This window comes from Astatotilapia calliptera, chromosome 19 (assembly GCF_964374335.1).
Source record: "Astatotilapia calliptera chromosome 19, fAstCal68.1, whole genome shotgun sequence".
Classification (NCBI taxonomy): domain Eukaryota; kingdom Metazoa; phylum Chordata; class Actinopteri; order Cichliformes; family Cichlidae; genus Astatotilapia; species Astatotilapia calliptera.
Genome location: NC_137440.1, coordinates 3,155,333 through 3,227,421, shown reverse-complemented (window position 1 = coordinate 3,227,421; position 72,089 = coordinate 3,155,333). Strand labels below are relative to the sequence as shown.

At 43.7% G+C, this 72,089-nt stretch overlaps 1 long non-coding RNA gene across 1 annotated transcript; it reads left to right on the top strand.

Moving 5' to 3' along the window:
* Positions 1–64,590: 64,590 nt before the first annotated feature.
* LOC113007644 (uncharacterized) lies at positions 64,591–70,934 on the top strand. The gene is made up of 2 exons (XR_013903886.1): positions 64,591–65,139; positions 68,369–70,934. It is a non-coding gene; the product is annotated as an uncharacterized LOC113007644 (long non-coding RNA).
* The last annotated feature ends 1,155 nt before the right edge of the window (positions 70,935–72,089 follow it).

The window sequence follows — 72,089 nt, the reverse complement described above, 5'->3', positions numbered from 1 at the left end:
CGAGACAAAGTATAGGTTTTCATTATGTGAGTAATTTTAAAATCTTAGCTCAAACGGCTGCAAAACCTGTTTGCCCAGCACGGGGATATTGAGTTCTATAAGATAAAACCTTAAATATGTGTGTCTGAGTCTTCTATCAAAAGTTACAGCGATTTATATGAAGTTGTTCAAAAACGCTTTCTTTCGCCAAGACAGTGTGTTTCTCACTGTAACATGCATTTGAATGGGGAGGTCAACCGAAACAAAGTAGTTTTCATTATGTGAATAACTTGGAAATCTTAGCTCAAACAGCTGCAAAACCTGTTTGCCCAGCACGGGGATATTGAGTTCTATAAGATAAAGCCATAAACATGTGTGTCTGAGTCTTCTATCAAAAGTTACAGCGATTTATATGAAGTTGTTCAAAAACGCTTTCTTTCGCCAAGACAGTGTGTTTCTCACTGTTACATGCATTTGAATGGGAAACTCGCCCGAGACAAAGTATAGGTTTTCATTATGTGAATAATTTTAAAATCTTAGCTCAAACGGCTGCAAAACCTGTTTGCCCAGCACGGGGATATTGAGTTCTATAAGATAAAGCCATAAACATGTTTGTCTGAGTCTTCTATCAAAAGTTACAGCGATTTATATGAAGTTGTTCAAAAACGCTTTCTTTCGCCAAGACAGTGTGTTTCTCACTGTTACATGCATTTGAATGGGAAACTCGACCGAAACAAAGTAGTTTTCATTATGTGAATAATTTTTAAATCTTAGCTCAAACGGCTGCAAAACCTGTTTGCCCAGCACGGGGACATTGAGTTCTATAAGATAAAGCCATAAACATGTGTGTCTGAGTCTTCTATCAAAAGTTACATCGATTTATATGAAGTTGTACCAAAATGCTTTCTTTCGCCAAGACAGTGTGTTTCTCACTGTTACATGCATTTGAATGGGAAACTCGCCCGAGACAAAGTATAGGTTTTCATTATGTGAGTAATTTTAAAATCTTAGCTCAAACGGCTGCAAAACCTGTTTGCCCAGCACGGGGATATTGAGTTCTATAAGATAAAGCCATAAACATGTGTGTCTGAGTCTTCTATCAAAAGTTACAGCGATTTATATGAAGTTGTTCAAAAACGCTTTCTTTCGCCAAGACAGTGTGTTTCTCACTGTAACATGCATTTGAATGGGGAAGTCGACCGAAACAAAGTAGTTTTCATTATGTGAATAACTTGGAAATCTTAGCTCAAACAGCTGCAAAACCTGTTTGCCCAGCACGGGGATATTGAGTTCTATAAGATAAAGCCATAAACATGTTTGTCTGAGTCTTCTATCAAAAGTTACAGCGATTTATATGAAGTTGTTCAAAAACGCTTTATTTCGCCAAGACAGTGTGTTTCTCACTGTTACATGCATTTGAATGGGAAACTCGCCCGAGACAAAGTATAGGTTTTCATTATGTGAATAATTTTAAAATCTTAGCTCAAACAGCTGCAAAACCTGTTTGCCCAGCACGGGGATATTGAGTTCTATAAGATAAAGCCATAAACATGTGTGTCTGAGTCTTCTATCAAACGTTACAGCGATTTATATGAAGTTGTTCAAAAACGCTTTCTTTCGCCAAGACAGTGTGTTTCTCACTGTTACATGCATTTGAATGGGAAACTCGCCCGAGACAAAGTATAGGTTTTCATTCATTATGTGAATAATTTTAAAATCTTAGCTCAAACGGCTGCAAAGACCTGTTTGCCCAGCACGGGGATATTGAGTTCTATAAGATAAAGCCATAAACATGTTTGTCTGAGTCCTCTATCAAAAGTTACAGCGATTTATATGAAGTTGTTCAAAAACGCTTTCTTTCGCCAAGACAGTGTGTTTCTCACTGTTACATGCATTTGAATGGGAAACTCGCCCGAGACAAAGTATAGGTTTTCATTATGTGAATAATTTTAAAATCTTAGCTCAAACGGCTGCAAAACCTGTTTGCCCAGCACGGGGATATTGAGTTCTATAAGATAAAGCCATAAACATGTTTGTCTGAGTCTTCTATCAAACGTTACAGCGATTTATATGAAGTTGTACGAAAACGCTTTATTTCGCCAACACAATGCGTTTCTCACTGTTACATGCATTTGAATGGGAAACTCGCCCGAGACAAAGTACAGGTTTTCATTATGTGAATAATTTTAAAATCTTAGCTCAAACGGCTGCAAAACCTGTTTGCCCAGCACGGGGATATTGAGTTCTATAAGATAAAGCCATAAACATGTTTGTCTGAGTCTTCTATCAAAAGTTACAGCGATTTATATGAAGTTGTTCAAAAACGCTTTCTTTCGCCAAGACAGTGTGTTTCTCACTGTTACATGCATTTGAATGGGAAACTCGCCCGAGACAAAGTATAGGTTTTCATTCATTATGTGAATAATTTTAAAATCTTAGCTCAAACGGCTGCAAAACCTGTTTGCCCAGCACGGGGATATTGAGTTCTATAAGATAAAACCTTAAATATGTGTGTCTGAGTCTTCTATCAAAAGTTACAGCGATTTATATGAAGTTGTTCAAAAACGCTTTCTTTCGCCAAGACAGTGTGTTTCTCACTGTTACATGCATTTGAATGGGAAACTCGCCCGAGACAAAGTATAGGTTTTCATTATGTGAATAATTTTAAAATCTTAGCTCAAACGGCTGCAAAACCTGTTTGCCCAGCACGGGGATATTGAGTTCTATAAGATAAAGCCATAAACATGTTTGTCTGAGTCTTCTATCAAAAGTTACAGCGATTTATATGAAGTTGTTCAAAAACGCTTTCTTTCGCCAAGACAGTGTGTTTCTCACTGTTACATGCATTTGAATGGGAAACTCGACCGAAACAAAGTAGTTTTCATTATGTGAATAATTTTAAAATCTTAGCTCAAACGGCTGCAAAACCTGTTTGCCCAGCACGGGGATATTGAGTTCTATAAGATAAAGCCATGAACATGTTTGTCTGAGTCTTCTATCAAAAGTTACAGCGATTTATATGAAGTTGTTCAAAAACGCTTTCTTTCGCCAAGACAGTGTGTTTCTCACTGTTACATGCATTTGAATGGGAAACTCGCCCGAGACAAAGTATAGGTTTTCATTATGTGAATAATTTTAAAATCTTAGCTCAAACGGCTGCAAAACCTGTTTGCCCAGCACGGGGATATTGAGTTCTATAAGATAAAGCCATAAACATGTTTGTCTGAGTCTTCTATCAAAAGTTACAGCGATTTATATGAAGTTGTTCAAAAACGCTTTCTTTCGCCAAGACAGTGTGTTTCTCACTGTTACATGCATTTGAATGGGGAACTCGACCGAAACAAAGTAGTTTTCATTATGTGAATAATTTTTAAATCTTAGCTCAAACGGCTGCAAAACCTGTTTGCCCAGCACGGGGATATTGAGTTCTATAAGATAAAACCTTAAATATGTGTGTCTGAGTCTTCTATCAAAAGTTACAGCGATTTATATGAAGTTGTACCAAAATGCTTTCTTTCGCCAAGACAGTGTGTTTCTCACTGTTACATGCATTTGAATGGGAAACTCGCCCGAGACAAAGTATAGGTTTTCATTCATTATGTGAATAATTTTAAAATCTTAGCTCAAACGGCTGCAAAGACCAGTTTGCCCAGCACGGGGATATTGAGTTCTATAAGATAAAGCCATAAACATGTTTGTCTGAGTCCTCTATCAAAAGTTACAGCGATTTATATGAAGTTGTTCAAAAACGCTTTCTTTCGCCAAGACAGTGTGTTTCTCACTGTTACATGCATTTGAATGGGAAACTCGCCCGAGACAAAGTATAGGTTTTCATTATGTGAATAATTTTAAAATCTTAGCTCAAACGGCTGCAAAACCTGTTTGCCCAGCACGGGGATATTGAGTTCTATAAGATAAAGCCATAAACATGTTTGTCTGAGTCTTCTATCAAAAGTTACAGCGATTTATATGAAGTTGTACGAAAACGCTTTATTTCGCCAACACAATGCGTTTCTCACTGTTACATGCATTTGAATGGGGAACTCGACCGAAACAAAGTAGTTTTCATTATGTGAATAATTTTTAAATCTTAGCTCAAACGGCTGCAAAACCTGTTTGCCCAGCACGGGGATATTGAGTTCTATAAGATAAAGCCATAAACATGTTTGTCTGAGTCTTCTATCAAAAGTTACAGCGATTTATATGAAGTTGTACCAAAATGCTTTCTTTCGCCAAGACAGTGTGTTTCTCACTGTTACATGCATTTGAATGGGAAACTCGCCCGAGACAAAGTATAGGTTTTCATTATGTGAGTAATTTTAAAATCTTAGCTCAAACGGCTGCAAAACCTGTTTGCCCAGCACGGGGATATTGAGTTCTATAAGATAAAACCTTAAATATGTGTGTCTGAGTCTTCTATCAAAAGTTACAGCGATTTATATGAAGTTGTTCAAAAATGCTTTCTTTCGCCAAGACAGTGTGTTTCTCACTGTAACATGCATTTGAATGGGGAAGTCAACCGAAACAAAGTAGTTTTCATTATGTGAATAACTTGGAAATCTTAGCTCAAACAGCTGCAACACCTGTTTGCCCAGCACGGGGATATTGAGTTCTATAAGATAAAGCCATAAACATGTGTGTCTGAGTCTTCTATCAAACGTTACAGCGATTTATATGAAGTTGTTCAAAAACGCTTTATTTCGCCAAGACAGTGTGTTTCTCACTGTTACATGCATTTGAATGGGAAACTCGCCCGAGACAAAGTATAGGTTTTCATTCATTATGTGAATAATTTTAAAATCTTAGCTCAAACGGCTGCAAAACCTGTTTGCCCAGCACGGGGATATTGAGTTCTATAAGATAAAACCTTAAATATGTGTGTCTGAGTCTTCTATCAAAAGTTACAGCGATTTATATGAAGTTGTTCAAAAACGCTTTCTTTCGCCAAGACAGTGTGTTTCTCACTGTTACATGCATTTGAATGGGAAACTCGCCCGAGACAAAGTATAGGTTTTCATTATGTGAATAATTTTAAAATCTTAGCTCAAACGGCTGCAAAACCTGTTTGCCCAGCACGGGGATATTGAGTTCTATAAGATAAAGCCATAAACATGTTTGTCTGAGTCTTCTATCAAAAGTTACAGCGATTTATATGAAGTTGTTCAAAAACGCTTTCTTTCGCCAAGACAGTGTGTTTCTCACTGTTACATGCATTTGAATGGGAAACTCGACCGAAACAAAGTAGTTTTCATTATGTGAATAATTTTTAAATCTTAGCTCAAACGGCTGCAAAACCTGTTTGCCCAGCACGGGGACATTGAGTTCTATAAGATAAAGCCATAAACATGTGTTTCTGAGTCTTCTATCAAAAGTTACATCGATTTATATGAAGTTGTACCAAAATGCTTTCTTTCGCCAAGACAGTGTGTTTCTCACTGTTACATGCATTTGAATGGGAAACTCGCCCGAGACAAAGTATAGGTTTTCATTATGTGAGTAATTTTAAAATCTTAGCTCAAACGGCTGCAAAACCTGTTTGCCCAGCACGGGGATATTGAGTTCTATAAGATAAAGCCATAAACATGTGTGTCTGAGTCTTCTATCAAAAGTTACAGCGATTTATATGAAGTTGTTCAAAAACGCTTTCTTTCGCCAAGACAGTGTGTTTCTCACTGTAACATGCATTTGAATGGGGAAGTCGACCGAAACAAAGTAGTTTTCATTATGTGAATAACTTGGAAATCTTAGCTCAAACAGCTGCAAAACCTGTTTGCCCAGCACGGGGATATTGAGTTCTATAAGATAAAGCCATAAACATGTTTGTCTGAGTCTTCTATCAAAAGTTACAGCGATTTATATGAAGTTGTTCAAAAACGCTTTATTTCGCCAAGACAGTGTGTTTCTCACTGTTACATGCATTTGAATGGGAAACTCGCCCGAGACAAAGTATAGGTTTTCATTATGTGAATAATTTTAAAATCTTAGCTCAAACAGCTGCAAAACCTGTTTGCCCAGCACGGGGATATTGAGTTCTATAAGATAAAGCCATAAACATGTGTGTCTGAGTCTTCTATCAAACGTTACAGCGATTTATATGAAGTTGTTCAAAAACGCTTTCTTTCGCCAAGACAGTGTGTTTCTCACTGTTACATGCATTTGAATGGGAAACTCGCCCGAGACAAAGTACAGGTTTTCATTCATTATGTGAATAATTTTAAAATCTTAGCTCAAACGGCTGCAAAGACCTGTTTGCCCAGCACGGGGATATTGAGTTCTATAAGATAAAGCCATAAACATGTTTGTCTGAGTCCTCTATCAAAAGTTACAGCGATTTATATGAAGTTGTTCAAAAACGCTTTCTTTCGCCAAGACAGTGTGTTTCTCACTGTTACATGCATTTGAATGGGAAACTCGCCCGAGACAAAGTATAGGTTTTCATTATGTGAATAATTTTAAAATCTTAGCTCAAACGGCTGCAAAACCTGTTTGCCCAGCACGGGGATATTGAGTTCTATAAGATAAAGCCATAAACATGTTTGTCTGAGTCTTCTATCAAACGTTACAGCGATTTATATGAAGTTGTACGAAAACGCTTTATTTCGCCAACACAATGCGTTTCTCACTGTTACATGCATTTGAATGGGAAACTCGCCCGAGACAAAGTATAGGTTTTCATTATGTGAATAATTTTAAAATCTTAGCTCAAACGGCTGCAAAACCTGTTTGCCCAGCACGGGGATATTGAGTTCTATAAGATAAAGCCATAAACATGTTTGTCTGAGTCTTCTATCAAAAGTTACAGCGATTTATATGAAGTTGTTCAAAAACGCTTTCTTTCGCCAAGACAGTGTGTTTCTCACTGTTACATGCATTTGAATGGGAAACTCGCCCGAGACAAAGTATAGGTTTTCATTCATTATGTGAATAATTTTAAAATCTTAGCTCAAACAGCTGCAAAACCTGTTTGCCCAGCACGGGGATATTGAGTTCTATAAGATAAAACCTTAAATATGTGTGTCTGAGTCTTCTATCAAAAGTTACAGCGATTTATATGAAGTTGTTCAAAAACGCTTTCTTTCGCCAAGACAGTGTGTTTCTCACTGTTACATGCATTTGAATGGGAAACTCACCCGAGACAAAGTATAGGTTTTCATTATGTGAATAATTTTAAAATCTTAGCTCAAACGGCTGCAAAACCTGTTTGCCCAGCACGGGGATATTGAGTTCTATAAGATAAAGCCATAAACATGTTTGTCTGAGTCTTCTATCAAAAGTTACAGCGATTTATATGAAGTTGTTCAAAAACGCTTTCTTTCGCTAAGACAGTGTGTTTCTCACTGTTACATGCATTTGAATGGGAAACTCGACCGAAACAAAGTAGTTTTCATTATGTGAATAATTTTAAAATCTTAGCTCAAACGGCTGCAAAACCTGTTTGCCCAGCACGGGGATATTGAGTTCTATAAGATAAAGCCATAAACATGTTTGTCTGAGTCTTCTATCAAAAGTTACAGCGATTTATATGAAGTTGTTCAAAAACGCTTTCTTTCGCCAAGACAGTGTGTTTCTCACTGTTACATGCATTTGAATGGGAAACTCGCCCGAGACAAAGTATAGGTTTTCATTATGTGAATAATTTTAAAATCTTAGCTCAAACGGCTGCAAAACCTGTTTGCCCAGCACGGGGATATTGAGTTCTATAAGATAAAGCCATAAACATGTTTGTCTGAGTCTTCTATCAAAAGTTACAGCGATTTATATGAAGTTGTTCAAAAACGCTTTCTTTCGCCAAGACAGTGTGTTTCTCACTGTTACATGCATTTGAATGGGGAACTCGACCGAAACAAAGTAGTTTTCATTATGTGAATAATTTTAAAATCTTAGCTCAAACGGCTGCAAAACCTGTTTGCCCAGCACGGGGATATTGAGTTCTATAAGATAAAACCTTAAATATGTGTGTCTGAGTCTTCTATCAAAAGTTACAGCGATTTATATGAAGTTGTACCAAAATGCTTTCTTTCGCCAAGACAGTGTGTTTCTCACTGTTACATGCATTTGAATGGGAAACTCGCCCGAGACAAAGTATAGGTTTTCATTATGTGAATAATTTTAAAATCTTAGCTCAAACGGCTGCAAAACCTGTTTGCCCAGCACGGGGATATTGAGTTCTATAAGATAAAGCCATAAACATGTTTGTCTGAGTCTTCTATCAAAAGTTACAGCGATTTATATGAAGTTGTACGAAAACGCTTTATTTCGCCAACACAATGCGTTTCTCACTGTTACATGCATTTGAATGGGGAACTCGACCGAAACAAAGTAGTTTTCATTATGTGAATAATTTTTAAATCTTAGCTCAAACGGCTGCAAAACCTGTTTGCCCAGCACGGGGATATTGAGTTCTATAAGATAAAGCCATAAACATGTTTGTCTGAGTCTTCTATCAAAAGTTACAGCGATTTATATGAAGTTGTACCAAAATGCTTTCTTTCGCCAAGACAGTGTGTTTCTCACTGTAACATGCATTTGAATGGGGAAGTCAACCGAAACAAAGTAGTTTTCATTATGTGAATAACTTGGAAATCTTAGCTCAAACAGCTGCAAAACCTGTTTGCCCAGCACGGGGATATTGAGTTCTATAAGATAAAGCCATAAACATGTGTGTCTGAGTCTTCTATCAAACGTTACAGCGATTTATATGAAGTTGTTCAAAAACGCTTTATTTCGCCAAGACAGTGTGTTTCTCACTGTTACATGCATTTGAATGGGAAACTCGCCCGAGACAAAGTATAGGTTTTCATTCATTATGTGAATAATTTTAAAATCTTAGCTCAAACGGCTGCAAAACCTGTTTGCCCAGCACGGGGATATTGAGTTCTATAAGATAAAACCTTAAATATGTGTGTCTGAGTCTTCTATCAAAAGTTACAGCGATTTATATGAAGTTGTTCAAAAACGCTTTCTTTCGCCAAGACAGTGTGTTTCTCACTGTTACATGCATTTGAATGGGAAACTCGCCCGAGACAAAGTATAGGTTTTCATTATGTGAATAATTTTAAAATCTTAGCTCAAACGGCTGCAAAACCTGTTTGCCCAGCACGGGGATATTGAGTTCTATAAGATAAAGCCATAAACATGTTTGTCTGAGTCTTCTATCAAAAGTTACAGCGATTTATATGAAGTTGTTCAAAAACGCTTTCTTTCGCCAAGACAGTGTGTTTCTCACTGTTACATGCATTTGAATGGGGAACTCGACCGAAACAAAGTAGTTTTCATTATGTGAATAATTTTTAAATCTTAGCTCAAACGGCTGCAAAACCTGTTTGCCCAGCACGGGGATATTGAATTCTATAAGATAAAGCCATAAACATGTGTTTCTGAGTCTTCTATCAAAAGTTACAGCGATTTATATGAAGTTGTACCAAAATGCTTTCTTTCGCGAAGACAGTGTGTTTCTCACTGTTACATGCATTTGAATGGGAAACTCGCCCGAGACAAAGTATAGGTTTTCATTCATTATGTGAATAATTTTAAAATCTTAGCTCAAACGGCTGCAAAGACCTGTTTGCCCAGCACGGGGATATTGAGTTCTATAAGATAAAACCTTAAATATGTGTGTCTGAGTCTTCTATCAAAAGTTACAGCGATTTATATGAAGTTGTACCAAAATGCTTTCTTTCGCCAAGACAGTGTGTTTCTCACTGTTACATGCATTTGAATGGGAAACTCGCCCGAGACAAAGTATAGGTTTTCATTATGTGAATAATTTTAAAATCTTAGCTCAAACGGCTGCAAAACCTGTTTGCCCAGCACGGGGATATTGAGTTCTATAAGATAAAGCCATAAACATGTTTGTCTGAGTCTTCTATCAAAAGTTACAGCGATTTATATGAAGTTGTACGAAAACGCTTTATTTCGCCAACACAATGCGTTTCTCACTGTTACATGCATTTGAATGGGGAACTCGACCGAAACAAAGTAGTTTTCATTATGTGAATAATTTTTAAATCTTAGCTCAAACGGCTGCAAAACCTGTTTGCCCAGCACGGGGATATTGAGTTCTATAAGATAAAGCCATAAACATGTTTGTCTGAGTCTTCTATCAAAAGTTACAGCGATTTATATGAAGTTGTACCAAAATGCTTTCTTTCGCCAAGACAGTGTGTTTCTCACTGTAAGATGCATTTGAATGGGGAAGTCAACCGAAACAAAGTAGTTTTCATTATGTGAATAACTTGGAAATCTTAGCTCAAACAGCTGCAAAACCTGTTTGCCCAGCACGGGGATATTGAGTTCTATAAGATAAAGCCATAAACATGTGTGTCTGAGTCTTCTATCAAACGTTACAGCGATTTATATGAAGTTGTTCAAAAACGCTTTATTTCGCCAAGACAGTGTGTTTCTCACTGTTACATGCATTTGAATGGGAAACTCGCCCGAGACAAAGTATAGGTTTTCATTCATTATGTGAATAATTTTAAAATCTTAGCTCAAACGGCTGCAAAACCTGTTTGCCCAGCACGGGGATATTGAGTTCTATAAGATAAAGCCATGAACATGTTTGTCTGAGTCTTCTATCAAAAGTTACAGCGATTTATATGAAGTTGTTCAAAAACGCTTTCTTTCGCCAAGACAGTGTGTTTCTCACTGTTACATGCATTTGAATGGGAAACTCGACCGAAACAAAGTAGTTTTCATTATGTGAATAATTTTTAAATCTTAGCTCAAACGGCTGCAAAACCTGTTTGCCCAGCACGGGGACATTGAGTTCTATAAGATAAAGCCATAAACATGTGTTTCTGAGTCTTCTATCAAAAGTTACATCGATTTATATGAAGTTGTACCAAAATGCTTTCTTTCGCCAAGACAGTGTGTTTCTCACTGTTACATGCATTTGAATGGGAAACTCGCCTGAAACAAAGTATAGGTTTTCATTATGTGAATAATTTTAAAATCTTAGCTCAAACGGCTGCAAAACCTGTTTGCCCAGCACGGGGATATTGAGTTCTATAAGATAAAGCCATAAACATGTGTTTCTGAGTCTTCTATCAAAAGTTACAGCGATTTGTATGAAGTTGTACGAAAATGCTTTCTTTCGCCAAGACAGTGTGTTTCTCACTGTTACATGCATTTGAATGGGAAACTCGCCTGAAACAAAGTATAGGTTTTCATTATGTGAATAATTTTAAAATCTTAGCTCAAACGGCTGCAAAACCTGTTTGCCCAGCACGGGGATATTGAGTTCTATAAGATAAAGCCATAAACATGTGTGTCTGAGTCGTCTATCAAAAGTTACAGCGATTTATATGAAGTTGTTCAAAAACGCTTTATTTCGCCAAGACAGTGTGTTTCTCACTGTTACATGCATTTGAATGGGAAACTCGCCTGAGACAAAGTATAGGTTTTCATTATGTGAATAATTTTAAAATCTTAGCTCAAACGGCTGCAAAACCTGTTTGCCCAGCACGGGGATATTGAGTTCTATAAGATAAAGCCATAAACATGTTTGTCTGAGTCCTCTATCAAAAGTTACAGCGATTTATATGAAGTTGTACGAAAATGCTTTCTTTCGCCAAGACAGTGTGTTTCTCACTGTTACATGCATTTGAATGGGAAACTCGCCCGAGACAAAGTATAGGTTTTCATTATGTGAATAATTTTAAAATCTTAGCTCAAACGGCTGCAAAGACCTGTTTGCCCAGCACGGGGACCTTGAGTTCTATAAGATAAAGCCATAAACATGTGTTTCTGAGTCTTCTATCAAAAGTTACAGCTATTTATATGAAGTTGTTCAAAAACGCTTTCTTTCGCCAAGACAATGCGTTTCTCACTGTTACATGCATTTGAATGGGAAACTCGCCTGAGACAAAGTATAGGTTTTCATTATGTGAATAATTTTAAAATCTTAGCTCAAACGGCTGCAAAGACCTGTTTGCCCAGCACGGGGATATTGAGTTCTATAAGATAAAGCCATAAACATGTGTATCCGAGTCTTCTATCAAAAGTTACAGCTATTTATATGAAGTTGTACAAAAACGCTTTATTTCGCCAAGGCAGTGCGTTTCTCACTGTAACATGCATTTGAATGGGGAACTTGACCGAAACAAAGTAGTTTTCATTATGTGAATAACTTGGAAATCTTAGCTCAAACAGCTGCAAAACCTGTTTTCCCAGCACGGGGATATTGAGTTCTATAAGATAAAGCCATAAACATGTTTGTCTGAGTCTTCTATCAAAAGTTACAGCGATTTATATGAAGTTGTTCAAAAACACTTTCTTTCGCCAACACAATGCGTTTCTCACTGTTACATGCATTTGAATGGGAAACTCGCCCGAGACAAAGTATAGGTTTTCATTATGTGAATAATTTTAAAATCTTAGCTCAAACGGCTGCAAAGACCTGTTTGCCCAGCACGGGGACCTTGAGTTCTATAAGATAAAGCCATAAACATGTGTTTCCGAGTCTTCTATCAAAAGTTACAGCTATTTATATGAAGTTGTACAAAAACGCTTTCTTTCGCCAAGACAGTGTGTTTCTCACTGTTACATGCATTTGAATGGGAAACTCGCCCGAGACAAAGTATAGGTTTTCATTATGTGAATAATTTTAAAATCTTAGCTCAAACGGCTGCAAAGACCTGTTTGCCCAGCACGAGGATATTGAGTTCTATAAGATAAAGCCATAAACATGTGTGTCTGAGTCTTCTATCAAAAGTTACAGCGATTTATATGAAGTTGTTCAAAAACGCTTTCTTTCGCCAAGACAATGCGTTTCTCACTGTTACGTGCATTTGAATGGGAAACTCGCCCGAGACAAAGTATAGGTTTTCATTATGTGAATAATTTTAAAATCTTAGCTCAAACGGCTGCAAAACCTGTTTGCCCAGCACGGGGATATTGAGTTCTATAAGATAAAGCCATAAACATGTTTGTCTGAGTCTTCTATCAAAAGTTACAGCGATTTATATGAAGTTGTTCAAAAACGCTTTATTTCGCCAAGACAGTGTGTTTCTCACTGTTACATGCATTTGAATGGGAAACTCGCCCGAGACAAAGTATAGGTTTTCATTATGTGAATAATTTTAAAATCTTAGCTCAAACGGCTGCAAAGACCTGTTTGCCCAGCACGGGGATATTGAGTTCTATAAGATAAAGCCATAAACATGTGTATCCGAGTCTTCTATCAAAAGTTACAGCTATTTATATGAAGTTGTACAAAAACGCTTTATTTCGCCAAGACAGTGCGTTTCTCACTGTAACATGCATTTGAATGGGAACTCGACCGAAACAAAGTATAGGTTTTCATTATGTGAATAATTTTAAAATCTTAGCTCAAACGGCTGCAAAACCTGTTTGCCCAGCACGGGGATATTGAATTCTATAAGATGGATATGTATTTCTGAGTCTTCTATCAAAAGTTACAGGTATTTATATGAAGTTGTGCAAAAACGCTTTATTTCGCCAAGACAGTGCGTTTCTGACGATTGCATGTATTTGAATGGGGAACTCGCACGAAACAAAGTATAGGTTTTCATTATGTGAATAATTTTAAAATCTTAGCTCAAACAGCTGCAAAATCTGTTTGCTCTGCACGGGGATATTGAGTTCTATAAGATAAAGCCATAAACATGTTTGTCTGAGTCTTCTATCAAAAGTTACAGCGATTTATATGAAGTTGTTCAAAAACGCTTTATTTCGCCAAGACAGTGTGTTTCTCACTGTTACATGCATTTGAATGGGAAACTCGCCCGAGACAAAGTATAGGTTTTCATTATGTGAATAATTTTAAAATCTTAGCTCAAACGGCTGCAATGACCTGTTTGCCCAGCACGGGGATATTGAGTTCTATAAGATAAAGCCATAAACATGTGTATCCGAGTCTTCTATCAAAAGTTACAGCTATTTATATGAAGTTGTACAAAAACGCTTTATTTCGCCAAGACAGTGCGTTTCTCACTGTAACATGCATTTGAATGGGAACTCGCCTGAGACAAAGTATAGGTTTTCATTATGTGAATAATTTTAAAATCTTAGCTCAAACGGCTGCAAAACCTGTTTGCCCAGCACGGGGATATTGAATTCTATAAGATGGATATGTATTTCTGAGTCTTCTATCAAAAGTTACAGGTATTTATATGAAGTTGTGCAAAAACGCTTTATTTCGCCAAGACAGTGCGTTTCTGACGATTGCATGTATTTGAATGGGGAACTCGCACGAAACAAAGTATAGGTTTTCATTATGTGAATAATTTTAAAATCTTAGCTCAAACAGCTGCAAAATCTGTTTGCTCTGCACGGGGATATTGAATTCTATCAGGCAAAGCCATAAATTTGTATTTCTGAGTCTTCTATCAAAAGTTACAGCTGTCTTTATGAAGAACATTAAAAACGCTTTATTTCACCACGTTAGTGCGTTTCTCGCTATTACATGCATTTGAATGGAGTTCTCGCTCGACACAAAGTACTTTTCATTTTGTGAATAACTTGAAAATTTTTGCTCAAACGGCTGCAAAACCTGTTGGCCCAGAACGGGTATATTGAATTCTATAAGATGGATATGTATATCTGAATCTTCTATCAAAAGTTACAGGTATTTATATGAAGTTGTACAAAAACGCTTTATTTCGCCAAGACAGTGCGTTTCTGACGATTACATGCATTTGAATGGGGATAGCTCCCGAAACAAAGTATAGGTTTTCATTATGTGAATAACTTGAAAATCTTAGCTCAAACAGCTGCAAAACCTGTTTGCCCAGCACGGGGATATTGAATTATATAAGATAAAGCCATGAATATGTATTTCTGAGTCTTCTTTCAACAGTTACAGCTGTCTTTATGAAGACCATGAAAAACGCTTTATTTCACCACGTTAGTGCGTTTCTCGCTATTACATGCATTTGAATGGGGAAATCGCCCGACACAAAGTATAGGTTTTCATTATGTGAATAACTTGAAAATCTTAGCTCAAACGGCTGCAAAACCTTTTTGCCCCAGCACGGGGATATTGAATTCTATAAGATAAAGCCATGAATACGTATATCTGAGTCGTCTATCAAAAGTTAGCCCTATTTATATGAAGTTGTACAAAAACGCTTTCTTTCGTCAAGACAGTGCATTTCTGACGATTACATGCATTTGAATGGCGTTCTCGCCCGACACAAAGTAGTTTTCATTTTGTGAATAATTTTAAAATCTTAGCTCAAACAGCTGCAAAACCTGTTTGCCCAGCACGGGGATATTGAATTCTATAAGATAAAGCCATGAACATGTGTCTTAGTCGTCTATCAATAGTTACAGCTATTTATATGAAGTTGTAGAAAAACGCTTTATTTCCCCCCATTCATTGCGTTTCTGACGATTACATGCATTTAAATGTGGAACTCGCACGAAACAAAGTATAGGTTTTCATTATGTGAGTAATTTTAAAATCTTAGCTCACACAGCTGCAAAACCTGTTTGCCCAGGACGGGGATATTGAATTCTATAAGATAAAGCCATGGATACGTATAGCTGAGTCTTCTATCAAAAGTTACAGCTCTCTTTATTAAGACTATGAAAAACGCTTTAATTCACCACGTTAGTTCGTTTCTCACTGTTACATGCATTTGAATGGGGAACTCGACCGATACAAAGTATAGGTTTTCATTATGTGAATAACTTGAAAATCTTAGCTCAAACAGCTGCAAAACCTGTTTGCCCAGCACGGGGAAATAGAATTCTATAAGATGAAGCCATAGACATGTGTATCCGAGTCTTCTATCAAAAGTTACAGCTATTTATATGAAGTTGTAGAAAAACGCTTTATTTCGCCAAGACAGTGTGTTTCTCACTGTTACATGCATTTGAATGGGAAACTCGCCCGAAACAAAGTATAGGTTTTCATTATGTGAATAACTTTAACATCTTAGCTCACACAGCTGCAAAACCTGTTTGCCCAGCACGGGGATATTGAGTTCTATAAGATAAAGCCATAAACATGTTTGTCTGAGTCTTCTATCAAAAGTTACAGCGATTTATATGAAGTTGTACGAAAACGCTTTATTTCGCCAAGACAATGCGTTTCTCACTGTTACATGCATTTGAATGGGAAACTCGCCTGAGACAAAGTATAGGTTTTCATTATGTGAATAATTTTAAAATCTTAGCTCAATCGGCTGCAAAGACCTGTTTGCCCAGCACGGGGATATTGAATTCTATAAGATAAAGCCATGGATACCAGCTGAGTCTTCTATCAAAAGTTACAGCTGTCTTTATGAAGACCATGAAAACGCTTTATTTCACCACGTTAGTGCGTTTCTCGCTATTACATGCATTTGAATGGAGTTCTCGCCCGACACAAAGTATAGGTTTTCATTATGTGAATAACTTGAAAATCTTAGCTCAAACAGCTGCAAAACCTGTTTGCCCAGCACGGGGATATTGAAGTCTGCAAGATAAAGCCATAAATATGTGAGTCTGAATCTTCTATCAAAAGTTACAGCTGTTTATATGAAGTTGTACAAAAACGCTTTATTTCGCCAAGACAGTGCGTTTCTGATGATTACATGCATTTGAATGGGGAACTCGCACGAAACAAAGTATAGGTTTTCATTATGTGAATGACTTGAAAATCTTAGCTCAAACAGCTGCAAAACCTGTTTTCCCAGCACGGTGATATTGAATTCTATAAGATAAAGCCATGAATACGTATATCTGGAACTTCTATCAAAAGTTACACCTATTTATATGAAGTTGTAGAAAAACTCTTTCTTTCGTTAAGACAGTGTGTTTCTTGCGCTTCCTGTTACATGCGCCGATATCATGCACATTTTACCAGGGCCAGTATTGTTAGATGAGGCCATCCTGTGCTTATACCTGAGACCATCCACATTTCACCAGGCCCTGTGTTTCAGGTCTAGGCCAACTACATTTCACCAGGCCTGAGCTACTCATTGATGCCATGCACATTACACAAGGGCCTGTGGTTTTGGCCGTTACCATTCACATTTTTACCAGAGCCTGTTCCACTGGCTGATGCAATCCACATTGCACCAGGGACTTTGCTGTGCCAATAACATCCACATTTCACCAGTGCTTGTGTTGATGGCTGATGCGATCCACAATACATAAGGGCCTGTGCTACTGGCTGAGGACATTCACATTACACCAGGGCCTTTGGTGCTGGCCAATACCATCCATATTTCATCAGGGCGACTGTTGTTGGCTGAGGCCATCCACATTACATCACGGCCTGTGATTCCAGCTTCTACCATCCACATTACACCAGGGAAAGTGCTTCCTGTGATGCCATCTTCACCCCACCAGGGCCTCTGCTGCTCATTGATGTCACCCAGATTACACCAGGGCCTTTGGTGCTGACCGATATCATGCACATTTCAACAGGGCCAGTGGTGTTGGCTAAGGCCATTCACATTATACCAGGGTGTGTGGTGCTGACCAATACCATCCATACTTCACCAGGGACACTGTTGTTAGATGAGGCCATCCACATTACAACAGCTTCATGCTAAACTTCCTCAGCCTCCTCATGAAGTAAAGCCGCTGGCGAGCTTTCCTGATAGCAGTGTCTGTGTGAAAGGTCCAGGAGAAGTCCTCAGTGATGTTGACTCCAAGGAACTTGAAGTTGCTGACCCTTTTGACCTTGACACCGTTGATGTGGATGGACTGGCGTTCTCTGACTAGTCGTTTCCGGTAGTCCACTATCATCTCTCTAGATTTGCTAATGTTGAGAGTCAGGTTATTTTCCAGGAACCACTCGTACAGCGCCATCACCTCCTCTCTATAGGCCGTCTCATCGTTGTCTGTGATGAGGCCTACGGTGGTTGTGTCATCCGCAAACTTGATGATGATGTTGGACTCTTGTTTAGCAACACAGTCGTGTGTGAACAGGGAATATAGGAGGGGGCTAAGCACACAACCCTGTGGCGTACCTGTGTTTGGGATGAGTGATGAGGAGGTGTGCTTACCAACTCTCACCACCTGGGGCCTGTTTGTGAGGAAGTTTAGAATCCATCTGCAGATCGGTGTTCCCAGCCCAAGGTTGACGAGCTTCGTGGCAAGTTTTGAGGGGATGATGGTGTTAAATGCCGAGCAGTAGTCGATGAAGAGCATCCTTGCATATGTATTCCCTTTCTCCAGGTGAGTGAGGGTGGTGTGCGTTGCCAGGGCGATGGCATCCTCTGTGGCTCTGTTTGTCCGATCGGCAAACTGAAGAGGGTCCAGTGTGTCAGGGAGGGAGGAGCAGATATGACCTTTGACCAGCCGCTCCAGGCACTTCATGATGACGGATGTCAGTGCAACAGGAAGGTAGTCATTCAGACAGGAGACCACTGACTTTTTGGGAACGGGAATGATGGTGGATGCTTTGAGGGACGTGGGGGACTGCCTCAGGGAGAGGTTGAAGATGTTGGTGAACACCTCTGCCAGCTCGTCTGCACACACTCTGAGTAGCCGGCCTGGGATGCCGTCTGGTCCTGGAGCTTTGTGAGGATTTACCTTTTTAAAGGTCCATCTCACAGCTTCTGTTTTCAGAGTTAGAGTTGCAGCCTCACTGTCCTCCTGAGGGTAGAGGATCTGCTCTCTGTTGTCTGCGTCAAAACGAGCATAGAAGTTTTTAAGCTCGTCTGCAAGAGATGCAGTGGGCTGAACACTGACTGTGTTGACCTTCTTGTAGTCAGTGATGCAGTGCAGTCCATTCCACAGTCGCCTGGAGTCAAAGCTGTGGTAGCTGGACTCCATTTTGTCCCTGTAGTCCTTTCTGGCCTTTTTTATGGACTTTCGGAGGTCGTACCTGGCTGCTTTATATGCATCAGCAGCCCCGGAGTTAAAGGCAGAGGTCCGCACTTTTAGCTTGGCATGAACGTCTTTATTTACCCAGGGTTTCTGATTTGGATATATGCGGACAGTGGTTTTTGTGATGGTATCATCCATGCACTTTCCAATATATCCAATGACAGATTCTGTGAGTTCATTGATGTTGCCATCAGCTGCATCCACAAATATCTGCCAGTCAGTTGTGTCAAAGCAGTCCTGCAGGACCTCCTCAGCCTCACTGTCCCATTTGTAAATAACCCTGGAAGCTGGTTTTTCCTGTTTCAGTCTTTGTCTGTATGCAGGCAGCAGAAGTATGGAACAATGGTCTGCCTTACCAAAAGCTGGGCGGGGGAGGGGTGTTTGTATGACTCTTTGAATGGAGTGTAACAGGCCGAGAACATTCACATTACACAAGGGCCTGTGGTGCTGGACAATACCATCCGCATTTCACCAGGGCCAGTGTTGTTGGATGAGGCCATCCACATTACACCACTGCCAGTGCTTCCTGTGAGGCCATCATCAGCAAACCACGGCCTGTGCTACTGTACTTGTTGATACCATCCACATTTCACCAGGGCTTGTGTTGCTGGCTGATGCAATCCACAATACACAAGGGCCTCTGCTACTGGCTTAGAACATTCACATTACACCAGGGCCTTTGGTGCTGGCCAATACCATCCACATTTCATCAGGGCAACTGTTGTCGGATGAGGCCATCCGCATTACACCACTGCCAGTGTTGTTGGCTTAGGCCATCCACATTACACCACTGCCAGTGCTTCCTGTGAGGCCATCATAACCACACCAGGGCTTGTGTTGCTTTCTGATGCGATCCACAATATACAAGGTTTATGTACTACTGGCTGAGGACATTCACATTACACCAGGGCCTGTGATGCTGGCCAGTGCCATCCACATTTCACCAGGGCCACTGTTTTTGGCTGAGGCCATACACATTACACCAGGGACAATGCTTCCTGTGAGGCCGTCATCACCACACAAGAGCCTGTGGTGCTGGATGAGGCCATCCACATTTCACCAGGGCTTGTGTTGCTTTCGTTTTTTTTTTTGGGTTTTTTTGTTTTTTTGTGTCCCGTTTGGATCTTTAGCCATCAGAATTGTTTTCTTAAGGCCAAGAAAGATGCCAAGCGGATTTATTTTACCAAGTGGATCATCATGCCCTTGCCATATTGGTCCATTTGATTGACCTTTATTAGAACTATGAATTTATTTTATTTTCAGTTGCTACAAACGGGACAGACATGACTGGGGGATAGGACAGGGAGAAAGAATGAAAGAAAGAGAGGGAGAGAAAGAAAACCAAAGGGGAGAAGAGACGGTGAGAAGGGGGGGAAGAAAGAAAAAAAAAAAACAAACAAAAAAAAACAAAACACCTGGGTCACCTGTATGGAGAAAAAAAACAGAAGAGAAAGCAAACAACAAAGAGCAAGTTATTAATAAACTAGCTAGCAGTAGATATCAGTAGATACTAAATAATAACGATATTGTGCAGCACGCAAGATAGACAGCGCACAATGTGCTTTGAGGCAGCAGCCAAGAAAGCTGTAGTCCGCGTCCTTGAATACCCGTGTGTACACCTGTGTGCATACCTGTGTGGATCAGCATGCTTGCATTCCAAAGGTTTCTCCATGTAACGATCTGCTAGGGAGTGTGGGGAGACACAGCCCCGTCCTTCAGGGTATGAAGGAGATCAAAACTCCAGACATCCAGAGGCCCCGAGAACACAAGAGACCAAGGAAGACCTCCCTTGCCACTGGAGGGGGGAACTGCACCCAGACCCAGGTGGTGTTACCCTTTTCCCTGCGGTGGGGAGAGGCAGACCGCCCCGACTCCGCAGCAGCAGGGAGGCCCCACACTCCAGACCGCAGTTGGACGGCCAACTCCTCCTAGCCCCCCCGCTCCAGCAGGCCGCAGAGAACGGGGGTGAGAGAAGACTCCAAACCTCCCTCCACCCGCTCATTGTAGTGTTGATGCATGTGTGTTCTAAGGTGCAATTAAAACCCAGGAGGGCATGGAGCTACCTGCCAGAGAGCAGCAGGTAAGCGCATAGTCCCTCCTGCTAGCCCTCAATGTCTACGTGTATTCAAAATTGAGAGGTGGACGCCAGGGGTGAGGTGTACACCCTGATGGTAATTTGGACTCCGTGTATCGTGCCCACCCCCAAGATCCTATATGTATGTGTAATGAGAGTGTGAGTAATGTGAATGTCTAAGTTGTGGGATAAAATTGAGGCAGAGGCAGCCAGAAAGGGAAAGAGGGGGGGGGGGGGGTAGCCTCCAATGCACCCTGGTGACATACCCCTACTCCAAGGCCCTGCATGTGTGGGTGGTTGTGGTGGAGCGGGAAGAGGGAGGCAGCTGGAGATGGGGAGGGAAGGAAGGGAGGGGCAGGTGACCCCTCCCTGGGGCCAGCTCCCCCGCTGACCCCAGTAGGCACTCCCATACTCCGCGACCCACTAGGGAAAGGGGGCCCAGGCCAATCCAGACCGGGGCCCAGCGCAGCAGCGCCCCCCGGCCCCACAGAGCCTGGGACAGTCCACCCAACCCCACCACAGAGAAAACTGCACCCACCCCACCATCCACTCATCTTCCAGACAACATGAGACAATAGACGCCCAGGCTGAGATCTTCCTCCTCCTCTCCTGTATCTCCCCTTCCTGCAGAGAGTTCCTGAGGAGAGGAAAGCTCCTGAAAGATGTGACAATCTCCCCCACCAGTTGAAGAGCCCCCCAGGTGGCTCGACGCATGGGCCCCCATGCACCCACCCGCCCACAACCCCGGCAACACACAAACCAGGAACCAAGGCCCCGAGGCCCGGCCAGGGCCCCAGCCCAGAGACGGAGCGCCCCCAGAACCTCACGCCCAGAACCTCACGCTTGTGTTGCTTTCTGATGCGATCCACAATATACAAGGTTTCTGTACTACTGGCTGAGGACATTCACATTACACCAGGGTGTGTGGTGCTGGCCAATACCATCCACATTTCACCAGGGCTACTTTTGTTGGATGAGGCCATCCACATTACACCAGAGACAGTGCTTCCTGTGAGGCCATCTTCACCCCACCAGGGCTTCTGCTGCTCGTTGATGCCATCCACAATACACCTGGGCCTTTGGTGCTGACAGATTTCATGCACATTTCACCAGGGCCAGTAGTGTTGGCTATGGCCATTCACATTACACCAGTGTGTGTGGTGCTGACCAATACCATCCATACTTCACCAGGGACAGTGTTGTTAGATGAGGCGATCCACATTACAACAGGGCCTGTGCTACTGGCTGAGGCCATCCACATTACACCAGGGCCAGTGGTGCTGGACAATACCATCCACATTACACCAGGGCCTGCGTTGCTGGATCATACCATCCACATTACACCAGGGCCTGTGCTACTTGCTTAGGCCAACTACATTTCACCAGGGCCTGTGCTTCTGGCTGATGTCATCCACATTACATCAGGGCCACTGCTTCCTGTGAGGCCATCTTCACCACACCAGGGCCTGTACTGCTTTCTGAGGCCATGTATATTTGACCAGAACCTGCGTTACTAGCTGATGTCATCTACATTACACCTGGGCCTGTGGTGCTGACCGATATCATGCGCATTTCATCAGGGCTTGTGTTAATGGCTGATGCGATCCACAATACACAAGGGTCTGTGCTACTGGCTTAGGACATTCACATTACACCAGGGCCTTTGGTGCTGGCCAATACCATCCACATTTCATCAGGGCGACTGTTGTCGAATGAGGCCATCCGCATTACAACAGGGACAGTGCTTCCTGTGAAGCCATCATCACCACACCAGGGCCTGTGGTGCTGGCTGATGCGATCTACAATACACCAGGGCCCTGTGATGCTTGCCGATACCAAACACATTTCACAAGGGCCAGTGCTCCCTGTGAGGCCGTCTTCACCACACCGGGGCCTGTGCTTTCTGTCTGAGACCATCTTCACCAGACCAGGGTCTGTGCTACTGCCTGATGCCATCATCACCACACCAGGGCCTGTGGTGCTAGCTGAGGCCATCCACATTACACCAGGGCCTTGTGATGCTTGCCGATACCAAACACATTTCACAAGGGCCAGTGCTCCCTGTGAGGCCGTCTTTCTGTCTGAGACCATCTTCACCAGACCAGGGTCTGTGCTACTGCCTGATGCCATCAACAATACACCAGGGCCAGTGCTCCCTGTGAGGCCATCTTCACCACACCAGGGCCTGTACTGCTTTCTGAGGCCATGTACTATTTAACCAGAACGTGCTTTTCTGGCTGATGCCATCCAATTTACACAAGGGCATGTGTTGCTGGCTTAGACCAACTAATTTTCAACAGGGCCTGTGCTACTCATTGATGCCATGCACATTAAACCAGGGCCGTTGGTTTTGGCCGTTATCATCCACATTTTTACCAGATTCTGTGCTACTTGCTGATTCAATCCACATTGTTGCAGGGCCAGTGCTCACTGTGAGGCCATCTTCACCACACCAGAGCCTGTGCTGCTGGCCAATGCCATCCACATTTCACCAGGGCCAGTGTTGTTGGCTAAGGCCATCCATATTACACCAGGGCCTGTGCTACTCGTTGATACCATCCAAATTTCACCAGGGCTTATATTGCAGGCTTATGCGATCCACATTACACCACGGCCTTTGGTGCTGGCCAATACCATCCACATTTCACCAGGGCCAATTATGTTGGCTGAGGCGATACACATTACGCCAGGGCCTGTGAAGCCGGATCTACAATCCACATTACACCAGGGACAGTGCTTCCTTTGACGCCATCTTCACCCCACCAGGACCTCAGCTGCTCGTTGATGCCATCCACATTACACCAGGGCCTGCGGTGCTTGCTCATGCCATCCACATTACACCAGGGCCTGTGCTACTGGCTGAGGCCAATTACATTTCACAAGGGCATGTGATACTGGCTGATGCCATCCACATTACACCAGGGCCAGTGATGTTGGCTAAGGCTATTCACATTACACCAGGGCCAGTGGTGTTGGCTAAGTCCATTCACATTACACCAGGGCGTGTGGTGCTGACCAATACCATCCATATTTCACAAGGGACAGTGTTGTTAGATGAGGCCATCCACATTACAACATGACCTGTGCTACTGGCTGAGGACATTTACATTTCACCAGGGCCTTAGCTACTTGTTGATACCATCCACATTTCACCAGGGCTTATGTTTTGATGGCTGCTGCGATCCACAATACACAATGGCCTGTGCTACTGGCTAAGGCCATTCACATTACACCAGGGCCTGTGGTGCTGACCAATACCACCGATATTTCAAAAGGGACAGTGTAGCTCGATCAGGCCATCCACATTGCACCAGGGCCAATGCTCCCTGTGAGGCCACCTTCACATTACACCAGGGCCTGCGTTAATGGGGCATACCATCCACATCACACCAGGGCCTGTGTACTGGCTTAGGCCAACTACATTTCACCAGGGCCTGTGCTACTCGTTGATGCCATCCACATTATACAAGGGCATGTGGTGCTGTCAGAAACCATCCACAATACACAAGGGCTTGTGATACTGGCTGATGCCACCACATTTCACCAGGGCCAGTGGTGTTGGCTTAGGCCATTCACATTACACCAGGGTGTGTGGTGCTGACCATTACCATCGATGTTTCAACAGGGACAGTTTTGTTAGATCAGGCCATTGTTACTGATTCAAATATTGGGGATGGATACAAGAGGAAAAACCACAATAACAACACTGGTCCGGACGGGTTGAGTCAAACGATGATTTTAATGATCACACGCGTGGGAGATGGACACCGTACGCAGACAGCATCAGATCTCAAAATGGTGGAGCATTGATCAAACTCTTATAGCATCTAGTGGCCCCCACCTAATCATAAAAGCCTAAACATTCACATGCTTTCTCTCACACAGCGCCTAAGCTACGACCTTGGCTCCCTGTTTATCTGCTCCTGCTGAGATGGGGCAGAAAACTCCAGTATGTTCTGTTCTCTTCTAATCAGACAAATAAGGCGATGACTTTCTGCGAACAGTATTTTTTATAACTCAGCAGTATAATGCATCATAAAACAATATCATTCATTCACAATAAATCAGCAGTCTAATGTAATGCAAATCAGTTTAACAAATGCAATAGTTACTACCTTCTTCTAATTCAGGAAAATATTGCAAACTAAAACTACATAATAATTCACAATCTTTAATTAGGGGTATAACATGGCATAAAATAATATTATAATCTCACACCATCCACATTGCACCAGGGCTAGTGCTCCCTGTGAGGCCATCTTCACTACACCAAGGCGTGCGTTGCTGGCTGAGGCCATCCACATTGCACCAGGGACAATGCTCCCTGTGAGGCCACCTTCACCACACCAGGGCCTGCGTTGCTGGGTCATACCATCCACATTACACCAGGGCCTGTGCTACTGGCTTAAGCCAACTACATTTCACCAGGACCTGTGTTACACGTTGATGCCATCCATATTATACAAGGGCATGTGGTGCTGTCCGAAGCCATCCACAATACACAAGGGCCTGTGATACTGGCTGATACCACCACATTACACCAGGGCCAGTGGTGTTGGCCAATGCCATCCACATTTCAACAGGGCCTGTGATACTCGTTGATACCATTCAAATTTCACCAGGGCTTGTATTGCTGGCTTATGCGATCCACAATACACAAGGGCCTGTGCTACTGGCTGATGCCATCCACATTTCATCAGAGCCAGTGCTCTATATGAGGCCATCTTCACAGCACCATGCCCTGTGCTTCTGGCTGAGGCCATCCACATTTCACGAGGCCCTGTGTTTCATGGTTTAGACCAAGTACATTTCACCAGGGCCTTCGTTGCTGGCTGATCCATCCACGTATACATACTGTTTCGCCCGAAACAAAGTATATTCCCAAGCACGGGGATATTGAATTCTATAAGAGAAAGCCATAAATATGTGAGTCTGAGTCTTCTATCAAAAGTTACACCTATTTATATGAAGTTGTACAAAAACGCTGTCTTTCGTTAAGACAGTGCGTTTCTTGCATTGCCTGTTACATGCGCCGATATCATGCACATTTTACCAGGGCCAGTATTGTTAGATGAGGCCATCCTGTGCTACTGGCTGAGGCCATCCACATTACACCAGGGCCGTTGCTGTGCCAATACCATCCACATTTCACCAGGGCCAGTGCTCTCTTTGAGGCCATCTTCACAACACCAGGGCCTGTGCTTATACCTTAGACCATCCACATTTCACCAGGCCCTGTGTTTCAGGTTTAGGCCAACTACATTTCACCAGGGCCTGTGCTACTCATTGATGCCATGCACATTACACAAGGGCCTGTGGTTTTGGCCGTTACCATTCACATTTTTACCAGAGGCTGTGCCACTGGCTGATGCAATCCACATTGCACCAGGGCCTTTGGTGTGCCAATACCATCCACATTTCACCAGGGCCAGTGTTGTTGGCTGTGGCCATACACATTACACCACTGCCAGTGCTTCCTGTGAGGCCATCTTTACAACACCAGAGCCTGTGCTTATACCTTAGACCATCCACATTTCACCAGGCCCTGTGTTTCAGGTTTAGGACAACTACATTTTACCAGGGCCTGTGCTACTCGTTGATGCCATGCACATTACACAAGGGCCTGTGGTTTTGGCCGTTACCATCCACATTTTTACCAGAGCCTGTGCTATTTGCTGATGCAATCCACATTGCACCAGGGCCAGTGCTCCTTGTTAGGCCATCGTCACCACACCAGGGCATGTGGTGCTGGCTGAGGCCATCCACATTACACCAGGGCCTTTTCTGTGCCAATAACATCCACATTTCACCAGGGCTTGTGTTGCTGGCTGATGCGATCCACAATACACAAGGGCCTGTGCTACTGGCTGAGGACATTCACATTACACCAGGGCCTTTGGTGCTGGCCAATACCCTCCATATTTCATCAAGGCGCTGGTGTTGGCTGAGGCCACCACATTACAGCAGGGCCAGTGGTGTTGGCCGAGAACATTCACATTTCACCAGGGCCTTTGTGGCTGGCAAATACCATCCACATTTCACCAGGGCCAGTGTTGTTGGATGAGGTCATCCACATTACACCAGGGCCTGTACCACTCGTTGATGCCATCCACATTACACCAAGGCTTGTGGTGCTGGCAAATACATCCACATGTCACCAGGGCCAGTGTTTTTGGCTGAGGCCATACATTTTACACCAGGGACAGTGCTTCCTGTGAGACCATATTCACCACACCAGGGCCTGTGCTGCTGGCTGATACCATCCTCATTTCACCAGGGCCTGCGTTGCTGGCTCATGCCATTCACATTACATCAGGGCCTGTGCTACTGGCTGAGGCCAACTACATTTCACCAGGGCCTCAGCGACTCGTTGATGCCATCCACATTACACCCTGGCCTGTGGTGCTGTCCGAAACCATCCACATCTCACCAGGTCTTGTCTTTCTGGCTGATGCCATCCACATTACACCAGGGCCAGTGTTGTTGGCTGAGGACATTCACATTACACCTGGACCTGTGGTGCTGGCCAATACCATCCACATTTCACCAGGGCTTGTGTTTCTGGCTCATGACATCCACAAAACACAAGGGCCTATGATACTGGATGGTGCAATTCACATTACACCTGGGCCAGTGGTGTTGGCTGATGCCACCACCTTACACCAGGGCCAGTGGTGTTGGCCGAGAACATTCACATTTCACCTTTGGCCACTTTGGCTTAGTCCATACAATTTACACAAAGAACAGTGGTTCCTATGAGGCCATCTTCACATCACCAGGGCCTGTAATGTTGGAAGAGGCCATCCACATTACACCAGGGCCTGTGCTACTGGCTTCTACCATCCACATTTCACCAGGGCTTGTGTTGCTGGCTGATGCGATCCACAATACACAGGGGCCTGTGCTACTGGCTGAAGACATTCACATTACACCAGGGCCTGTGGTGCTGGCCAATACAGTCGATATTTCACCAGGGTCAGTGGTGTTGGCTAAGGCCATCCACATTACACCAAGGTCTGTGGTTCTGGCCATTACCATCCACATTTCACCTAGGCCAGTGTTGGTAGATGAGAACATCCACATTACAACAAAACCTGTGCTACTGGCTGAGGCCATCCACATTATACCACGGCATGTGCTCCCTGTGAGGCTATCGTCACCACACCAGGGCCTGTATTGCTGACGTAGACCATCCACATTGCACCAGGGCTAGTGCTCCCTCTGAGGCCAACTTCACGACAGCAGGGCCTGCGCTGCTGTCTGAGGTCATCTACATTTCACCAGAGCCTGTGTTGCTGGCTGATGTGATCCACATTACACAAGGGCCTGTGCTACTCGTTGATGTCATCCACATTTCACCAGGGCCAGTGGTGTTGGCTAAGGCCATGCACATTACACCAAGGTCTGTGGTGCTGGCCATTACCATCCACATTTCACCTGGGACAGTGTTGGTAGATAAGGCCATCCACATTACAACAGGGCCTGTGCTACTGAATGAGGCCATCCACATTATACCATAGCTAGTGCTCCCTCTGAGGCCCACTTCACGACAGCAGGGCCTGCGCTGCTGTCTGAGGCCACCTATATTTCACGAGGGCTTGTGTTGCTGGCTGATGCGATACACAATACACAAGGGCCAGTGGTGTTGGCTGAGGACATTCACATTACGCCAGGGCCTGTGGTGTTGGCCAATACCATCCACATTTCACCAGGGCCAGTGTTGTTGCCTGAGGAAATACACATTACACCATGGCCTGTGCTTCCTGTGAGGCCATCTTCACAACACTAGGGCCTGTACTGTTGGATGAGGCCATCCTCATTACACCAGGTACAGTTCTTCCTGTGTGGCAATCATCACCAAACCAGGGCCTGTGGTGCTGGATTAGGCCATCCACATTTCACCAGGGATTGTGTTGCTGGCTGATGCGTTCCACAAAACACAAGGGCCTTTACTACTGGCTGAGGATATTCACATTACACCAGGGCCTGTGGTGGTGGCCAATATAATCCACATTTCACCAGGGCCACTGTTGTTGGCTGAGGCCATACACATTACACAAGGGACAGTGCTTCCTGTGAGGCCATCTTCACCACACCAAAGGCCTCTGCTGCTCGTTGATGCCATCCACATTACACCTGGGCCTGTGGTGCTGACCGATATCATGCACATTTCACCAGGGTGTGTGGTGCTGACCAATACCATCCATATTTCAGCAGCGACAGATTGTTAGTTTAGGCCATCCACATTACACCAGGGCCTGTGCTACTGGCTGAGGACATTCACATTACACCAGGGCCTGTGGTGCTGGCCGATATCATCCACATTTCACCAGGGCCAGTGTTTTTGGATGAGGCCATTCACGTTATACAAGGGCCTGTGGTGCTAGCCAATACCATCCACATTACACCAGGGCTAATGGTGTTGGCTGAGGACATTATCATTAGACCAGGGACTGTGTTGCTTGCTGAGGCCACCTATATTTCACGAGGGCCTGTGTTGATGGCTGATGCCATACACATTACACCAGATCACTCTTAGATTTTATTTTCTATCATTCATAGACTATGATGTGTTTGTAGCCACATGGACATCTCACACTGATTTCAGGACCCTGCAAAGAAAACAACATGGCCACCATGTTGGATTTTTGGAGTCACAAATCTGGGCTAACGTTAGCAAGCTGCATTCAGAGAAACTATGGATTTTGGGACTTGTGAGGCATACTTTTCGCTGGCAGCTTTATCTACATTTAAATTAAATCAATGTCTCTCCCAGAGCTCCAGTTCGGTGGCGTCTTATATGGCTCGATCACCTTACACTGGTACCAAGATCAAAGCTTTCAAAGTACGGACATCTACATGCGTTTTCGATCTGGATGGGTAAATATGGTTGTCATCAGAGAGGTGAAGAACAAGAAATTGTTGTTTGCTGAAATGAATGATCACGTGTAAATCTTATATTTTGTTGACTTGGAATTTTACAGTGAATCAGTCCTACAGTTTAAATGAGCCTCCATTGACAGACTAGGTTACTGTGGAAATGCAGGGATTGGCGTGATTTGACCCGTAAGGCAGGGTCAGGAGGGGTGTGTTCACATGTTGGTGCCATATTCTACGCCCTTCTGGCCACTGTAAAGAAACACGAAAAGGCAGCAGCTATCCGGCATTTTGGCTAAACTCAAAGACGTTCATAAGATGGCTGGAGAGCAAAGGACTGCACTACTGTTTTGACTTTCACGTGTGCATGTCCCAGTAGCTCTGATGTCACGTGAAGACTCTTTTAAAGCAAAGAAACAGATGAATAAAATACTAGCATTTTACTCAGCAAAACTGAAGTGGATGGTTTATGGATGGTTTGTAGCAGTTAGCAGGCCAGACTATTTGTCATAAAAAAAAATACTCCAAAAGGCACCATGAGCACAAACACAGTTGAGAGGTTCAGTTCATGGGGCAGGGATAGCTCAGTAGGTAGAGTGGTTGCCCCATGATCGGAAGGTCGGGGGTTCGATTCCCCTTAACAGCTACCCTGAGGTACCCCTGAGCAAGGTACCGTCCCTACACACTGCTCCCCGGGCGCCCAATGGCTGCCCACTGCTTCACTGAGTGAATGGGTTAAATGCAGAGAGCAATTTCCCCACGGGGCTCAATAAAGTACAATAATGTACACACTTTCTTCTTCTTCAGCCACAGTGTATTAGTGGAAGCCAAAGAGTTCATCAAAGAGGACATGCACCCAAACTTTAAGCCTCAGCAAAACTGAAGCAGTTTAGTTCTGAGAAACAGTTCAGTTATCATAGACAGAAACTATCCATGTTTAAAGTTGGACATTTTAACATGGGACACCCATGATTCCCAGCCTCAAGTGGCCACTATTGGAACTGCATCTTTCAGCACCTCAGTGCTGCTGTTCTTTTCCAGCCCCAGATGATGTAGCTTTGTGTACCTATCTACACCCTAATTACAAACATTGGGGAAAAAAAAGAAAAGGAAAAAAAAGTTTTCTTAAGTTTCTAACTTTGGCTTGATTCATGGCTTCCTCTTCATTAGTCCATACATGATGTAAGTATGTATTCTAGCTGTCAACTAGAAAGTGCATTTTCTGAAGAAACTGCAGTGTGAATGCTTGAATCTGAATTTATGCATTGAAATGAATTAATTGCTGAATTTTAAGTTAAAAAGTTTGAATGCGATAAAAAGAAAAAGAATTTAATCTGAAAACAAAAGTGCTGAAGTGCTAAAAGCTGACGTTTACACAGAAGAAGAAGTTGGAAAAAAGCTGAAAATGTTTTAATTGTAAATTAGAAAAACCTTAGAAATGAGAAAAGAAAATTTAGGGTCAGAAAACCTCTGAATGAATATTAAAAGTTCATATTCTTTGAGTCACTGAATGACTAAAATGTGATCCCTCCACTTGGATCCACACAGTTTAAAAATTTTAAATGTCTGAGCTTTGAAAGACAAGGTGTTGGAAAGAGAACAACGATGGCAACGTTTTGAGGGTAAAATCATACCTGTAGAGCAAACACTGAGGACACAGCAGCAGTTGAAAGAGAAGTGTTTAAGATGAATCTTGGCAGAGTGAGAGACAGAGCTAGTTAAGCAGGCAGGTGTGAGCCTGGTTGCTATAGTGACTGCACCCAATGGCTCCATACACACGCACACAGACATGCGCCTCACTTCTGCTGCTTAAAATGAACAGAAAAGTCATGTGAGTGAAGTTGGCCCCCCCACCTTCTTCAAATCCAACAAAAGTGGTATCAAACGTTTGTGCTACGTTTGTGCTGGTTTGTGCTGCAAAAATTTTCATTTGTGCTACTATCATTTTAAAGATATTAATCAAAATTTCTAGAGGTCATCAGAGGTCAACCAGCCCCCCCACATTACCCAAATCCAAAAAAAGTGGTATCAAACGTTTGTGCTACGTTTGTGCTGCTAAAATTGTCGTTTGTGCCGCTTTCATTTTAAAGATATTAATGAAAATGTAAAGGTCAAAAGGTCAACCAGCCCCCCCCCCCCCCCCCCCCCACATTAATGGAATCGAACAAAATTGATGTCAAATGTTTGTGCTACGTTTGTGCTGGTTTGTGCTGCTAAAATTGTCGTTTGTGCCGCTTTCATTTTAAAGATATTGATAAAAATTTCTAGAGGTCATCAGAGGTCAACCAGCCCCCCCACAGTAATGGAATCAAACAAAATTGGTGTCAAACGTTTGTGCTACGTTTGTGCTGGTTTGTGCTGCTAAAATTGTCGTTTGTGCCGCTTTCATTTTAAAGATATTACCAAAAGTTTCTAAAGCTCAACCAGCCACTTTCTTTACCATAAAGAAATTGAGAGATATTAACCAGAATTGGATATTTTTTTCTTATGATCACACTCTTAAACCTAGTAATCAAACTGCAATAACTTATTTAAAAACTAGGTTAAATATAGCATTTAAAATAATTAATGCATTCGGTTAGAGAAAAAACTTTATTTGCTGGTAACAAAATACAAAACTACGAGAACAATGTAGTATATATGTTTCCTGTTAGAAAAGGTAAATACATTGAACTGTCTGAGCCTCACAAGTCTAATACAATAAATGAAAAATAACAGCTATTTCCATCATCTAACTCACAAACTAGAAAAGGACTTTCTTGATCTTGCCATCATTCCTTTGTGTAGAGCACAGCGTGCGGACATACGCTGGTGTTTTCAGATGCTATGGTTACATCCTTTCTTAGGTCATCATACATCTCCCAGATGTACGGGGTCCTGTTACAGAATGTCATATAATGCCCGAGTGTTTCTGGTGTTGGGCCCTCCTGAAATGTAATGACTGCTTTCAGTGTGAATTTCTCTCCTTGAAGTAGCAGAGTGGATGGGAATTCAGTAAGCAAAAACCTTTTTGGACTGTGAAAACTGTGCTCCAGAGTTTCTGTAGAGCATTTTCCAAGGTCTGTGTCAATCCATACAAGCTCTCTCAGGGTGAAACTGTGACAAACAGTCCCTGTGCAAAGTTGCTTTCCTGATGAATCTGTTTTAAATGCTGTTGGAGATGCATCAGGACTTTCGATTGGTCTTAGGCATGGCGATGCTGGAAGGTTGAGCCCTTGTTCAACAGCAGACTGAAGGTGAGCTATGCCAGAAGCTGAGAGGACTGACAGATCAATGGAAACAAAAGATATTTGCCTTGTGTTTGGTGTGTAAAGTTTGCAGTACTGGGAGGAACACTGTCTTGTGAAGTGAACACTTGGATTTTCCGTCATTGTTTTTTGAATTATCATCATCATCATCATCATCATTTATTTATTTATATAGCACTTTAAAAACACACCTGGTAGACCAAAGCGCTGTACAATACTAATATGCACATAGTAATAAAACCAGACATAGCAATAAAGTTAAAAAACAATAAAAAATGAAAATAAAATAAAATAAAATGAAATAAAATAAAATAAAATAAAATAAAAATGTCAGTTACCCACAGAGTTAAAAGCCAGGGAATAAAAATAGGTTTTTAATAAAGACTTAAAAACTGGCACTGATGCAGCCTGTCTAATATGGAGAGGAAGGTTATTCCAAAGCATCGGCGCGACAACAGAGAACGCTCGGTCTCCTCTAAGTTTCAGCCGTGACTTTGGGACCGAAAGCAGCAACTGCTCAGCTGACCGAAGGGAACGAGTGGGGACGTGGAGCTTCAACAAATCAGACAAATAAACAGGTGCCAGACCATTTAGAGATTTAAAAGCCAATAAAAGGACTTTAAAACGGATCCTGAATTCAATTGGAAGCCAGTGTAAAGAGGCCAAAATCGGAGTGATGTGATCAAATTTTCTTCTACCAGTTAAAAATCGTGCCGCAGCATTTTGCACTAATTGCAGGCGTGACAAAGTGCCCTGCCCAACCCCTGTTAAAAGAGAATTACAATAATCTAAACGTGAGGTAATAAAGGCATGAATAACGCTTTCCAAGTCACGCTTGGAAAGAAAGGGCTTAACCTTTGATAAACGTCTGAGGTGATAAAATGCTGATTTTACCACCCCGTTTACATGGTCATCAAAGGTGAGTGCAGAATCAATTTTAACTCCGAGATTTGTGATCGAGCTCTTTAGTTGGGAAGTCAAAGCTGCAAGATCAACATCCAGAGTATGAGAAGAACGATTTGGGCCAAATAAAATTGCTTCTGTCTTCCGATCATTAAAATTTAAAAAGTTGTTTGCCATCCATGCTTTGACATCAGTAAGGCAGTCAAGCAGAGGTCCAGTTGGGAGACTATCAGAATGACTAAGAGGTAAGTAGAGCTGGCAGTCATCTGCGTATAGATGGAATGGCACTTTATGATTTCGGAAAATCGCGCCATTACTGTGGACACATGGCACTGTGCATCAACACGATGAACACCAGTCTTCAACTGAACAGGGCAGAATATTGAGCTCAGCACCTCTGCCCTCAATGAATAGGCATGTTGAGTGACACCCTTTGAAGCAAGGGATTTCACAAGCTGGAATACTTTGTTCTCCTCTGAACTATTCAACATGTTTTGAGCAGTACGACTGTCACAGTAAGCGCAGCACAGACTTTGACAGAAGGCATCAAAGGCACAGGTGTTCATGACACAGTATTGTCCTTTGCCAAGTTTTACTGCACTGTAAACCCCAACAGTCTACCTGACTTATAAAGTTTGTGGATATAACAATTGAAATTCCTCAAAGTTGAAACAACTTAAAACTTTTGTTCTGTTAACGATTCAAACAGTTATAGTTGTACATGGCTTAGAAGTTAAGAGTAAATACTGCTTTCTTAATTATGATTTTTGAGTAAATGGTTTTTTTCCGAGCTCCGCATGTGTATGTCAACTACGTCATGACGTTTTCTCTCTAACCTGAACGACGTTGACAGAAAATTCTGTTCAATATGGCTGCCCTTCTCGAGCGACTGGAGAGCACATTTGGAGAAACTTGTAAGTAAAACGGAACCTTCGTTATGTTTATTTTTTCCGTAAAAAAGCAAGTATATTAATATGTTGCAGGCAAGAACTTCGATTTCGAATGCGCTGTTGTGTTAAAAAGCACAGACCCAGGTGGTGAATAGTGGTTCGCTGTTGTTCGCGCTCTTTTTCAAACATAGATTATGTCGTCAGTTTTAACCGATTAAAACAGCTTTACTAAGAATTACATAAAAAGAAAGGGTCTTAATGATATTTTAACGACCACTTGCCAACGCAAGAAAGTTGGCGTTTTTACAACAGCAGCCTCATTGTTCGGCAGGTTTTTTTTTTCTTCTTCTCATTAGCATGATTCAAAACTGACTTAGCTAGCAGTGGCAACTTCAATCTAAAACAATTGAAATATAGCAAGGTTTTGTATATTTAGTGTGCTAATAAGGTTTTCAATATTTTTATTTTTTCCTTCCAAGGCTGAAGACCAAAGACAAAAGGACAGAAGAAAAAAAAAATTCAGACTGCAATTAATTTCAGGTGGAGACAGTAAACACAGGTGAGTTGAAAGATCTATTTAAGAGTCCTTTCTTCATGGCCATTAAAACATTTTTAGGTTAAAAGACCCGTGTCATGAATCGCTGTGCGGCAGGCAGGAGTTGGACCCAATTCAATTCAATTTTATTTATATAGCGCCAAATCACAACATAAGTCGCCTCAAGGCGCTTCATAGATACAGAGAAAAACCCAACAATCATATGACCCCCTATGAGCAAGCACTTTGGCGACAGTGGGAAGGAAAAACTCCCTTTTAACAGGAAGAAACCTCCGGCAGAACCAGGCTCAGGGAGGGGCGGCCATCTGCTGCGACCGGTTGGGGTGAGAGAAGGAAGACAGGATAAAAGACATGCTGTGGAAGAGAGCCAGAGGTTAATAACAGATATAATTCAATGCAGAGAGGTCTGTTAACACATAGTGAGTGAGAAAGGTGACTGGAAAGGAAAAACTCAATGCATCATGGGAATCCCCCGGCAGCCTACGTCTATTGCAGCATAACTAAGGGAGGATTCAGGGTCACCTGGTCCAGCCCTAACTATATGCTTTAGCAAAAAGGAAAGTTTTGAGCCTAATCTTGAAAGTAGAGATAGTGTCCGTCTCCTGAATCCAAACTGGAAGCTGGTTCCACAGAAGAGGGGCCTGAAAACTGAAGGCTTTTATTCGATTCCATTAATGTGGGGGGGCTGGTTGACCTTTTGACCTTTGCATTTTCATTAATATCTTTAAAACAGAGGCAGCACAAACGACAATTTTAGCAGCACAAACCAGCACAAACGTAGCACAGTTGATTGACACCAGTTTTGTTTGATTCCATTAATGTGGGGGGGCTGGTTGACCTTTTGACCTTTGCATTTTCATTAATATCTTTAAAACAGAGGCAGCACAAACGTAAATTTTTGCAGCACAAACCAGCACAAACGTAGCACAGTTGATTGACACCAGTTTTGTTTGATTCCATTAATGTGGGGGGGCTGGTTGACCTCTGATGACCTCTACAAATTTTCTTGAATATCTTTAAAATGATAGCGGCACAAACGTACATTTTTGCAGCACAAACCAGCACAAACGTAGCACAAATGTTTGACATCAATTTTGTTCGATTCCATTAATGTGGGGGGCTGGTTGACCTCTTTTGACCTTTACATTTTCATTAATATCTTTAAAACAGAGGCAGCACAAACCAGCACAAACGTAGCACAGTTGATTGACACCAGTTTTGTTTGATTCCATTAATGTGGGGGGGCTGGTTGACCTCTGATGACCTCTACAAATTTGTATGGATTTCTTTAAAATGATAGCAGCACAAACGTCAATTTTTGCAGCACAAACCAGCACAAACATAGCACAAATGTTTGACATCAATTTTGTTCGATTCCATTAATGTGGGGGGGCTGGTTGACCTCTTTTGACCTTTACATTTTCATCAATATCTTTAAAACAGAGGCAGCACAAACCAGCAAACGTAGCACAGTTGATTGACACCAGTTTTGTTTGATTCCATTAATGTGGGGGGGCTGGTTGACCTCTGATGACCTCTACAAATTTGTATGGATTTCTTTAAAATGATAGCAGCACAAACGTACATTTGTGGGGCCTGAAAACTGAAGGCTCTCCCTCCCAGTCTACTTTTAAATACTCTAGGAACAACAAGTAGGCCTGCAGAGCGAGAGCGAAGTGCTCTAATGGGGTGATATGGTACTACAAGGTCATTAAGATAAGATGGGGCCTGATTATTTAAGACCTTGTATGTGAGGAGCAGGATTTTGAATTCAATTCTGGATTTAACAGGAAGCCAATGAAGGGAAGCCAAAACAGGAGAAATATGCTCTCTCTTTCTAGTCCCTGTCAGGACTCTTGCTGCAGCATTTTGGATTAGCTGAAGGCTTTTCAGCGAGTTTTTTGGACATCCTGATAATAATGAATTACAGTAGTCCAGCCTGGAAGTAATAAATGCGTGAACTAGTTTTTCAGCGTCACTCTGAGACAGGATATTTCTAATTTTAGAGATGTTGCGCAAATGGAAGAACGCAGTCTTACATATTTGTTTAATATGTGCGTTGAAGGAGATATCCTGGTCAAAAATGACTCCAAGGTTCCTCACAGCGTTACTGGAGGCCAAGGTAATGCCATCCAGAGTAAGAATCTGGTTAGATACCATATTTCTAAGCTTTTCAGGGCCGAGTACAATAACCTCAGTTTTATCTGAATTAAGAAGCAGAAAGTTAGCGGCCATCCAGGTCATTATGTCTTTAAACTGCAGGAATGTCTTAACTAATTGGTGTGTGTTATCTGGCTTCATGGACAGATAGAGCTGGGTGTCATCTGCATAGCAGTGAAAATGTATGCTATGTCTTTTAATGATGCTGCCTAAGGGAAGCATGTATAATGTAAACAGAATTGGTCCTAGCACTGAACCCTGTGGAACTCCATAATTAACCTCAGTGTGTGAAGAGGACTCTCCATTTACATGAACAAACTGGAGTCTATTAGATAGATATGATACAAACCACTGCAGTGCAGTACCTGTAATACCTACAGCATGTTCTAATCGCTCTAATAGGATATTATGGTCGACAGTATCGAATGCTGCACTAAGGTCTAGCAGGACAAGCACAGAGATGAGTCCACTGTCAGAGGCCATAAGAAGATCATTTGTAACCTTCACTAAAGCTGTTTCTGTGCCATGATGAGCTCTGAAACCTGACTGAAACTCTTCAAATAAACCATTCCTCTGCAGATGATCTGTTAGCTGTTTGACAACTACTCTTTCAAGGATGTTTGATATGAAAGGAAGGTTGGAGATTGGCCTATAATTAGTTTCATCAGTTGTTCAGTTCTTATAAAATGTTGTATAATTGTACCAAATCACTGAGGATACATCCAATGTGTAAATCACAATCAACAATTTTACTGTGATATTCGTTCGTGTTTAGAGAATCTCCATTATCTTTGTTACTGAGTTTCCATTTTTGTAGGGCCAAATTTGTATTAAAAATTAATATTTTCATATGATGTGAAATGACTCAATTTCTAATTTTTAGAAGAAACCATTCATTAAGTCCCTTAAGGTGAAGATTTCATATATTGATAATGATAAAATTAACACAAATTAAAGGTTTCTCTGATAAACACACAATTTTTCCTTGCTTTGAACCCCATGTTCTATATAGATTACAGCTCTGATCTGGAGAACACTATTTTAAAATACTGTGTAGGGTTTTTGTCAAATGATTAAGAAACAGACTCTCTGTCACAAGAGACAGAAAGGTTGTATCTTAAAAGAAAAGTCTCCAAAATTTGGTAGAGTCTGATGCCATGCAGTTTCATAAACATGTATTCTCCCCAAAGAATGACACCTGAAAACTTTGCGTTAAATGAACTTTTCTTTTCCCTTTTTAGGAGGCACCTGATATCAACGTGAAACGCACTGCAGTACTTCGTGCCCTTCCTGTATGTCTATGTCTGTGTCAATTTTGGGCTCCTGAGAGGGGTTATCATCCACTTCCTGCTCCACAAAGGCTTTGTGTGGATACTGACGCTTCACTGTACTATCCTGTCTGGCAACCTCTGCTTCTTTTCGTATTTGTTTTGCAGAACAGATCCGCATGTTCCCTTCAATAAAACCAAGATGACGTGCAATGAATTTATCTATCCTTATAGGGAGATTTTCATGCTTGAACAGACCATGTTTAATGTTCTTGAACTCTGCTTCAACATTAGCTGAAGTTGCAGTGAGTTTTTCGCTCTGAAATAGGGGAACCATTTCTCCAGTCCAGAGTGGTAGGTATCCTCCCAATCTAATTAGGTGTGGGACGAGCTCAGGTAGATAGTGCATATTGTCTCGATCACCATGATCTTCAGCATGGCACCTGCTCCCCTCACAAATATCTGCCACCCACTGCCTTAAGTCGGTGTTTATTTCTGTGCATGGATCCAATCTAATGTCTTCTTCTTCCTTGTCATCAGAAACAGACAGTCTCATCTGCAATTTTTCTTTTCAGATTTGATTTGGACACTTCTGACATAATGGGGTTTCCAAAACTGTCACAGCCTTCTGTCTCACTTAATGCCACAATAGCAATACTGCGTATTAGGACCTTTGCTTCTTCCAAGGATTGGGACTTGACAAGTTGTGCCATTGATCGCACGTAGAAATCCCTCACCCGATGAGGCTTTTTTCTCAAACAGTCCCACTGGCAAATCATTTTGATTAAGTGTGCCACATCCACTCTAATGAAACAGTCAATTCAATTCAATTTTATTTATATAGCGCCAAATCACAACATAAGTCGCCTTAAGGCGCTTCATAGATACAGAGAAAAACCCAACAATCATATGACCCCCTATGAGCAAGCACTTTGGCGACAGTGGGAAGGAAAAACTCCCTTTTAACAGGAAGAAACCTCCGGCAGAACCAGGCTCAGGGAGGGGCGGCCATCTGCTGCGACCGGTTGGGGTGAGAGAAGGAAGACAGGATAAAAGACATGCTGTGGAAGAGAGCCAGAGGTTAATAACAGATATAATTCAATGCAGAGAGGTCTGTTAACACATAGTGAGTGAGAAAGGTGACTGGAAAGGAAAAACTCAATGCATCATGGGAATCCCCCGGCAGCCTACGTCTATTGCAGCATAACTAAGGGAGGATTCAGGGTCACCTGGTCCAGCCCTAACTATATGCTTTAGCAAAAAGGAAAGTTTTAAGCCTAATCTTGAAAGTAGAGATAGTGTCCGTCTCCTGAATCCAAACTGGAAGCTGGTTCCACAGAAGAGGGGCCTGAAAACTGAAGGCTTTTATTCGATTCCTCTACAAATTTGTATGGATTTCTTTAAAATGATAGCAACACAAACGTAAATTTTTGCAGCACAAACCAGCACAAACATAGCACAAATGTTTGACATCAATTTTGTTCGATTCCATTAATGTGGGGGGGCTGGTTGACCTCTTTTGACCTTTACATTTTCATTAATATCTTTAAAACAGAGGCAGCACAAACGACAATTTTTGCAGCACAAACCAGCACAAACGTAGCACAGTTGATTGACACCAGTTTTGTTTGATTCCATTAATGTGGGGGGGCTGGTTGACCTCTGATGACCTCTACAAATTTGTATGGATTTCTTTAAAATGATAGCAACACAAACGTAAATTTTTGTAGCACAAACCAGCACAAACGTAGCACAGTTGATTGACACCAGTTTTGTTTGATTCCATTAATGTGGGGGGGGGGGGCTGGTTGACCTCTGATGACCTCTACAAATTTGTATGGATTTCTTTAAAATGATAGCAGCACAAACGTAAATTTTTGCAGCACAAACCAGCACAAACGTAGCACAGTTGATTGACACCAGTTTTGTTTGATTCCATTAATGTGGGGGGGGCTGGTTGACCTCTGATGACCTCTACAAATTTTCTTGAATATCTTTAAAATGATAGCGGCACAAACGTACATTTTTGCAGCACAAACCAGCACAAATGTTTGACATCAATTTTGTTCGATTCCATTAATGTGGGGGGGGGGCTGGTTGACCTCTTTTGACCTTTACATTTTCATTAATATCTTTAAAACAGAGGCAGCACAAACCAGCACAAACGTAGCACAGTTGATTGACACCAGTTTTGTTTTATTCCATTAATGTGGGGGGGCTGGTTGACCTTTTGACCTTTACATTTTCATTAATATCTTTAAAACAGAGGCAGCACAAACCAGCACAAACGTAGCACAGTTGATTGACACCAGTTTTGTTTTATTCCATTAATGTGGGGGGGCTGGTTGACCTCTGATGACCTGTAGAAATTTGTATGGATTTCTTTAAAATGATAGCAGCACAAACGTAAATTTTTGCAGCACAAACCAGCACAAACGTAGCACAGTTGATTACACCAGTTTTGTTTGATTCCATTAATGTGGGGGGGCTGGTTGACCTTTTGACCTTTACATTTTCATTAATATCTTTAAAACAGAGGCAGCATAAACGACAATTTTAGCAGACATGCTGTGGAAGAGAGCCAGAGGTTAATAACAGATATAATTCAATGCAGAGAGGTCTGTTAACACATAGTGAGTGAGAAAGGTGACTGGAAAGGAAAAACTCAATGCATCATGGGAATCCCCCGGCAGCCTACGTCTATTGCAGCATAACTAAGGGAGGATTCAGGGTCACCTGGTCCAGCCCTAACTATATGCTTTAGCAAAAAGGAAAGTTTTAAGCCTAATCTTGAAAGTAGAGATAGTGTCCGTCTCCTGAATCCAAACTGGAAGCTGGTTCCACAGAAGAGGGGCCTGAAAACTGAAGGCTTTTATTCGATTCCTCTACAAATTTGTATGGATTTCTTTAAAATGATAGCAACACAAACGTAAATTTTTGCAGCACAAACCAGCACAAACATAGCACAAATGTTTGACATCAATTTTGTTCGATTCCATTAATGTGGGGGGGCTGGTTGACCTCTTTTGACCTTTACATTTTCATTAATATCTTTAAAACAGATGCAGCACAAACGACAATTTTTGCAGCACAAACCAGCACAAACGTAGCACAAACGTAGCACAGTTGATTGACACCCATTTTGTTTGATTTAATTAATGTGGGGGGGCTGGTTGACCTCTGATGACCTCTAGAAATTTTGATTAATATCTTTAAAATGATAGCAGCACAAACGACAATTTTTGCAGCACAAACGTTTGATACCACTTTTGTTGGATTTGAAGAAGGTGGGGGGGCCAACTTCACTCACATATGTCATGTCTACTGAATTCTCATTTTTCATGCCTGTGGAGTTTATTATATGGACGTGGTGACAGTGTAAAGACAGCCTGCTCTTCTGATTTAACTTTTCAAGCATTCACACTAATTAGTGTTTAAACCTCCCATGGTTCTATATCTGGGGATGTGGCTTTGGTTTGCACTGATGAAAGCTTATAGTTGAAATGTGTTTGACAGTAAATGGTCAATAAAGAAGACAGCATTTTGTTTTGTTTTTACACAATGATTTTGTCATGTGCTGTGTGCAGGCAGGAACTGTGGACCCAATGTGCAGACACTTGGAGGTAAAAGTGTGAACTCAAAACAGCTTTAACGCTAAACACAAATATAACAAAAGCAAGAATACCAAAAGAAACTTACACAGGCAGCCAAACAGAACACACACCATAGGATGAAGGAGATCGCAACAAAGACCAAAGAAAACTCAGGGCTTACATACCCAGAGAGAGCCATCAGGGAATGGGAGACAACAGAGAAACACAGCTGGGACAAATAAGGGTAGCGAGACAAGGGAAGCAAATCCAGATACATTAACATGAGACATGGACTTTCAAAGTAAAACAGGAAACATAACACAGACAACGCGGACTTGACGAGGGATACAGCAGACAGGGGGAGACAGAACAACTATGTAACACAGAGACAGAAACCAGAAGACAGAACTCTAAGAAACCAAAAGACTAAAAATGATAAATAATGGCAAAATCAAAGTTCAATAATAATGTAAAACTCAAAATTTTGGGTCAACGAACCCAGGCACCCTAACAGATTTATTTTTACAGTTAATTTTTTTCTATTTAATTATTTAGTTACAGTCCACCATACCTCTGATCCCCTGTCAATCCATCCACCCCCTTTTTAATGGTGTATCTGATTCAGGGTCATGAAGGGCTGGAGCAGCTGTCACAGACTGAGCAAGGTACACCCTGTACAGGTCACCAGTCTATGGCAGTGTCCCACTGTGTGTATTTTAAAAAGTACCGCATCTTAAAAACCACGGCTGCAGATAGATGGCCTTGGCAACTCTTCACTACATTATGAGGGGGATTTTATTATAGCAAATGACAAAAATAATGGACCACTCATGATCTATTCAAAATACAATCTAGAGATGTTTTAGTCCCTTAAAGAGAGCTAATTATGTTTATTTCCAGCTCCATACTTTAATTTGGGCACTACAGCAAATTTGTGTGATTCATTGCTGAAAATATGCTTATTTATCCTATACTGAGTCTTGGTGCAGTCCTTCAATTTATCTTCCATTTGAAATATGCCAGTTTAGCTGTCCTCTCTTTGAGCCAACCTTTGTCTTATTGGCTGCTCCTCAGAAGTTTTGAATAGCAGGTGGGTGGTACTTCTGTGCTTGGAGAAGGGATTACTTGTACATATACTGACCTCATTATTTGAAACTTGGCCCATGTTCGATATGAGCATTCACCATTTATATATACACAATATCTGTTGGTGTGTGTGTGTGTGTTAGAAAATATGGAAAAGGAATATTAAGTATTGGTCGAGGAGTTTGATTTCCAAACCAAATGCAAATCTTACTTTCATTCAGCAGTCCACCTTTTCTCAAAGCTCAGTTAAAGACACTTTTGACAATGTCATCTGGGTTGTAGCTTTGTTCCTGAAGATGTGCATGTCTTCAGGAATGAAAAGAAAGAAAGAAAGAAAGAAAGAAAGAAAGAAAGAAAGAAAGAAAGAAAGAAAGAAAGTAAGTCCAGGAGATCTGAGTAGTTATTATGTCTGATGAAAAGAACAATCGAAAACAACCAAGGCACTTTGTCTTCAGGTATTTGTATTAGGATCAGCACAGATTTCACTCTCTGGCTTTATTTATAGCATAATAAGACATTTTACTTTTAAAAATCAAGAACACCAACAAGGCAGATAGGGCACATGCACTGGGGCCACAAATGTCCCAGGTTTAGTCCGTAATTCAATTCAATTCAATTTTATTTATATAGCGCCAAATCACAACAAAAGTCGCCTCAAGGGGCTTCATAGATACAGAGAAAAACCCAACAATCATATGACCCCCTATGAGCAAGCACTTTGGTGACAGTGGGAAGGAAAAACTCCCTTTTAACAGGAAGAAACCTCCAGCAGAATCAGGCTCAGGGAGGGGCGGGGCCATCTGCTGCGACCGGTTGGGGTGAGAGAAGGAAGACAAGATAAAAGACATGCTGTGGAAGAGAGCCAGAGGTTAATAACAGATATGATTCAATGCAGAGAGGTCTATTAACACAGCGGTCCCTAAGCGCCACGGACCGGTTCATGCCCGACAATATTTTTACGGACCGGCCTAGTACCGGTACCGTAAAAAAGAAGATTTATTCATAACACACGTGAAAAGACCCAGGAAAACCGAGTTAACGATAAAAACGATAACAAAATAACGCTAAAAAAATGATAAAAATCCTGAAAACCATACATTTCACACCTGAGCCTCAACTCTCAACTCTCGTGGCCCGGTACCAAACGACTCACGGACCGGTACCGAGGCCCGGGGGTTGGGGACCGCTGTATTAATACATAGTGAGTGAGAAAGGTGACTGGAAAGGAAAAACTCAATGCATCATGGGAATCCCCGGCAGCCTACGTCTATCGCAGCATAACTACGGGAGGATTCAGGATCAGTGCTCTAAGTGCTCTAATGGGGTGATATGGTACTACAAGGTCATTAAGATAAGATGGGGCCTGATTATTTAAGACCTTGTATGTGAGGAGCAGGATTTTGAATTCAATTCTGGGTTTGAAGGGAAGCCAAAACAGGAGAAATATGCTCTCTCTTTCTAGTCCCTGTCAGGACTGTTGCTGCAGCATTTTGGATTAGCTGAAGGCTTTTCAGCGAGTTTTTTGGACATCCTGATAATAATGAATTACAGTCGTCCAGCCTGGAAGTAATAAATGCATGAACTAGTTTTTCAGCGTCACTCTGAGACAGGATATTTCTAATTTTAGAGATGTTGCGCAAATGGAAGAACGCAGTCTTACATATTTGTTTAATACGTGCGTTGAAGGACATATCCTGGTCAAAAATGACTCCAAGGTTCCTCACAGCGTTACTGGAGGCCAAGGTAATGCCATCCAGAGTAAGAATCTGCTTAGATACCATATTTCTAGGCTTTTCAGGGCCGAGTACAATAACCTCAGTTTTATCTGAATTAAGAAGCAGAAAGTTAGCGGCCATCCAAGTCTTTATGTCTTTAAGACATTCCTGCAGTTTAACTAATTGGTGTGTGTTATCTGGCTTCATGGACAGATAGAGCTGGGTGTCATCTGCATGGCAGTGAAATTGTATGCTATGTCTTTTAATGATACTGCCTAAGGGTAGCATGTATAGTGTAAACAGAATTGGTCCTAGCACTGAACCTGTGGAACTCCATAATTAACCTCAGTGTGTGAAGAGGACTCTCCATTTACATGTACAAATTGGAGTCTATTAGATAGATATGATACAAACCACTGCAGTGCAGTACCTGTAATACCTACAGCATGTTCTAATCGCTCTAATAGGATATTATGGTCGACAGTATCGAATGCTGCACTAAGGTCTAGCAGGACAAGCACAGAGATGAGTCCACTGTCAGAGGCCATAAGAAGATCATTTGTAACCTTCACTAAAGCTGTTTCTGTGCTATGATGAGCTCTGAAACCTGACTGAAACTCTTCAAATAAGCCATTCCTCTGCAGATGATCTGTTAGCTGTTTGACAGCTACTCTTTCAAGGATGTTTGATATGAAAGGAACGTTGGAGATTGGCCTATAATTAGCTAAGACTGCTGGGTCTAGAGATGCTTTTTGAGTAAAGGTTTAACTACAGCCAGCTTGAAGGCCTGTGGTACATAGCCGATTATTAGAGATAGGTTGATCATATTTAAGATTGAAGAATTAATTAATGGCAGGACTTCTTTGAGCAGTTTTGTAGGAATGGGGTCTATTCTCAAACACATAGCCTAAAGCAGATGACTCGTAAGCTGGAGAGGAAATGGCGTGTCACAAATTTAGAGGATCATCATTTAGCCTCGAGAAATAGTGTGTTGCTTTATAAGAAAGTCCTCCGCAAAGCCAGAAAAATTTTATTTCTGAAGAAGTTCATGAAGTCATTACTAGTTAACGTTAAAGGGATGGTTGGCTCAAAAGAGCTCTGACTTTTTGTCAGCCTGGCTACAGTGCTGAAGAGAAACCTGGGGTTGTTCTTATTTTCTTCAATCAGTGACGAATAGTAAGATGTTCTGGCTTTGCGGAGGACTTTCTTATAAAGCAACACACTATTTCTCGAGGCTAAATGATGATCCTCTAAATTTGTGACACGCCATTTCCTCTCCAGCTTACGAGTCATCTGCTTTAGGCTATGTGTTTGAGAATTATACCACGGAGTCAGGTACTTCTGATTTGAGACCTTAGTTTTCACAGGAGCTACAGTATCCAGAGTCGTATGTAGTGAGGAGGTGAAATTATTAACAAGATAATCGACCTCTGTTGGAGTAGTATTCAGATAGCTGCTCTGCTCTATGTTGGTACAGGGCATTGAAGATGATAACAGTGGTTGGATTATATTCTTAAACTTAGTTACAGCACTTTCAGAAAGACATCTACTTTGATAAAGTCTACTTTCCACTGCTGTGTAATCAATTATTTTAAATGTAAATGTTATCAGGAAATGATCAGACAGGAGAGGGTTTTCAGGAAACACTGTTAAATGTTCAGTTTCTATGCCATATGTTAAAACAAGATCTAGAGTGTGATTATTAAAGTGGTGGGTGGGTTCTTTTCCTTTTTATGAAAAGCCAATTGAGTCTAATAACAGATTAAATGCCATGTCGAGGCTGTCATTTTTAGCATCTACATGGATGTTAAAATCACCCACAATAATTATTTTATCTGAGCTGAGCACTAAATCAGATAAAAAGTCTGAGAAATCAGACAGAAACTCTGTGTAAGGAGATGGGGGGGGGGGGGTAGCAGGAGGAGAGAAGCTGCAGAGATGCGTGTAAGACTGCAACTCTGCTTCCTGGTCCCAACTCTGGATAGTCATATTTTGGGGGGTTTAATAAATTTGTCCATATTTCTAGAAATGAGAGCTGCTCCATCCAAAGTGGGATGGATGCCGTCTCTCCTAACAAGATCAGGTTTCCTCCAGAAGGTTTGCCAATTATCTATGAATTCCACATCATTTCTGGGACACCACTCAGACAGCCAGCAATTTCAGGAGAACATGCGGCTAAACATGTCACTCCTGGTCTGATTGGGGAGGGGACCAGAGAAAACTACAGAATCTTACATTGTTTTGTCAAAGTTGAACACCGATTCAATATTGCTTTTAGTGACCTCCGATTGGCGTAACCGGGTGTCATTACTGCCGACGTGAATTATGATTTTACTGAATTTACGTTTATCCTTAGCCAGCAGTTTTGCATTTCCTTCAATGTCGCCTGCTCTGGCCCCTGGAAGACAATTGACTATGGTTGCCAGTGTCTCTAGCAGCTAGAGACACCGGCAACCATAGGGTTAGGGTTAGACAGGTGAAGCTAGAGTCTAGCTTCACATGTCTGAGAACAGAATCACCAATTACCAGAGTTTGACCGCCGGCGGGCGTGTCGCCGAGTGGGGAAAAACAGTTAGACACATGAACGGGTTGGTGGTGTACCTGGGGCTTCTGTTTAGGACTATGCTTCCTCCTCACCGTCACCCAGCCGCCCTCTTTCCCCAGCTGCTTGGGGTCTGCCGGGGAACAGCTAGCGGGGCCTACGCTATCTTCGGCTGCACCAGTTACAGGGGCTTGGCTAGCTACGGGTGAATGAAGGGTGCGAAGCCGAGTCTCCCTTCCAATGTGGATCACATCAGCCAGCAACACAGGCTCTTGTGAAATGTAGATGACCTCAGACAGCAGCGCAGGCCCTGCTGTCGTGAAGTTGGCCTCAGAGGGAGCACTAGCCCTGGTGCAATGTGGATGGCCTAAGCCAGCAATACAGGCCCTGGTGTGGTGACGATAGTCTCACAAGGAGCACATGCCGTGGTATAATGTGGATGGCCTCAGCCAGTAGCACAGGCCCTGTTGTAATGTGGATGGCCTCATCTACCAACACTGGCCCAGGTGAAATGTGGATGGTAATGGCCAGCACCACAGACCTTGGTGTAATGTGGATGGCCTTAGCCAACAGCACAGTCCCTGGTGTGGTGAAGATGGCCTCACAGGAAGCACTGTCCCTGGTGTAATGTGGATGGCCTCAGCAAACAACACTGGCCCTGGTGAAATGTTGGTGGTATTGGCCAGCACCACAGGCCCTGGTTTAATGTAGATGGCATCAGCCAGCAGCACAGGCCCTTGACTATTGTGAATGGCATCAGCCAGCAACACCACTGGCCCTTGTGAAATGTGGATGGTTTCGGCCAGCAATACAGGCCCTTGGGTAATGTGGAAGGCTAGCAGCACTGGCCCTTGTGTAATATGGATGGTATCAGCCAGGACCAAAGGCCCTGGTGTGGTGATGATAGCCTCACAGGAAGCACTGTCCCTGGTGTAATTTGGATGGCCTCATCCAACAACACTGGCCCTGGTGAAATGTGGATGGTATTAGCCAGCACCACAGGCCCTGGTGTAATGTGAATGTTCTCAGCGAACACCACTGGCCCTGGTGTAAAGTGGATGGTATTGGCCAGCACCGCAGGCCCTGGTGTAATGTGAATGTCCTCAGCCAACACCATTGTCCCTGGTGTAATGTGGATGGTATTGGCTAGCACCACAGGCCCTGTTGTAATGTGGATGGCCTCATCTACCAACACTGGCCCAGGTGAAATGTGGATGGTAATGGCCAGCACCACAGACCTTGGTGTAATGTGGATGGCCTTAGCCAACAGCACAGTCCCTGGTGTGGTGAAGATGGCCTCACAGGAAGCACTGTCCCTGGTGTAATGTGGATGGCCTCAGCAAACAACACTGGCCCTGGTGAAATGTTGGTGGTATTGGCCAGCACCACAGGCCCTGGTTTAATGTAGATGGCATCAGCCAGCAGCACAGGCCCTTGACTATTGTGAATGGCATCAGCCAGCAACACCACTGGCCCTTGTGAAATGTGGATGGTTTCGGCCAGCAATACAGGCCCTTGGGTAATGTGGAAGGCTAGCAGCACTGGCCCTTGTGTAATATGGATGGTATCAGCCATCTACCAACACTGGACCAGGTGAAATGTGGATGGTATTGGCCAGCACCACAGGCCCTTGTGTAATGTGAATGTCCTCAGCCATGACCACAGGCCCTGATGAAATGTAATTGGCCTCAGCCATGACCACAGGCCCTGGGGAAATGTAAATGTCCTCAGCCAGTAGCACAGGCCCTGTTGTAATGTGGATGGCCTCATCTAACAACTCTGTCGCAGTTGAAATATGGATGGTATTGGTCAGCACCACACACTCTGGTGAAATGTGCATGATATCGGTCAGCACCACAGCCCCTGGTGTAATGTGGATGGCATCAACGAGCAGCAGAGGCCCTGGTGTGGTGACGATGGCCTCACAGGAAGCACAGGCCATGGTGTAATGTGGATGGCCTCAGACAGCAGCCAGGCCCTGGTGAAATGTAGATGGCCTCAGCCGGAAACATGCGCTCTGGTGAAATGTAGTCTGCCTCAGCCAGTAGCACAGGCCCTGTTGAGGTGAAGATGGCCTAACAGGAAGCGCTGTCCCTGGTGTAATGTGTATTTCCTCAGCCAACAACACTGGCCCTCTTTAAATGTGGATGGTATTGGCCAACACCACAGGCCCTGGCGTAATGTGAATGTCCTCAGCCAACACCACTGGCCCTAGTGTAATGGGGATGGCATCAGCCAGTAGCACAGGCCCTTGTGTATTGTGGATCGCATCAGCCAGCAACACAAGCCCTGGTGAAATGTGGATGGTTTCGGCCAGCACCACAGGCCCTGGTTTCATGTGGATGGCATCAACGAGTAGCACAGGCCCTTGTGTAATGTGGATCACATCAGCCAGCAACACAGGCTCTGGTGAAATGTAGATGACCTCAGACAGCAGCGCAGGCCCTGCTGTCGTGAAGTTGGCCTCAGAGGGAGCACTAGCCCTGGTGCAATGTGGATGGTCTAAGCCAGCAATACAGGGCCTGGTGTGGTGACGATAGCCTCACAGGGAGCACATGCCGTGGTATAATGTGGATGGCCTCAGCCAGTAGCACAGGCCCTGTTGTAATGTGGATGGCCTCATCTACCAACACTGGCCCAGGTGAAATGTGGATGGTAATGGCCAGCGCCACAGACCTTGGTGTAATGTGGATGACCTTAGTCAACACCACTGGCCCTGGTGAAATGTGGATGACATCGGCAAGCACCAATGGCCCTGATGTAATGTGGATGGTTTCAGCCAACAGCACAGTGCCTGGTGGGGTGAAGATGGCCTCACAGGAAGCACTGTCCCTGGTGTAATGTGGATGGCCTCAGCAAACAACACTGGCCCTGGTGAAATGTTGGTGGTATTGGCCAGCACCACAGGCCCTGGTGTAATGTAGATGGCATCAGCCAGTAGCACAGGCCCTTCAGTATTGTGAATGGCATAAGCCAGCAACACCACTGGCCCTTGTGAAATGTTGATGGTTTCGGCCAGCAATACAGGCCCTGGTGTGGTGAAGATGGCCTCACAGGAAGCACAGGCCATGGTGAAAAGTAGTCATGCCCCAGCCAAAAGCACAGGCCCTTGTGTGGTGAAGATCGCCTCACAGGAAGCACTGTTCCTTGTGTAATGTGTATGGCCTCAGCCAACAACAGTGGCCTTGGTGAAATGTGGATTATATTGGCCAGCACCACAGGCCCTGGTGGAATGTGAATATCCTCAGCCAGTAGTAAAGGCCCTTGTGTTTTGTGGAACGCATCAGCCAGCAACAAAATCCCTGGTGAAATGTGGATGGCCTCATCCAGCACCACAGGCCCTGGTTTGGTGATGATTGCCACACAGGAAGACCTGTACCTGGTGCAATGTGGATGGCCTCATCCAACAGTACAGGCCCTGGTTTAATGTAGATGGCATCAGCCAGTAGTACAAGCCCTTGAGTATTGTGAATGGCATCAGCCAGACACACCACTGGCCCTTGTGAAATGAGGATATATCACCCAGCAGCACAGGCCCTGGTGTGGTGATGATGGCCTCACAGGAAGCACTGTCCCTGGTGTAATTTGGATGGCCTCATCCAACACACTGGCCCTGGTGAAATGTGGATGGTATTAGCCAGCACCACAGGCCCTGGTGTAATGTGAATGTCCTCAGCCAACACCACAGGCCCTGGTGTAATGTGAATGTCCTCAGCCACACCACTGGCCCTGGTGAAATTTGGATGGTATTGGCCAGCACCACAGGCCCTGGTGTTATGTGAATCGGATTGGCCAGCACCACAGGCCCTGGTGAAATGTGGAATGTCCACATCCATGACCACAGGCCCTGATGAAATGTAGTTGTCCTCAGCCATGACCACAGGCCCTGGTGAAATGTAAATGTCCTCAGCCAGTAGCACAGGCCCTGGTGTAATGTGGATGGCCTCATCTAACAACTCTGTCGCTGGTGAAATATGGATGGTATTGGTCAGCACCACACACCCTGGTGAAATGTGCATGATATCGGTCAGCACCACAGGCCCAGGTGTAATGTGGATGGCATCAACGAGCAGCAGAGGCCCTGGTGTGGTGAAGGTGGCCTCACAGGAAGCACTGTCCCTTGTGCTTCTTGAAATGTGGATGGCCTCAGCCAACAACAGTGGCCCTAATGAAATGTGGATTATATTGGCCAGCACCACAGGCCCTGGTGGAATGTGAATATCCTCAGCCAGTAGTAAAGGCCCTTGTGTTTTGTAGAACGCATCAGCCAGCAACACAATCCCTGGTGAAATGTGGATGGCCTCATCCAGCACCACAGGCCCTGGTTTGGTGATGATTGCCACACAGGAAGAACTGTACCTGGTGTAATGTGGATGGCCTCATCCAACAGTACAGGCCCTGGTGTGGTGAAGATGTCCTCAGAGGAAGCACAGGCCATGGTGTAATGTGGATGGCCTCAGACAGGAGCCAGGACCTGGTGAAATGTAGATGGCCTCAGCCGGCAACATGTAGTCTGCCTCAGCCAGTAGCACAGGCCCTGTTGTGGTGAAGATGGCCTCACAGGAAGCACTGTCCCTGGTGTAATGTGGATGGCATCAATGAGTAGCACAGGCCCTTGTGTAATGTGGATCACATCAGCCAGCACCACAGGCCCTGGTGTGGTGATAATGGCCTCACAGGAAGCACTGTCCCTGGTGTAATTTGGATGGCCTCATCCAACAACACTGGCCCGGGTTAAATGTGGATGGTATTATCCAGCACCACAGGCCCTGGTGTAATTTGAATGTCCTCAGCCAACACCACTGGCCCTGGTGTAATGTGGATGGTATTGGCCAGCACCACAGGCCCTGGTGTAATGTGAATGTCCTCATCCATGACCACAGGCCCTGATGAAATGTAGTTGTCCTCAGCCATGACCAAAGGCCCTGGTGAAATGTGAATGTCCTCAGCCAGTAGCACAGGCCCTGTTGTAATGTGGGTAGCCTCATCTAACAACTCTGTCCCTGGTGAAATATGGATGGTATTGGTCAGCACCACACACCCTGGTGTAATGTGAATGGCCTTAGCCAACACCACTGGCCCTGGTTAAATGTGCATGATATCGGTCAGCACCAGAAGCCCAGGTGTAATGTGGATGGCATTAACGAGCAGCAGAGGCCCTGGTGTGGTGAAGATCGCCTCACCGGAAGCACTGTCCCTGGTGTAAAGTTTATGGCCTAAGCCAACAACAGTGGCCATGGTGAAATATGGATGGTATTGGCCAGCACCACAGGCCCTGGTGTAATATGAATGTCCTCAGCCAGTAGCCCAGGCCCTTGAGTATTGTGAAAGGCATCAGCAAGCAACACCACTGGCCCTGTTGAAATATGGATGGTTTCAGACAGCAACACAGGCCCTTGGGTAATGTGGAAGGCTAGCAGCACTGGCCCTTGTGTGGTGATGATGGCCTCACAGGAAGCACTGTCCCAGGTGTAATTTGGATGGCCTCATCCAACAGCACTGGCCCTGGTGAAATGTGGATTGTATTAGCCAGCACCACAGGCCCTGGTGTAATGTGAATGTCCTCAGCAAACACCACTGGCCCTGGTGAAATGTGGATGGTATTGGCCAACACCACTGGCCCAGGTGTAATGTGAATGTCCTCAGCCAGTAGCACAGGCCCTTGTGTATTGTGGATCGCATCAGCCAGCAACACAAGCCCTGGTGAAATGTGGATGGTATCAACGAGTAGCAAGGGCCCTGGTGTAATGTGGATGGCCTCACAGGAAGCACTGTCCTTGGTGTAATGTAATTGGCCTCAGCCAACAACATTGGCCCTGGTGAAATGTGGATGTTATTGGCCAGCACCACAGGCCCTGGTGTAATGTGGATGGCATCAGCCATGACCACAGGCCCTGGTGAAATGTAAATGTCCTCAGCCAGTAGCACAGGCCCTGTTGTAATGTGGATGGCCTCATCTAACAATATTGTTCATGGTGAAATATGGATGGTATCGGTAAGAACCACACACCCTGGTGTAATGTGAATGGCCATAGCAAACACCACTGGCCGTGGTGAAATGTGCATGATATCGGTCAGCACCAGAGGCCCAGGTGTAATGTGGATGGCATCAACGAGCAGCAGAGGCACTGGTGGGGTGAAGATGGCCACACAGCAATCAATGTTCCTGGTGTAATGTGGATGGTAGAAGCCGGCATCACAGGCCGTGATGTAATGTGGATCGCCTCAGCCAAAAGCACAGGCCTTTGTGTCGTGAAGATGGCCTCACAGGAAGCACTGTCCCTTGTGTAATGTGTATGGCCTTTGCCAAAAACAGTGGCCCTGGTGAAATGTGGATTATATTGGCCAGCACCACAGGCCCTGGTTTGGTGATGATTGCCACACAGGAAGAACTGTACCTGGTGTAATGTGGATGGCCTCATCCAACAATACAGGCCCTGGTGTGGTGAAGATGGCCTCACAGGAAGCACAGGCCTTGGTGTAATGTGAATGGCCTCAGACAGCAGCCAGGCCCTGGTGAAATGTAGATGGCCTCAGCCTGCAACATGCGCTCTGGTGAAAGGTAGTCTGCCTCAGCCAGTGGCACAGGCCCTGTTGTAGTGAAGCCAGTAGTAAAGGCCCTTGTGTTTTCTGGAACGCATCAGCCGGCAACACAATCCCTGTTGAAATGTGGATGGTATCATCGAGTAGCACAGGCCCTGTTGTAATTTGGATGGCCTCATCCAACAGTACAGTCCCTGGTGTGGTGAAGATCGCCTCACAGGAAGCAGTTTCAATTAGAAACACCCAGCCAGAATTTTTTGGCTGAATTGTTTTGCAGCTTCCCGTCCTCATCCTGAACAAGGAAGCTCCAAGGAAACTAATCTCTCCCTGAAGACACCGAGTGCAGTTTCAGAAGCACGAGCATGAACATCAACAGTGGACAGGAGTCCAAGAGACAATACCAGAGTTCTGAGCAGAGAGGTCCAGCAGCGCTGTGGGCAAACGGCATCAGAAAGAGAAGAACCACCATCTACATTGGATGGATGGAGATGCGTTTCCAGCAAGCTGCAACCTCACTGTGTGTGAAGGACTTTTGAGAAGACTGTCTGAGCTTGACATTTGCCAGGTTTGGAGTGAGATGGCAATGAAAGAGACAGTGGGACAAAGAGAGACACGGGACAAAGCTGAAAAAACTGACTGCCATTGGACTGAAAAGTGGGAGAGAAGGAAAGGAGCAGAAGAGGACTGAGGCTGCTGTTTTAGTGTGGGCAATCAAATTAGGTTAAGGAATCCGGGGAGACAAGCGACTGCCTGGAAGTGGAGGATTGACACAGTGTCCAGACCACCACAAAAGGGGGAGGAAGACAAGCACTGAGGTATGCAAGTGTACTGTTCGAATAATGGAAAGTGACACGACACATACAGATAATATGCACCAGAGATTTAAAAAAAATCATACACAAAGTGTTACACATTAAAAGAGGGCATTTGTAGAAGGGGTTAACAACACACAGTGTGGTTGCCGATGGTATCCTGCAAGCATTTGGGGTTTAGCTGTGCCTGACTATGACAGAGTTTTTCATTTAGATGTTTCTGAAACAAAATTTGGAGTGAACGGAGTCTTGTTCCAGAAAAAAGGGGGGAAGGTACATGAAAAGATACATAAAAACAGAAAATGTATTAACCGTACTAATACAAACACAAGAGAGATCATGAAGATTAGACAACATTTTAAGCGTGTGAGTCTGTTTATCATCTTGTCCAAGTCACTTAGTGTGATGCAAAGACCAGTGGACTCATAGCACATTAGTTAAGAAATGATCAAATAATACTAGAGAAGTGTGTAAGAAAGGCAGCTTTAAGAACATGCTCTGCTGGATATGCAGCTCCACAGACATACATTAAACCTGCCTAATAACACAAACACACATGCAATGAAAATTAGCTTGTTATCTTTCATCAGTGTTAAAATAGTGTCAATTTAGCAGACACTTGCTATCAAATACCGAATTTATCCAATAAATAAATAAATATATATATATATTGACTCTCTAGGTTGCAGGACAACAATTTAACTTTTGTGGGAAAAAAGATTCTGGTTTGACCAACCAGTGATCAGACAATAACTTTAGTTGTTGATATAGTAAACTGGGAGATGCTTGCTGCTTGATTGATGCAGCACAAGTAATTTACTGTATGAGGGAAATTCTATTTTTGTGATAATATTTTGAACATGCTTTCCTGTCGTCCTGTCAACTTAGTGGGTTAATAGCTGATATGCAAATTAGTTGATCGGTTTTAGATTAATGAAAGGTGACTGAATTCTAGCACGAGTGAATGGGATGTTTGTTGTGTGTTGAGTGGAGACTCTAAAACACTGAGTTTCCTGTTTTGATGTGCGAGTGAATCCTGTATTTAGATACACAACTCTGAATACGTCAGAACAAACTTCTTTTGTGAAGTGCATGACAGCATGTCACATGTTTTATGATGAAGGGAAAAAGGAAAAATTGAATAAAATAGATCTGTGACTTAAATGAGTGAAGAGCGCAGACCTGGTGATTAAACTCATAGCTAATAAGACATTAGGGTTATGTTGTGTGTTTTGCAGCTGATAGTTGGTTTGGAGTGAATCTAACTGATGATTTTTTTCTTTTGTTGTGAAGTTGAGCCTGCCAATTAGTATGATGGTATGATGAACCATGCTAATGGTGATTTACCCTCCTGAGATGAGTAGCTTGTGTCATGACTATAACAAGGCCTTTTTATTTTGATACTTTTACAGTGCACTGAAAGTTTGGTTTGATAATCTCTGTTATTTTTCATTTTTTATCTTTTGAACAGGCACTGATTTTGTTTGTCTATTTCTTTTCTTTAAGCAGATCTGCACGTCGGGAATTAAAAGTGCTATACGACCGGTCGAGAAAGCTGTTACAAGTGAGTTTTCTCCACATTGAAATGGGCTCAGGAGAAAGCTACTTATTTGGGACAATATTAAATGAAAGTCCCGGCCTAAAAAGAATTCAGCGATGTAATCCAAACTAAAGTTCTTTTTCTTTTTGAAATGACGTCATTTTGCTGAGAGTGGAAACTAAATGCGACGATGGTTTCCACTATCAGCAAAGAAAGAATGAATGAATGAATGGAAATAAAAACAAACTGACTGACTGGTAAAAGTTGACAAGACTTGACCACGACTCAAGGTTAACCTCCACCTAGACAGGACAAAGGGTGGATGAATTTATGTGTTTTTGTTACAGGAGCAGAAAGATGATAGCAACATTCGAGGTTGCATGATGGTTTAACCTTTGAAATGCCATTTTCTGTGTCTGTGCATCTACCAGGGGTGTTATTCACTACCTTGTGTTGCTTACAGAGGTAACGGTGACAAAGTATGCATATACCTGCGCAGCGCTAACATTTGCATTTTCTTTTCTACAGCATTGCAGTTTTTCATGTGTTTGATCATGTGATTTATAAGAGGATTAGTTAATGTTTTTTTTACTATAGGATTTCTGGGTTTATATGTGAATGACATTCTTTCTACAGCTAGGGATGGCTAACTTTATGGTGTTTTTATGGCACCTCTGGAATGTGGATGGCCGACGCCTGCCCACCAGGATAATCAATGTGTGTTGCTAATGTTTGTTTTTTGAGACTGCATGTACAAGATTCAGCAGAAGCGGACAAGTGACATGAGACAAACAAATAAGAGATGCGGTGTTATGGAATAGTTAATATGGGCTCATTTGCTGGCCACGCTTGAGCCCATAAATAATATATGAGTGGAGTGACTTTGCTTACGAGAAGTCACTGATTACATTACTGTTGACTGAGTACATGGGATGATCCATGTCTGAGGCAAATTATGGTAATAATTGTAGTTTACTGATTTGAGAAAACCTGCACATGACACTTGTCTTGCTAGTGCTGAATGCTTATTGCTCTTATGATACAATTGTTTACAGGTATGAAGTTTGATTTCACTTCCAGATTTTGCTTTCCAGGCCATGATGGTGTGTATGCAGGCTCCTGACAAAGCCAGGTGTTATGCAAAACACACTAACATTTTTATTGCAGGATTATAGGTCCAGGGTGGTGCTGCTCCAGGGGAGGAGATGCCCTGATGTTGCCTGGGATATGATCTAGCTAACCTTTTTCTTTAAGACAGGAATCTGATTTTGATGAGTTGACTCATGGGAGTGTCCATGTGTCAAGATGGGGGATCCAGGATTAATATGAAACAATGAATTAACATTAAATTTTGGAATTTGTGGGGCTCGCACACAAGAATTTCACTCGCATGTGCTGTGCCAGTGTGCCTGCACATGTGATGTGACAATAAAAAGTGATTTGATTTGATTTGATTTGAATTAACATTAAATTTTGTTTTATATGATTTTTGCAGCAATTTGTGTGATTAACTGTTTATTTACAGGTATTAAACCTATGCAAGTGGTGCATCCATGTTCAGATGAGGCTTTGATGGCCTATAAGTGAAGTTCACTGAACTAAAGGATGTGGTTTGATGATTGTTGACATGCTCTCCAAATAGAAGTTTTTCCTCTTAGCAAGGAAATACAGGTGCAGCAGTAATCTCCTGAGAAATCTTCAGAGGCCCAGTGAGAAGCGAGAACCATTCCAGGCATAACTGACAGCCCAGGCAGTGATTGAGGTCAAAGGTCGAGCTGGTTGGGGCCCATCATGAGATCAGATTTTGGAGCCACAGCACGGACCATGAAACTGCGTTGGAATGAGAGCTGTGCCAGGGGGGATTTCCAGAGGCTAACAGAGGAGATTGTGGACAACAGACGGGCACCTGAAGGATGAGGGGAGCGTGCCAAGCTCCATCGACAGCGCAGAGGGAATCTAAGGATGACATCATGATTCTGTGAAAAGCACAGGAACCAGAAGCTATGGTGGTGATGACAGCAGTTACCTATGAACATCACCTAAAGCTGTGTCACTATACTGTGCATACGCTGGCACATTGAAGACTGCTGGGATCATAACGCCAGTAAGATAACTGGACCCAGCACCCTTTTCACAAAGGGATTGATAGAGGCCAATTCAAGTGCTTCTGACCTTTTCAACTGCCTTCAAAATAGCGGAGAGACCCTCCTGGATTTATCAGAGCCACTGCAAAGAGGTCGAGGTCCCAGGAAACCCCGGCACCCTCAAGACAGCACAATAGAGAAATCTCACACTTGGTTGTTTCAGTGGTGAGGGGGGAGTGCTGATTGAGCCCCCGTAGGGTAAGCTCGCACTTCAACCTCCAGCCTCTGATCAACTCTAGGGCAACCAAGTGCGAGGCGTGACGGACCTGTGTGCAACCATGGGGAGGTGGACCCTCTTGGTTACCTTGACTACGACGCTCACTTTTACAGGACCCCAGCTGGTGCCGGAAACAGCTGAACCAGGAGGAAGGCAGAGAAGATGGACACACGACAACTCTCACCTAAGGGATATGACGCAAGACCACATCCCTCCGTGGATGAACAATGCCTGGTACCGTTATATCCACGACAGAACAAAAGCATAATTGGCAAATACAGACTATTATGTCTGTTCCCATCTACCCAGCACGGCAACATACCCCACACTATATGTGTTCCTGGACTAACTCTCAGGGAAGAACTACTCTATGATACTAGCAGAGAAAGGGGACTTCGTGTCCTCTTCAACAACACATGCTGCACTTACATACTGGACGATGTACACTCATTAAACGTGACTGACGCCCTGAGTGTTTTGAGACAGATCTAGCAGGCCCAAAAATCAGGACTATGTAAGTGATACAAGTGACTGGTTTTTCTTGGCTTTACACTGGCTCCTGGTTACAGGTACTAAAAAGACTACTCATCGGAGTTGGGATATTTTTTACTGTTGCTGCATAAATAGCCATGACAAGTGATGATGATAATGACCCCAACCTGTTGGAACACGAAGACTTTGTGTGATTAATGACGATGTGACAGAAAATGTACAACAAGATGTTACAAACTGATATCTCACTTTAAAAGTTTTCTCTGACAACAGGAGGGAATGTCAATGGAAAATTGTATTTAGTAGTCAGTATAATCTTTTAGTGATATAAGTTTGCATATGGTAGAATACTGCATGTAGTTATTTGTATTAGGAAATATTCAACCATGTATACTTAGAGGCATATAATCAATTGTGTGTGATCTCTAGCAGGCTGCAGGCTTGGCGTGCACCTCAGGAATGCACCCCCACGTCCTGGGAGCATGAGAGTTCGTACCTTGTTTTATTGTTTTATGGTAGGATTAACGTAGTTACGTCTGTTTTAGTCTAAGTGCTTTAACTGCTTGACTTCCTCACCAATGTTATCTAGGGTGAGGGAGCTCTACCCTCTTCCTGACCAAGGATGTGCCTTTTATGACGCTTTGATCAGCAGGACACACACACACACAAACACACACACACACAAACACACACACACACACACACACACACACTGAAGTATAAAATAAAGACGGGGGCAGTGCTCAGGGCGAGTCTCAGTCTGGAGGCTGCCCTTGCTAGCAAGAAGTTCTGTGTGTTTCTCTTCTCTGAGTCTTTACTGAAGAAGTGTTTTAGAATATTTTCCCTAACACATCCATATTTCACACCATATTACACCAGGGCCAGTGGTGTTGGTTGAGGACATTCACATTACACCTGGGCCTGTGGTGCTGAACCATTTCATGCACATTTCACCAGATCAAGTAGTGTTGGCTATGGCCATTCACATTACACCAGGGTGTGTGGTGCTGTCCAATACCATCCATATTTCACCAGGGACAGTGTTGTTAGATGAGGCCATCCACATTACAACAGGGCCTGTGCTACTCACTGAGGACATTTACATTTCACCAGGGCCTGTTGTCATGGCTGAGGCCAACTACATTTCACCAGGGCCTGTGTTGGTGGCTGATCCCATCCACAACATACAAAGGCCTGTGCTACTGGCTGATGCCATCCACATTACACCAGGGCCAGTGCTCCCTGTGAGGCCATCTTCACCACACCACTGCCTCTGTTGCTGGCAGATGCCATACACATTGCACCAGGGCCAATGCTCCCTGTGAGGCCATATTCACCACACCAGGGCCTGTGATGTTGGCTGATGCCATCCACATTACACCAGGGCCTGTGGTGCTGGCCATATATCATCCACATTTCACAAGGGCCACTGTTGTTGACTGAGGCCAAACACATTACACCAGGGACAGTGCTTCCTTTGAGGCCATCTTCACCACACCAGGGCCTGTTGTGCTGGCAAATACCATATCTGTCAGGTTTCGTAGATCGGACTCACGCGCAGACCACTAGTATCTTCAAAAGGTGCATTTATTTACAGTGTTTCCTACAGTGAAATTCATATATACACATAATGGTGCCAAAGGAAAAAAGGGGTCGGGGTTCCAGGGTCCAGGAATGAAAGAGGCAGGAGTCCAGGAAGGGAAGGTTTCCATTCAGTCCTAACACATCTCCTCTCCTTTCCTCTATCTCTCTTGCTCCCGTTCAGTCGCCAGGCACGGGGAAGAACAAGTCCAGAGGCAATCTATGCACAGGCAGAAAAAAACCATTAGTCTCCTGGTTCAGACATGCTCACAAACTAACTTTATAAAATACAGGACGACTGACGCTGAAGGCTCAACGATCCAGCGACGAGTAGAGCAGACTCGCCCTCTTAAGAAGGGTTCCAATCTCTCATGATCACCGACAGGTGTGTAGGCCAGGGGCAGGAGCCCATACTGAGCTCCGCCCCGGCAGGAAAAAGAGAATGGGAGAGGGCGAGAGAGAAAGAGAGAGCAGAAGTGAGAGAGAAAGGTAAACAAAAACAAAGCACCTGACGGCTGTCAGCTGACGAGGAGCGGAGACCATGACAGTACCCCCCCCTCAACGGGAGCCACCCGGTGACCCACCAGGCTTGTCCGGATGCAGGCGGTGAAACTCCCGGAGCATGGGCACATCCAGAACGGCCGCCCGAGGGACCCAGGAGCGCTCCTCCACGCCATAACCCTCCCAGTCAACCAGATACTGACAGCCACGCCCACGGCGCCGAGAGTCCATGATGCGAGTGATGGAGTAGGCCGGGCGGGAGGAGGGGGCCTGGAAGGAGGGCACAGAGTACTGGACCGGACAGGTTTGAGTTGAGAAACATGAAAAACATCATGGATCCTCATATTACGAGGGAGCATCAACCTCACAGAGACGGGATTGACCAAAGCAGAGATCTCAAAAGGACCAATGAAGGTGGGCGTAAGGTTCTTCGACTCAGTCCGAACCGGAACAAAACGGGTAGAAAGCCATACCTTCTGGCCAACAGAGTAGTCAGGCGCTGGAGTCCGGTGCCGGTCTGCGATACGTTTATTGTTCTCCTTCGTGCGTAGTAACGCCGCTCGAGTCGCCCGCCAAACTCTGCGGCACCTGCGCAGATGAGCCTGAACGGAGGGTACAGAGTGCTCACCTTCCACAGCAGGGAAAAGAGGAGGCTGATATCCCAAGGACGCCTCGAAGGGCGACCGGCCGGTAGCTGAGGCAGTCAAGCTGTTATGGGCATACTCAATCCACGGCAACTCCGCACTCCAGATGGTTTGATTGGTGGAGGCGACGCAGCGCAGGGCAGTCTCCAGTTCTTGGTTGGCCCGCTCGGACTGGCCATTGCTCTGAGGATGATAGCCTGAGGATAGACTGACCTTAGCGCCCAGGGAGTCGCAGAACTCTTTCCAGACCCGGGAGGTGAATTGAGGACCCCGATCAGACAATGGTAATGAAATCCAGTGCAATATGAGACCATGGCCTGGAAGGAGTGGATAACGGATGGAGCTGACCCGCCGGAAGTTGGTTCGAGGGTTTGTTTCGGGCACAGACCGTACAGGCCGTGACATATTCCCGAGTATCTTGGGCGAGTGAAGGCCACCAGAAGTACCGCTGGAGAAACTTGACGGTGCGATGTATCCCTGGGTGGCATAAGAACCGGGCCGTGTGAGCCCATTGCAGAACCTGGGACCTGACAGCGCGCGGAACATAGAGTCGGTGGGCAGGCCCCCCTCCCGGATCCGGTTCGGCTACCTGAGCCGCCCGGATGGCCGCCTGAATCTCCCAGGTGATGGCCCCAATAGTACAGGTTGCTGGCAGGATGGAATCAGGGTCCGGCTTTTCGTCAGTAACAGCGAACTGACGGGAGAGAGCATCCGGCTTGACGTTCCGGGAACCGGGTCTGTACGTGATTGAGAAATGGAAACGGGTAAAAAACAGGGCCCATCTGGCCTGTCGAGCGTTGAGACGCTTTGCCGTTTGAAGGTAGGACAGGTTCTTGTGGTCGGTCCAGACCACAAAGGGTTGAGTTGTGCCTTCCAGCTAATGCCGCCATTCTTCCAAGGCGAGCTTAATCGCCAACAGCTCCCGATCGCCCACATCGTAGTTTCGTTCTGCAGGGGTGAGACGACGGGAAAAATAGGCACAAGGGTGCATCTTACCCTCCCTCCGTTGGGAAAGGATGGCCCCCACCCCTGAGTCGGATGCGTCGACCTCTACCACGAACTGAAGGGTGGTGTCAGGTTGGACCAGGATGGGCGCCGAGACAAACCGTTTCTTGAGCTCCTGAAAGGCAGACCGGGCGGCGTCGCTCCACTGAAAAACAAGCTTGGGAGAGGTCAACTGGGTCAATGGTAGAACAATCCTACTAAAGTCCCGTATAAACCTCCTGTAAAAGTTAGCAAAACCAAGAAAGCGTTGCAACTGGCGACGGTTAGTTGGTTCAGGCCAGTCCACAACAGTCTTAACTTTCACAGGATCGGGTCGAAGATCTCCACGCTCAATTATGTACCCTAGGAAGGCAACTGTTATGATATTTTGATACCACGGTAAGCATTTACAGGATATTGTTTTATACAGGAAAACTGTTACTCAATAAGGCCAATCTACTAGTTGTTTTTCTCTTTCTCTGTGACCCAAGAATTAATGTGTAAGACTCACAAGCTGGTACCAGAAGGTCGAAAACACCACAGAGATGAGACCACTTCCTTACTCCCATCCTCCCTTTTTCTTTATCTCCTGGAAAAGGCTCGTTAAAGGCTAGGTGGTTCGTTTCAGAATTCACTAATGAAAGAACTCTGTATTTTATGTCTAGGAGTGTATTTTGCTGGGATGATCATAAATTGTAGCTGAACTGATAAACTACACACAGGATACTTCTTTGCTCACAAGGCAGGAAGACGTTTCCTTATTTGGTCTGTACCGGTTTGAACTGGGAAAGCTGACACACGAACCTTTTTTCCTCTATATAAACTGCTGTGTATCAAATAAACCTTTGAGTTGATTTGGGAAGGCAACCTGAAGCAGTCTGTGTTTCCTTGTTCTCCCAAGCTGCTCCCGGCGCTGTAACTAACCCAGCTGAACGGCATACCTGAGTGTTACTTTAAATAATTAGGAATCTTAGAAGGAAAGGACAAAACTCTGCTTATCGCTCACGCCACGGAGGAAACCCGGGACGGCAATTTCCTTCAATTTTGGTGTCAGAAGTGGGATGGCTGACAGAAGGTAAATATGCGTCTTTCATATTTATATAAAGACCTATTATACCTCTCTCAGTGATCGATCCATAAAAAAACGGGATATGCTGACGAAGTTTCACTTAGTGATCCAGAGAGATACACTGACTGACTTCCTCAGTCCCCGAATAAAGTAAATTAACCCTTGTGTGGTGTTGGTGGACACAGGAAGTTGCCTGTTGTCTTGAATATTTTAATTTTGTTTAAGTTGCTCACTCAGAAAGAGTGACACAGGAAGTTGCCTGTTGTCTTAAATACTTCTCGTTAAGTGAGAAGTTGCTCACCAAAGAGTGACACAGGAAGTTGCCTGTTGTCTTAAATACTTCTTGTTAAGTGAGAAGTTGCTCACCAAAGAGTGACACAGGGAGAAGTTGAACGGGTCTCACAGACCCGATTACCATACAAGGGTTAAAAGCAGTAAATTAAAAGCAGAAAGACACAGGAAGTTGCCTGTTGTTTTACGAGAAGTTGCTCGTTAAGCGAGAAGTTGCTCGCTAAGTGAGAGTTGCTCACACAAACAAAAATTGCTAGCAATAAATTTAAAGTGACCTCAGCTGTGCCGCAGCGAAAATACTAACCTAAATCCTCCTAGCGTGTAAACCCCTCTGGAAATCACTGAACATGGGTCAGAATTATTCAAAGACCACAGACAGGTCCGATAAAAAAATCTAAAGTACCTGTAAAACCAAAAATTAATAAAATACAAAATAAAGTCTCAAATAACGGCTCAGTATAACTCCCATTTCCGGTTACGTGTAACCTACGTCCGCGAATCGGTGAAGACGTCCATGATCACGTATCCAGAACATGCGGGAGTGCTTATGTGACTGACTTTGTTTACAACTTAAGAAGTTCAATGCATTCTAATTTCTTTTCGGAGCCTTATCCCGAACGATTATCGCCAGAAAACAGGTCAGTAGAAATGTTGAATATCATTTGTGATAAGAAAAGTAGTCTGCTTAAAAAGTCCTGTAGAAAATATATGATAGAATGCCGCGACGTGATGCATCAAATGTTACCGCTATGGACAAAAGGAGGGTAAATAATGACAAAGTCGCCGATTTCTTTAAGAATCTAAAGAAATTCCTGCTAACAATGTCCAGAGACAAAAGTGACTTAAATGCAGTAACTATGTGTAAACAGAAGCCTGATGAATCTATCCTAGTATTCATAAAACGCTTTATGCACTGTTGGACAAGCTAGAGGTGCAAATTCAGCTCAGTTTTCCAGCAGCTGCAGACACCCAAGGCAAAAATGAATTTGTGTATTTCATTTAACATAAAGGGTGAAATGTTTGCTGACACTGATAACAGCTTATGTTTTCTCTGCCCTATGTACCGACATGATGGAGAAGGAACATCCTCTGTGTCAGCTGGACCCTCAGCAGAGAATGAACTCAACATCCTTTTTGTCCGGTACTCTATGTCACACACTGTGCCAAAAAAAAAAAAAAAAAAAAAAAAAAAAAAAAAACGTGTACAGACGCCACTAACAGGTAATCCCATGACTGGGAGCCACACTTTTGTTTCTCTCACACTGTTCAACAACATGATAACTGCTCACACAAGTGAAGGTCAAACAGTGATTTTGTCACATAACTCAGACATAGTTTATGACATAACTACACCATGTCGTCACATAGATCTAACCTACCCTATCCACTGTACTATTTCTGCAGTTACATTGCCAGCTGAATACCAGAATATGACATTGTGGTCTAAAAGTGAGAATGATATAGGATTTATTGACTGTACACTTTATCACGTACACCTATTAAAACACAACAAGCAGTATATGTCAAGCAGCATCCCATTTCCACGGAAAAAGCCGCAGCCCTAGATGTCATGATAGGAGATTTATTGACTACAGGAGTAATAAAGCCCACACTCCTGTCAATCCTGTGCCAAAGCCTAACAAACCTGGCGTATGGCGTTTCATACAAGACTTGAGGCAAATTAATGCAGTCAACATTCCTCTGCCACCTCTCGTTTCAGATGTTCACAGCATATTGACATGCATTGCATACACATTTTACCGTGGTGGATTTATGCTCCACTCCTTTTTCTCAGTACCTGTGACACACAGCCGTTATTTGCATTCACACATAGAAATAAGCAGTACACTTGGACTCGTTTGCCCCAAGGCATGATAGACAGCTCTGCTGCTTTCTCAATGGTGCTTCACTCCTCCAGGGCTGCACCCTGATCCACATGTGGATGACCTCCTCCTCTGTGCTGAAAGTGAAAAACTATGTCAAACTGCTACACACATGCTTCTCCAGCACCTCCAAAAGACTGGCCACAAAGCATCAGCAAAGAAAATGCAGTACTGTCAGACTTCTGTTCAATATTTGGGATTCACACTGTCTCACGGAAAACGTTCCATGACTGCAGACAGGGTCAAAGCTGTGACCTCCGTCCCTCGTCCCACTACACAGAAGGAAATGTTGTCCTTCCTAGGCATGGTGAACTATTGCAGACAGTGGATACCAGACTGTTCTTTTCATGACCACATTCTGCGTGACTGTTGTAAAAAAAAAAAAGACAAGCCTCCTCGAATACTGTGGTCCACAGAAATGACTGCCTCTTTCAATGCATTACAGGGAGTGCTGACCTCCGCCACTCAAAGGTGCTGCCTGAATTGTTCAGGAATGCCGGCCTGCCTGAGGGCAGTAGCAGCTTGCTCTATCATGATAAGGGACTGCGGGAAGCTCACACTCTCACATGACACTATTCTACACACCAATCACCAGGTCACGACCATTGTAGCAAACATAACTAAACAACATATGCAAATCTCACTATAAAAGCGAGCAGCACACCTGATTCGCCAGCACATTTATTGATCCTATGCTGTGTTCTTCTGACCGACAGGATGGCTCAGACAGGCTTGACGTTCATGACTGCATGACACGTATACAGGAATCCACAGCACCATGTCCAGATTTAGAGCAAACACCTATCTCAGACTCAGCCACGGTTTATGTGGACGGGTCCTGTTCAAGGCCGAATGACAACTCATTTCTTTGTGGCTATTCAGTGGTAACAGTGCCTGACATCATACTAGAGGCTCACTCATTACCATTTCACTCAGCACAAAAAGCAGAGCTCATGGCTTTAATACGCGCCTGTGAGCTACATTTGGATAAGCATGTGACAATTTACGCACACAGCCGCTATGCATTTGGCGTTGTGCATGACTTTGGCACATTGTGGAGACAGAGAGGATTTAGATCTGCTGATGGAAAATAAATTGCTAAATTCTGATTTTGTTCAAAGACTTTTTCAGGCTATACAGCTGCCATCGGCCGTTGCAGTTGTAAAAACGAAAGGACACAGTACAGCTGACACAGACGAAGCAACAGGTAATGCCTTAGCAGACGTGACAGCCAAGGCTGCAGCTGCATCACAGCTCCCACCGCCGCAGGAAGTATTATCTGTGCCCCTACAGCTGCCACTTGTTACACTCCCAGACTATTTAGACACAAATGTTGATTTAAAATTCATACAAGAGCAAGCCTCTGCATAGAATAATGACTGTACCTTAGATGACAGAGATGGCCTATACAAAATCTTAAGGGTTTGATTGCCCTCCCATATTCCCTGATGCCAGTCCTTGCCCGACATTTTCACTGTGTGAGTCATGTCGGACAAAGAGGGGTAATAGGGGCAATAAAATTAAGATTTGTAATTGAGAAAACATCACATGCAGTAAAAAGCATATTAGCAACCTGCCTAACATGTGCACGAACTAATGTAGGAAAATCAAAAGCGAAACATCAGCATTTACCACAACCAGATTTTCCATTTCATACATTACAAATTGATTTTACACAAATGCCAGCGCAAGGAAGTATCAAGTACTTACTGGTAATAGTGGATCAATTTAGTAAATGAGTAGAAGCTTATCCAACCTCAAAAGAAACTGCAGAAGTAGTCTGTCAAAAGTTGAGCAATGAAATAATACCCAGATTCGGAATACCTCACCAAATTAACAGTGATAGAGGACCTTCATTCACATGAGAAGTAATTAAAAAATGTGCTAAAACTTTAATGACCTGGGTCAAATTACTTACTCAAGTCCTGTGTGAGATTAGAATGACTCAATCTGAAGTAACCAAATTATTTCCATTTGAAATAAGACTATTTCCAAGACCATGGTCAGCTTCCAGAGGGGCACCGCTAGTAGAAGGTGATGTATATTGCATTGTCCACTGATGTTCACAACCTGGTAGAAAAACTGAATAATAACTATCAGAAAGTTTGTCTCTCTCAGCTTTTCCCCTCCACAGTTCCACCAGTGGAGACAAGGAGACGCATGTTGGAGAAGCCACTAAAACCAAGGACTCTCTGGGAGGCCGCGCGTGTTCCAGCCCCAGACTGTACTGGCAGTGACGAAGAACCAGCATCCTCACAGACGGACAACCTCAGTGGATTCATGCCAGCAGGGTTAAGACCAGCCCAATCGGACCATCTCAGGCGTCGGATCAAGCAGACGACATCTCCGGCGAGCCAGCGCCCGGAACTAGAGCAAATAAACACACGGGTAGACGACATCTCAGGCGAGCCAGCGCCCGGATCCAATGTACACACACACACAATCACTGATTAACACACAACGCCTGAAAGAGCCAAGACTCAGAGAGCTCTTTGATGCTTCACCTGAACAACAACAAGGTACTCAAACATCCAGCAGGAACAGAAAGCCAAAAGTACCACATGATGTCTAACCTGATAAAGCCAGACTCATTTCATCCTGATAATGGAGAAAATGAAATGCCCATTGTCATCATACGACGCTTATTCAATGTCTCTCGAACCTGGGACCAGGCCAGGAGACAACTGAAGAACTGTTTTTCTTATATACTTTCTTATATATTTAGGTTATTTATCATATCTATCGCATTAACCTTAGGATTTCTCTTTGCTATTTTGTATTGTAAACTGCAACCATGTTCACATTTCTGCAGGTCATATTTTGCTGACTATACCTCATGCTCCATTTTGCAAGACACCTACTTAATGCACTCCTCACGCTCCCTAAAATCAGTAAATAGCAACATAGACGCCACTAATAAACCATCTTATGCGCCCTCTAGAACAGGAGCTAACGCCTGGTATGAAAATGCCAGAACAGCCGCTCGTGATTTAGGAAACAGTAACTGTTATGTCTGTTCAAAGGCTAATCCAGAACAGGTAATAGTAGGATACCCCATATCCGGTTTCCCCCTCACTGAGGGACTAGAGAAAATCAGCGGAGATAATGCTCTCTTTAAAGACGCTTTACAGTTGACTCTGAGCCCTCTCGACTGCCTACTTAGACACACACACACACCAACTAACCCTGAGACTCCATTAGGCGAATTATTGAAGTTATCTAATGACACCGCAGGGACCTGCGCCCCAATGAAACGCCCCAAGATTAGGTTAAAGCCCTCACTACCCTTAGGACAGATCCCTCTCCATTTTAATACTAGTATGATATGTCTGCGCAGACTAAAGTTAACTGGCCCAGACACACACATAGATTATACAAAGGATAACTATACATTCTTCTCTGACTCCCCAGGTGCACGCTGTAATGAGACATGGCTAGCTGTCTCTATGGCTGAAGTTTTATCATATCTGGAGGAACACACACACAGTTCAAGTTCGAGCAGAGACTCGATCATTGTTCCCCCAGACGGTGTATTAAATGACACTGACTGGGGGGAGTTAGTTAAATCACACATGGTCACGCGCCTAACTAGACCAATCCCACATGCTTATTGGTTGTGCAATAATACTCTTAGATTAGCTTTACCTGTTAATTGGACCGGTACCTGTGGTCTAGTAACCGTTGATGTATGCTGTACTTTCATTCCCAATAATACCGCTCCTAACGGTCCATTCACACAAGCTATGAATAAACTTGAAGCATTGCAGATAGAACTAATTGCCAATACAGGTCACGGTCAGTGGCTACATAAGTGGCTACAGGACACGTTTGGAAGATGGAAGAAACTAATTGTAGCCTTTGTAACCGTTGCAGCATGTTTTTGATGATTATTGTCTGTTGTGTGATACCATGTATACGCTCTCGGAATTTTTGATATTAAGCTTGCTCGAAGGACCAGTTACATTTATGATTTGTTTCACATTTATGATTTATCTTTATATTATGTTATTACATTCTGTCTTTATACTATGTTATCATTACATGATAAAAGGGGAGAACTGTTATGATATTTTGATACCACGGTAAGCATTTACAGGATATTGTTTTATACAGGAAAACTGTTACTCAATAAGGCCAATCTACTAGTTGTTTTTCTCTTTCTCTGTGACCCAAGAATTAATGTGTAAGACTCACAAGCTGGTACCAGAAGGTCGAAAACACCACAGAGATGAGACCACTTCCTTACTCCCATCCTCCCTTTTTCTTTATCTCCTGGAAAAGGCTCGTTAAAGGCTAGGTGGTTCGTTTCAGAATTCACTAATGAAAGAACTCTGTATTTTATGTCTAGGAGTGTATTTTGCTGGGATGATCATAAATTGTAGCTGAACTGATAAACTACACACAGGATACTTCTTTGCTCACAAGGCAGGAAGACGTTTCCTTATTTGGTCTGTACCGGTTTGAACTGGGAAAGCTGACACACGAACCTTTTTTCCTCTATATAAACTGCTGTGTATCAAATAAACCTTTGAGTTGATTTGGGAAGGCAACCTGAAGCAGTCTGTGTTTCCTTGTTCTCCCAAGCTGCTCCCGGCGCTGTAACTAACCCAGCTGAACGGCATACCTGAGTGTTACTTTAAATAATTAGGAATCTTAGAAGGAAAGGACAAAACTCTGCTTATCGCTCACGCCACGGAGGAAACCCGGGACGGCAATTTCCTTCAGCAACCGTGGGCACATGAAACTCACATTTCTCACTTTTAACGAACAGCCGGTTCTCCAGAAGGCGTTGCAGTACCAGCCGGACCTGGGTCTCGTGTTCAGCCTGGGAGGAAGAGAAGATCAAAATGTCGTCTAGATAGACAAACACAAATCGGTTAATATAGTCTCTCAGAACATCATTGACCAGAGCCTGGAACACTGCAGGTGCGTTGGTAAGGCCAAACGGCATGACCAGATACTCAAAATGTCCAAGATGGGTATTGAACGCCGTCTTCCATTCATCACCGTCTCGGATCCGAACCAGATGGTAAGCATTTCTCAAGTCCAGCTTACTGAATATGACGGCGCCCTGGAGAAGTTCGAAAGCAGAGGTGAGTAGAGGCAGTGGATACTTATTTTTGACCGTAATGTTATTGAGTCCCCGAAAGTCAATACAGGGTCGGAGGGTCTTATCCTTCTTCTCCACAAAGAAGAAACCTGCTGCGACGGGTGAGGAAGAGGCCCGGATGATGCCGGCAGCAAGAGATTCCGTGATATACTTCTCCATAGCCTCCCGTTCCGGCAATGAGAGGCTATAGAGGCGGCTGGCCGGTAAGGGAGCTCCCGGCAGTAGGTCTATGGCGCAGTCGTAAGGCCGATGGGGGGGCAGTGACTGGGCTCGGTCCTTCCGAAACACTTCAGCGAGATCGTGGTAAACAGACGGCACACTTGTTAAGTTGGAAGACCGCAGTGGCTCTGGACAGATGACCGATTGGTTAGGCGGTACGGCCGCCTTAAGACAGGTCATATGACACTCCTCTCCCCAGCCCGTAATGCTTCCTTTCTGCCAATTAATCGTGGGATTATGTTGCTGGAGCCAGGGATGACCAAGAACTAACGGCGTCTGAGTGGAGTGAAAAACAAAAAAACTAATCTCCTCCGAATGATTGCCAGACAGTGTGAGGGTGAGCGGTTCAGTGATGTGTGTGATGTCGGGGAGGCGC